Below are 72089 nucleotides of genomic sequence, written 5' to 3'. Positions count from 1 at the left end.
AACGCTTTCCCCACCCACGGGCTACAAGCATGAGATGTCATGCCACCCTTGACTGTCAAGATCCCTTCAGCAGTGTGCATGCCCCTAATATCCTCTGGGCTGGTTTCTGTCCTTACCAAGATGACACTCTTTCCTTGTGCATGCCATGCTTCAGCATCCTTAGCACTGAACACAACCTGCTCTACAGCCGCTCTAGGAGATGCAGATAGCCCCGTGGCAACTACCTTTTCATATCAGGTCTATTGGCCTTAGAGTCTAAATGTTCATTACAAACGGTACCCACATTCACCATGTCATTTTTGACAGCATGTTTCCCATTGGCTCCTAACCTAACCTTCTCTCCTGCTCTATTAATGCTCTTAGTGGTATGATAAACAACATCAGCGGATTTAGCAGCTGATCCATTAGGACCCCCAATTCCAATAGAAGCAACAGAGAGTGAACTCCACTGGAATGGCACGTTTGGAACATACTCGACCCATGTCCAGAATGATATCCTGAAACCCCATTCCACGAATAGAAAGTTGCATTGGTAGGAAAATATGTAACCCCATTGAATCCATGAGTTCCATACCCATTTTCATGCAAATGCGACCATGAACAGTGAGGGAATGAACCATTCACTGGGACTGTCCCCGTTTCCACAGCCATGAAAGTACCCCGGCAGTTCTTACAGGAGAGTCTCTTATTCAAGTACTTTTGAAGATACTCATACTAAACTTTACAAGAGGTGTAAACAGTCCAGAAAATGTCAAGTCTAGTACGATGACTGGTGAATGGGAACAATTGTCAAAGCCTGTAAACCCAGCATGAAAGATTACACTAAATCATATTAGAATGGCAGCAGGCCCTGAGGCCCTGAAGAATAAAATCCCAATAGTGCAGAATTCGTTGTAAAGGATATGAGCAGGATGGTTTGCAGATTTCTTGGGTTTCGGAGATTGATGACAGAACATTAACCACTCGACAGAAGCTGTGAGGCGGGAGATCATAAGCTACGGCCAGATAATCAAAAAGTTGCTCCAGGTGGCCCTGTTGAAAGTACACCACAAGGCTGCCTTTCTTCGGAAGCGATATGAGCGGACCAGAACACGCGTGCCACAGCTCCAAACATACCGACGACGACGCCGACAACAAAGAACCACAAACTGTGGAAGCAGAAGCAAAGGCGGATGAGGAGGAGGAAGACGACGACCCAGACGAGGGTATAACCACCATAGTATTAGAGCTCTAGCAGATTCTGGTGCTGTATTTGCAAAGGCTGCGCTTGGTGCACCTGCTACTTAACTTGCGCACCCTCCGCATTGCCAAAAGAAGATGATGCTTTCACCATGCGCCCATACAGCTTGTTTTGGATAGAACAATGAACATTACATATAGTTAGCAACTAGGAAATGGTTCTCAAGTTCAGGTAAAAATTATTGAGCCCTTGGTGCCATCCTTTGGGCTCATATGAAGTCACCAATTTGCATCTTCTTTTCTACAATTACTTGGACCCCAAGGCTTTTCCTTGTTACAGTCCATGTGAGAGTCAAAAATCAAATATCATGCACAACCAAAGAACCAACAAGATACATCTGCATGTGTTTCACACATCATCCAGAGTCTTCATTCATTCATCCTCTGCTTTGGCCGACGGAGCCTCACCAAGCTCCCACACGTGAATCTCACTCTCCTCAATGTCCCTCATGATCGCAACAGCAAAGCCCTTCCCCTTGGGAGTACAAATAGTCACCGGGAACAGAGGGTAGATAGCAAGGGAGCAAGCATAAAAAAACAGAGCATCAAATGAACCAAAGAAAATATTGAATCGAGCCCTTTCTCATATGAAAATCGATGGGCTTATGCATGTGTGGTAAAAATCATGTGGAAATAAGATCCCAAATATGTGACTCAAATGTCCAAATGAGAGTTATAAAGGAATCAAATTATTCTAAAACAAATTTTCAATGAAGAACAAAAGCGTGGATACATTATCACATAGTCGTAGCAACCCAAATGATATCAATGGCAATCAAAAATGTTGTCTAGCAAACGTACCTGAGAATGTTCTCTTTCTTTCCTCTGTTACAGCTTTCAGTTGCCTTTCCTCTCAAGCAACCAGCCACAAGAATCACCCTCTCTCAAGTAGCCTGCAACTCCCAATTTCTCACACTCCGTTGGACGTCTTGCCCTTCGAACTACCTAAAGATATCTCTCTGTTAACCCCCAAACTATCCTCACCTTCCTTCGAGCTTCACTGTCTGCAACTCCCTCAGAAACTCTCTGAAAAACCCTCTCTAGCAGCCAAAAAAACTTTCTTCCATCACTCTGCTACCACCAAAAAATGATATATCTCCCTCCTCTCACTAGCGACCTCTTCCTCAAGCTAACCCCCCCTCCCCCCCAAAAAAAATATCTACCCAAAAACGGCAGCAAAAGCACCACCACTTCTGCCAGGATCCCCTCTCTCTCTTACGCTCCTGCATAACAAAAAAGTTCCCCCCTCTTACCTCCTTTACAGGTGTCCAATTATGATTGGTCCCTTAACTCCACTACCTGATTCCCTAGCAGCCTCTCTTGAGGCAACACGTGGCTCTTGAAAGAGCCCTCCACCTGGCAAAGAAAATAACCTACAGCAAAAAATGAGAACGAGCCCCAAATGGGGGTTTAGAGTACCCTAGAATTGTAATTACTTAGTACCCTTTATTTCCCATGCCACGCTATACTATTAAATCATTCACACAAAATCATTAAAATATTTATTATTTGCATGCATCAATGCTGATGGAGCAATTTTATACACCAAATATTCCTATGTAATATCTTGTTTTCTTTTGGAATGAACAGTTGTGCTAAAAAGGAAACAACTAGTTTCTCAAGCATTAAGAAAAGTGTACAATATGAACAGTTTCATATCAATATAAAATATTAAAAGCTAAGAAACATTATCAACATTATCCTTTCAAGATGGAATTGAGTCATAAAGGTTATATTTGATTCCAAAAAATTTATGGGAAATATGCGTAGGAATAAAATAAAGCAGAAAAGAAAAAATAAAATATAAATTTAAAGTTGATAAATTAGTTTATATATAAGATCTCAAACTCAATTAATTTTTTTTTCTCTTTTATATAAATATTGAATAATTTAAAAACATATAAATTTTTAGCAAATTTTAATTATATATTAATTTTTTTATATTTTCTATAATGAAACTGAAAAAATAATAATTTTTAAATTTTTTTTTTTTCATTTTTAGGACTTTCAAAGAACCAAATTTAGCCAAAAGTCTAGAGGGTCCAGCCACTGATATGCTAAATAAAAAAATAAAAAAATAAAAATTATATTACTGGGCTTATATTTGAATCCTAAAAAGGTAGATAAAAAATATATATATATATATATTTTCTTTTATGTTATGATGTCATGGAAAATGAGGATAACAAAAAGAAAATAATAAATCGTCATAAAATATCTCCGCTAACAGGCTCTGGAAGCCATTCCAAGTTCCAGTATTACCTAAAATATAACCTTAAAATGTAAGATCCAAAGATTTCTTCAGTTCTGATCGAATTTCTCAGAAACCAAACAACGAGCAGAGAAACTGGAACAAAAAGAGAAAATAAAAGAAAAAACAAACCATACCTCTTGAGGGTGCCATTGAAGTAGCAATTTCAGTGATGCCCCTGTTCCACAAAATCCATCTGTATAAGTGATGTATTATGAGTATACGCCATGGAATCAAAACAGTTTGAAAAGAAAATAAGCATTGTCTAATGAAATGAAGAAAAAAAAGGAAGAATTTATGTCTTGAAACAGAACTCCTTGTGTTGATCTACTTTTACTATCAAAATGATTTTTAAAGAATTTCGAGTAGCCCAACACATCCAAAACCAGTGTTTGAGAACACCCGTAATGAACTGACAAGTCAAAGCGCTTGAACACAACAATGGAAATCGGAAACAAATCACTTCCAGATGGAGATGGTGTGTGAGAGATGTACCTGAGAGAACCCAATGGATGGTTCAAACAGAGAATATTAGCCTCAAATCCTAAAATCCTTGAGTTCCTGAGTATTGAGGAGAGTGAGGAGGGGGTGTCCCGGTTTATACACTCTTTCTTTATTTGATTGCTTGGAACTTGGAAGCATGCTGGGAAGTGGCGGTCAACACAATCCTGAAATTGAAGATGGAGTCAATCATTTGAAAATTGAAGGGATACAAGTCTGCCTAGAGAAGAAAAACAGCTTTATTGGAAAGGTAAAGCTGCATCAAATGGAATGATGCTTCACTGTACCGGCAATATATTTTTTTTCTTTGAAGTTATCATAAAATCAGACTATTTTTTTTTTTTACTATTTTAAAAGGTAACAATGAGAATATAAAAAATGACTAACAAAAATTATTTTGACGTACATTTTAAAATTTTAGGCTAATTTTTATTTCCAACATATTAAACTACTATTTTTTAAAGCTATTCTCGAAAATTATCAAATGCAAACTACTTATGAAATTATTTTACTTTAAGTAGTGGGGCTTGCAAGTAATTTTGAGTTTGTGTGGAAAGAATTTTTAACATATTTTTGAATTTAAAAGATTGTTATATTACTAATTTTTTTTAAAAAAAACTTCAACAATTCTTTAAAGAAAATTATGCCAAGAAAATTGTCTCTTTTGATACATGGCTATTTATCTTTATTATTTACGAGTCCAAATTAGTTCCCTAAACGTGTAAAAAGAAGTTTATAATATTTTAGTTCATAATAACATCATCCATAATCTTCAATATCAAAATTAAATTGGTAGAAATAACATAGATATCATCAACTTTAATTTTAAACCTTCATATTATTTATTTGTATATAGATATTACTCATCTATCTATGGATATTATTTATTTTTATGTTGATCGAATTTGTTTTTATTTGTACTTCAAACAAGTGATTGTCATTTTTTTTTATATAATTTGGTTTTATTTATATGTGCCTAATGTTATTTGAACATTATTTCAATTCTTTCGTATTTTAGCTTTATTTCTTTGTACTTTAATCCTATTCTTTCGTGTTTTAGCTTTATTTCTTTATAGTTTATAAATACAAATTAATTTATCTCATTTCTTTAGATCTAAACCACATTTCATTATTGTTTCATCTTATTTGTTTATACATTTACTTCATACATTTATACTATCTATTTATAAATCAACACCACTTCAATATTAACTCATTTCATTTGTTTTTAAATTATAAATTACTGTTATTTAATTGTACTTATGTCCCATTAATTTCATCATGACTTCTATTTTATTATACCTTTGAGATATAAATTACCTTACGAATAATCCTTAAATAGCATGGGTTGGGGTGAAAATTACTTATAAGTAAATTGATACTTCTTATGAAAGGATGAGGAGAAGCTTGTCAAATTCCTCCAAAAGACATTTTTTTTAAAATTATCAAAAATACCCATAACAATAAAATAAAAAATAAAAAAAAATTATCTCAAAGGCTATGAAGTGAAAACCTAAAAAAAAAAGTTTTTCATGTTTATTTTCCATATATATATATGTGTGTGTGTGTATGCTTATTTTTTTTCATTTTCTTTGTTTATTTTCCATACCAAATTACTAGAAATTTTATTTATATAAGTGTATAAATGTTAAATATAAATTTTTTTTACACATATTTACACATGTATAAGACAATTATATTAAATGTATAAAACATTTTCACATTTTTATTAACATCCATAAAAATAAGCAAATATATTCATAATAGGTAGACTTGTACAATCTAGTACAACTAATACACATACCTTATATATTTAGTATAAGTGTTTTGTATATATGTGAAAAAAAAAAATTGTGTTTGACTTTTATGTATATGTGTAAACAATATTTCTAATGGTATTAAAAACAAACAAAGAAAATAAAGAAAAACGCTTAAATATATTCACAATCGGCAGACTTATATAATTTTTGTACATTTAGTACAATCCCTCGTACATGTGCGAAAATGTAAAAAAAGAAAAATAGATATCTAACATTTATTCGTGAGTAAACAATATTTTCAATAATTTGATATTAAAAAAATCTATGAGAATCAAGAAAAATATGTAAATAGAGATGTGTGGATGATATAGGGCATTTTTGTCAAAAACAAATTTTATAGACTTCACAACAATTATGCAAACTTTAACCTCTTAAGAACCATTTTGAGTCTCATATGCCCCAAGATTGTAATTATCCCTTTTTATTTTCATTATTGGGAAGGGAAATATTTGTTATTGTTTTCTCTCCTATAATCAAATTATAAAACTAAATATTTTAATTTTAATTATTTAATTATAAAAATATATATTAAATTTACACCATATGACTTTTAATATTAAATTTCATCTTTTTATTATATGATTCTAATTATCATGATTCTCATCCTTGCATTTGTTCCATTTGCATCTAAACTAAAAATAAAAAAATCAAGTTATTATCACTAATTAAAGAATAAAAAAGATTAGAATGAAAATATTGGTAATAATAATAATAAAAAAAAAATCTTACATAGTATGCACTAAACATGTGAATACATATAAAAAATATGAAAGTTGAAAAAAATCTTCATATCAATGCTCGTAGAAATACAATTTTAAATTAATTTTTTTAAAAAAAATTACGTATCATCGCTCATTGATTTAAGTAATATATGATGTAGGTACAAATACAATTTTACTTGGTAATAATGAATAATATTTTTGTCCATATTTATGAACTAAAATATTTTAAGTTTTTATGTATATATGCAATGCAAGTAATTTCAACTCGTAAATAATAAAGACAAGTAGTCACATGGCAAAAAAGCTTTCTTCTCGTAATCTTTTCTTTTTTTGAAACAATTATTGAAATTTCAACAAAAATTTCTATCTTAGTATATTAATACCTTAAATGTTTTTATTAGGAAAAACATAAATAAAGATAGCGAAATATGTCTCATGACTAGAAAACAAAAACCCGATGGTTTGTGAGAACGTTATTTAATTATTTTTAGTTGTTTTCACCTATTTTCGAATGATAACTAGAAAATAGAAACACGATGTTTTGTGAAAATATCATTTAATTATTTTTATTTTTTTTTATTTATTTTATAAAAAAAAATTAAAAATAATTATATAAATGTGATAAAACGATTAAAAGTAAAATATTAAGAATAAAAATTATTTTTTAAAAAATTTAAAATATAAAAAAATATGTTAAAAATAGTTTAACTTTTCAAATAAACTTTTGTTTTACAAAATGTTATAAAACAATTTTTAAAAACATTTCTCAAACATTATTTTTGAAATTATTTTTTTATCAAAGTCAAAATTTCTTACAAACCCATTAAAGATGAAAAATAAAGTCAAAATTTTTTGCAGGCCTACTTAAGGTGAAAATTTTTAGGTCTGTCTTGGAGTTATCTTAAAAATAGTTTTCATAAATTTGTTTTTCAAGAATAGTTTACAAAAATAATTGTTTAGTATTTTTAAAATTAAAATTAGTTTAAAATTTTAAATATTTTTTTAAAATAAGCAAAATATTATTTTTTTTAAAAAAATAGTCTGATTTCAAGTAACTTCTCGAAAAGAAAAAAATAAAAAGGGAAAGTTTAGTTTTGGGCTTTTGATATCTCAATATTATGAAAATGAGAACCCACTTTCTAATTTTACAATGTTGAACCCAAAATATTTTGGTTTCATGCACTTTGGGTTGATGTGTTTTTTAATGCCTAATATGCCCTATCTTACCTGCTAGGTCAGCCGCACATGCGCGCACGCGCACGCACGCACACACACACACACACACACACACATATATATATATATATATATATATATATATATATATATATATATATATATATAAACCAAAAAATAAAAAATAAAAAAACGTAAAACATTTGCCTTGTTCACCTTATCCACTACACACTGAAATCCAAATAAAAAAAATTCTCCATCTACACTTCTCCCTTTCAAAACCTAAATCCGGAAAAAACCTAACCTCTCCAAGTCTCCCTTTCCCCCTACCTTCATCCCTTTCTCTCTTGCTACCTCTCACACCTACAACTAGCATGCTCCCTCTCCCTTTTGTTTCCTATGACGAGGAGGCCTACAACCGAGGAATGGAAGATGGGAAAGGAATTTTAGATCACGATGAAGATGAACCATGGGCAAATCGACATCGCTTCTTTCTCTACTCCTCTGTTTATGGGCTTCTCTGCAACTCAGACCCACAACCTGTTCAATTTTTCTTCCTCTTCACACTAATTAGGTACTTTATTTGCCAAAACCCTACTTTATTTTACAATTTATGCTCAAATTTAAAGCATCTATGAAATAGTGCTCATTGAGTTCTACAAACTGAGAGTTGATAATCATATAAGGAACCCTAGTGTTTGTTATTTGAAACCCAAATTCCTGTTGGTCAAGTTATTACATCATGTTTTAGTATTAATGGAAACAACATATCAACAATTTGAAATTTGGTTTCAAATGTGTTGGAATGATATGTCTTTTTGTTTTGTTGCTTCGGTATGAGGTAATGAGGTTTCCACTCTTTATGAGTTTGTTTGTGTGTTAAACCATGCAGAGTTTCAATGATAAGAACAACCTAATTGAATTTAATTGAATTATGTCTTGATGCGTTTTACATTTAGGACCATGGTTCTCTCTAGTTTTAGAAATGAGATTCAATATGAGCTTGCAGGACATATTATGGAATGTGCCTATTTTCTTTTATTGGTTATTCCTACATTCAAAGAACAATTCATGCTGCATTTGACAAAGGAATTTAAGTCATTTACCTTTAAAAAATCAATCCCTATTGGTCTTGGAAACAAAAAATCTGTATAAAGTCTTTTTTAAACTATACTACTAGAACATTTAGAACCAACATTTCAAGATGTTGTCAAGAAATTTATCAAGAACTCTAATTTTCCTTAACATCTTAGGAGCCAAAATTAATTTCTTTATTTTCTCAAAGTATTTTATGGGAGTAGAATTGGGTACATTCCCTTTTTTTTTTTTTTTCACTTTATTCTTAGTATGATTTCCAAGGCATTCTAACTGTTTAGATGGAACTACAGGCCTGCAATAGGCAAGAAGGATGTGTAATCCCTATCTCTACAGCTAGGCTTGGAGACCGTTGATGTAGTTCTTTTAACTGCATTTTCTTTTTTACAATAATTCAAGACTGGCTTTTGCTCGAAGTACAGGTAAATTTCATGGCATGAAAACTGGAAGGTTTTATCCTTGTATTTAAAGTTTCCCTCTTTTTGTTCGTGTTATTTTATTTTACTCTCTTTTTTTTCCCTCTTATGCTAACAATCAAGTGGTTTTTTCTTAAACAGTTCAAAAGAGTTGTTGAAGAATCCCTCTGTGATGCTCAAGTTTGCACTTAACAACAGCTTTGTGGTTCACAACCCTGTTTTTGTGGTCCATGGCTATCAGGTGACAATTTTAGGTAAGTTCCGTCCGAATTGAAAGCTATTTGTGGGTTTTATGGTTGAAAAATCGACTACCTAAGGTTGCCAAATGAACAACCTAAGGTTCACAAATGCAGTAACTAATGTTGTGAAATAAAGTTTCGAGGCTTCACACACGTAGTACACAAAGTGTGCTAAGGTAGCACCTAAGGTAGATTAAAGTAGTACGAAAGGATTACTAAGGTAGTACCTAAGGTTTAGTGAGGTAGTGCCTACGGTTGGGGAAGCAGCTATGGTGAACAAACTCACTAACATAGTAAAACATGATGTTGAAACAAGTAGCTAAGGTTCACAAAGGTAGTAAGTCAAGGTGTGCCAAGGTAGTACTTAATGTTCAGTAAAGTAGTACTTAAGGTTGATTAAAGTAGTACCTAAGGATGGTTAAGGTAGTACCTAAGGGACAGTCACCACTATACCAAAGGTGAACCAACTGACCACACTAATTAAACACATGATGTCATGCTCAGTTCTATGTGGAATCAAATACGTTGTAAGTTTCATTTGGATTGAAAGCCACTTATGGGTCATATGGTTGACAAACCGACTACCTAAGGTTGGAAAATGAACGACCTAATGTTCACAAATGAAGTAAACGATGTTTTGAAATGAAGTTTTGAGGTTTTACATAGGTAGTACCCAAGGTGTGTGATTCATGCCCAGTTGGGTATTTTAATAAAAAATGTTTATAAATCCTATGACCTTATACTAGCGTAGCAAAGCTACTATAGTATAGCAGCTCTAGGGTCGAACTCTGGGATGGGTTTTCACTCTACCAGTGATAGACTCAAGATTAGAAATTGAATCTGATGATTTCCTTTGTCAAAAACTTAAAGTTTAAAAGAAAATAAAATTTGTTTTGAAAGTGGTGTTTGGAACTAAACTAACATAGAACTAGGTAAAAATGGAAGAAAGAAAGTCTCCCGGAGCTAAAGGTTGTTAGGATCAAGTTCAGAATGCAAAGTGGGAAATTCCGGATTTTTCTCCTCGTATTGGGGACAACAACATAAAGGATGGTTGTTTCCCGAACCGGTATAGGTTTAACAATGAAGATTTAATCCATAAAAAGTCAATAGAAATGGTAGTCAAGTTCCATTAATGGCTTTAGACACTATGGGTCTTCACCTTAAGCCACTTTCCAATGGCTCATACATGATAACTAATGGTCTTATGTGGATCTAGCAATAAGTATCCACAGAGACCTAAAAGCTTATCATGTATTGGCCATTCAAAGTGATTCTAAGGGATTTAAAGCAAAACTTTAGATTTAAAAACCATTTATGAACTCCAACTACCTGTATTTAAGGCACGAGAGTTTTCCACTTTTGCATCTGGACTTTTCACCCAGCTTCCTTCACTCCAAGAAACCAAAGGTTTAGCCTCTCATCCTCTTAGAAAACATCCTCAGAGGTTGCTTGGCTTCCAAGAAAAAAAAAATAGAAGAGAGAAAAGGAAAGCAAAGAGAGCTCTGTATTTCTCGCCAAGAGGAAAATTTCACTCAGTGTAAAATATACAAAAAAGTCCCCTCCGAGAGATGATTTTCACCCCTCTTATAGTCTTTACAAAGCAAAGCCTGTGATTGGCTAATTACAGGGATAAGAAAGGAATTTACATCAAAAAATAAAAAAGAAAAGATCTCATGTGGAGTCGTCAGAACAGAGGAGATTTCGCACCAAAGTCGCATGAACAATACAAGGTGCGAAATTCGCACTCGCATGGGCTGGTGCGAAATTCACACTTGCATGAACAGTACAAAGTGCGAAATTTGCCATTTTGAGCTCCTTATACGAATGGAAATATACCACTATAGGTACTTGATTTGTCAGCAATTCCGAGCTGGTTCCGAATATGGGATTCTTGAAAGGTGATTTTGCACGATGAACAAAATAGAGCCTCCCAAAGTGACAGTGCACGGCTACAAAAACTGCTTCTTTCCTCTGTTTTCCTCTTTGCTTCTCTCCTTTACTTGGCTTGTCTTAATGATCCAAAAAGCTGTCAAAACACTAAAACTAGCCACAAATATGATTAAAAGTCATTGCTAGGTCCTTAACATGCCAATTGGAATAAAAATGGAGAACTACTACACAAAAGTGCTTAAAACATAATGAATTAAAGGCGCAAAATAGCACTTTTTGGGTAGTAATCAGTGTGCTAAGGTAGTACCTAAGTGTGAAACCAAGGTTTAGTTAATCTTGATTTTGATGATAACAAAACAAGGTTTAGAACTAATGATTATATTTCAAGTGTGATTAGGCAAGACAATTTCCAAAGTGGCAATCACAAAGACAAATCAAGCAAAGGAGAGAAATTATGAAGAAGAAGACCACCTCAAAGAGAAGTGTTTTTCAAGACCCAAGCTTCATAAGATCTCTTTGTAAGATTGTTGGTGCACTAGGATTTTCATGCATTACATTATTCACTTATGCACAAAATCATTTAAGAGTTATTTTGTTTTTAAATATCTTAAGAATTGGGTGATTTCATGTTTTCAACTAAAACCTTGTGTTAAATGTTTTTCAAACTTGTTTTAAAAGGTTTTAAGTTGAAAAAGTTGGTTGTTAAACCAAAAAACGGCTAAATCAGTTGAACCGGATGAGGAACCGGTCGACCGCAAGCTCAACCGGTCGAGGTCCGGGTCAATCCCCAACTCAACTGGTCGAGGTCCGGGTCGACCCACAGCTCAACCGGTCGAGGTCCGAGTAAACCCCCAGCTCAACCGGTTGAGGGTGCAAAAAACTCTCTTTCTTCCAGAACGGTTGTTCAACTGGTCAAGGTTGAACCTCAACCGGTCGAGGTTCGGTTGAGGCCTAACGGTCACCTGCCAAGCATTAATTGCTAACGGCTAAGGGTCGACCGGTCGAACCCCCAAACGGCTAGTTTAGTTTTTCTCTTCTATAAAAAGACTCTAATCTTCATTGTTTAAAAAGTTTAACCTTCCCAAACCTTTCTTGATTATATTTGAGCCTTGGAAGAGTGTTTTTGAGTGCACCATTGTTCTAAAACTTGCATATCTTTAGTGCACCATTCAATCTTAGTTTTCTTGTATCATTTGAGCTTAAAGTTTTTATACTAGGATTTTGTGAGATCATTTATTTGTAAATCTTTGAGAGGAAGTTTTTTAAGAGTGGGATATCTTTTGAGAAGTGTAAAGGGTGCTTGGAGCCAAAAGTCCAAGAGGGTGAATTGGAACCATAATCCAATTGTATTGCTTGAAGGCTTGGTTTAGAAGCCTTGAATTAGTGGAACCTCAAGCTTGGGATTGAAGCTAGAGGAGAGTGGATGTAGGCCGGGTTGCGCCGAACCACTATAAACTCTTGTGTTTGCATTCTCTCTTCCCTACTCTTTAATTTATATGCAATTATCTTTATATTGCTTATTATATACTTGTATATGATTGTCTCTTACATTCACATAGTTTAAATTTGTAAAAAGAGACCATCACCCTATTCACCCCCCCTCTAGGGTGATTACCATAGGTTGGATTAGCCTCATTTTTCTAACACTAAGGTACAATCACCACTATACCAAAGGTGAACCAACTAACCACACTAATTAAACACATAATTCCATGATTAGTTCTATGTTAAACTGAATACATTGTAAGTTCTGTTCGAATTGAATGTCACTTGTGAGTGCTATGATTTATAAACCGATTGCCTAAGGTTAGCAAAGGAACTACCTAATGTTCATAGATGTAGTGACTACAACTCACAAATGAAGTTTCGATGTTTCACACTAGTATCAAAGTTTAATGAAAGTAGTACCTAAGGTCGAATAAGATAGTACTTAAGGTAGAATACTACACCTAAGAATGGTTAAGGTAGTACCTATGGTACAGTCATTGCTATACCAAAGGTGAACCAACTGACCACACTAATTAAACACATAATATCATGCTCTAATGTTCACAAATGAAGTAACTAATATTTAAAAATGAAGTTTTGAGGCTTCACACAAGTACTATCCAAGGTGTGGTAAGGTAGTACTTAAGATTCACTAAGATAGTACCTAAGGTACAATCAACATTATACCAAAGGTGAACCAATTGGCCATACTAATTAAACACATAATGACATGCTAGGTTCTATGTCAAACTGAATACATTGTAAGTTTCGTCTGGATTGAATGCCACTTGTGGGTGCTATGGTTCACAAACCGACTACCTAAGGTTGGAAAAAGAACTACCTAATGTTCACAAATGTAGTGACTATGACTCACAAATAAAATTTCGAGGTTTCACACAAGTAGCACTCAAGTTTAACTAAGGTAGTATCTAAGATCGATTAAGGTAGTACCTAAGAAAAATTAAGGTAATACTTAAGGTTTAGTGAGACAGTGTCTATGCTTGGGGAAGTAGCTAAGGTTAACTTATAAAGAAAACAAACATACTTCAAAAATGCTAATAAAAAAACACCTAGTATTGTAATGAAGGAATGGGCAGCATCTGCATTAACAATAGTAGCAAGAAGAAGAGTTGCCTATATACCAATTACCTATTGACAAATTAGGGTATGATACATGTTCTATTGTATGTGGTTTGGGTTAGCCTTAAGGTTAAGTGCAAAAGTTTAGGTTAAAAAACAGGTGAAAAACTAATAAAATTGTACTCATGTTGAAGAAAAGTGCTTTTTCCAAAGTTTTTAATTGAACTATAAGAAATTCATGAACAAAGTCATGGTTACTAACAAATGCAAACCATAGTCACAAAATTTGGCATGCTATTCTTGACTCTTGTTTCCAGAGGGCCCCAAAACAAAAAAAAAATTAAATTTACATAATTTTTCAATGGGCCATGCAGACCAACCTAGAAAACAGTAATGAATGGGAAGGATTGCACTCAAGAGTCTTAGAAACCAAACTTGGTTCGCTTGGTGCCGATGCAACACTAGATTGTTAGCTTGTTATTCTCATGCATAAAAAATAATTCAATTTTGTTTACAAGGTATTCAAGAGAAGAATTAGTTCTCTTGCGGTTATGGTTCTGTTTACAAGGTTTTCAATAGAAGAATTAGTTATCCTACGGATTTGGTTCTATTTACAAGGTATTTAGCACAAGAATTAGTTTTCCCTCATTTTATGCTTTTAACTTGTTTATTAAGCAATTTGTTGTCATAAAAAAATGCTGAAGAGAAGATGTTATTTGTCAAATGTAGTGCTTTTTATACGGTACTTGAATATGTTTATATTTTATCCAATTTAATGGAAAAAAGCACATCAAGAAAATATGATTCATCGTGGCAATATGTTTTCGTTCAAAACCATGTAAATAACTCAATAAAAAATGATACATAATGGCCAAAAAACAAATGAAGCAAAAATTATGCATAATGACAATGATGCATAAATGTGAAATGTATAAGCTCCTGCCAAGATGGTACCCTCTGTCTCTTAATTGCTATTACGTTGTTATGTGAAGTTCACAAAGTTAAAGTATGATGAACATGATTTGAAGTGACTTTCCCTTCGAGTTGATTATTTTCTAAAAATGACTAGTCCTACTACCTGAGTCCATATCGCTTGATTTAAAAATAAGCAATTGTCTTACTATATTTTCTTTCTTTGTCGATTTCTAGGCACTCTCATTAAAAGATAAGGGGAATTTGATGGATCTGCTTTAGGCTCAAACTTCAACAAGGAAGAGATCATGTTGATTATCAACATAACTCTCCTGTCTACATAACTATTAAAAGTAATCTCTTTAGGCTTACAAAATTAAGTCTAAAAATAGTGTACATGATGATACACAGAAAAAAAAAAAAAAAAAAAAACTTGAATGTCAAGAAGAGCAATACATATGTCAAACAATAGGAATTCTTCATCTTTTCCACAAATAGTGACCAATGATGGATTTGGTAAATCTAGATCCCATTATTTACAATGACAAGAACAAAGATTTAGATCACAATAGAGTGGAAAATAAAGTAAACTAGCTCAAACCAAATGCAATTGTCAACGACACAAGCATCAATGGTTCAAGTTCTAGACAAAGTTAAAGGAAGAAAATCTTGCAACAGACTAGCTTTGACATTGAGAGTATGAAAAAAAGAATTCATTTTCAACCAAATCAGGTTCATAGAGGAAAAAGATATGTTCATGCCATATAAATCTAACAATATAACAGGAAAAGAGAAAAAGAAAAATTATGTAACAGTTAAGAGAGTTAAGAAAAATCAATAAAATGAAATGAGGCTCAATAAAATCAACTATAAAAGCAACAAAATTAAAACCCATTCAAAAATTCCCAATTGTATGCGATAGCGTAGTCAAATTCCTAAGAACACAATGAACAGTACTTGAAAATGCGCAATGACAATGACGCATAAAGATGTGGGAGGGTTTGATTTGGAATCAGCAACGACAAATACGACAACAATAGTGATGAAGACTTGCTCGTTGTGGTAGGTGTGAGAAAAAGCGGGAGAGAAACGATTTCAACCGAATGCTCTTTGGTTGAATCTGTCATTGAGGAAGATAGTTGTTTTCGAATTTCAAATGAGGGGAAAAGGGATATTTTAGAGATTTGGGGTTAGAGAAAAATGAGAGGAAGAAATTATAGGAAGATGGGTTTTGGGTGTTGTAGGAAAATGGGTCTCGAGTGTGGTGAGGAAGTGAAAGAGAGAGACAGAGTTTCCCCAAAATTGCAGACAACATAATTTTTTGTTTTTTATTTTTTTGAAACAACCCATTAATGTGTTGTTGATGTGAAAGTGGGTGAGGGCAATTTGGGCATAGAAAAAGGAATCAACATAGAGTGTACAAAACCTATATTATTTTCCATATTAACAACTAATTCTCATATTTCCTATTCTTGAGATTTGAAAACTATATTATTTGCAAATGGGTCTCCAAAAACACAAGTTTCCAAAAAAAATTTAAAAATCCCCAAATTCTAATTTAGAAAAAACTATCCTTTTCTTCTTTCTCTTACTTTTCTTCAATAGGTTTTGGAGACTCATCCTCATCAATATTCCTATACCTTCAACATTACAACCAAATTTAGATGAATTCATTGATTTATGGCTCTAGTTGGATTGTCTCTAAGATTCTCACAAAAAGTGACATTGGTTTATTGGTTTTCCTTCATTTGCAGTAGCAATCAAATTCATCCTTATGAGAGACACAGTGTGAGGTCTCATTCCCACACTATGGTCATTCAAGCATAGTGTTATTTGATTGATTCTTATATGCAAATGATTTAAGTTTGATTTATTTACTTACATAGTGACCAATGTTTGGGTACTTGGATTTTGCATGATAGAAAGTAAATTTCTTATGATACTTGATTTCTATATGCAATTGTTTTATGAAATGAAATTATGCATCCCTTCAATTGAAGTCTTCATCACGGTGCCTTTTGTCTCTGCGTGGACTTTTAGAGTCTATAATTTATTATATTCATTTTTAAAAATATAGGTGGTTGAGGAATTTGCACAACGGGCCGCACATGCAAAGCTAGAAAATAGTGATGTAAGCAAAGATGGATAGAATTTATGATCCATTATCATGTTATTTGAAATTTAAATTTTTTTACTTGTAAACTGTTAACAAAAATGTGGTCTCCTTATTATTTAACCCATAGTAATATACACTTCAAATTGCATGTGACAAGAAATTTAGCAGTAATATCATGAAGCGGAATGGGTAATAAAATTACACCAACAGGGCATACAATAATAATTGGGTATTATGTGTGGGTTGATGCACAAATTAAGGGCCCAAAGGCATAGTGGTGCACACACACGACTGCCTCGAGCATCATGTAGAAACTATATTTGACACCCCGGATCGTCATGCAACCAATGCATTTGACAAACAGCGAGATGGGTCATAACCTAGACAACATGGTATAATTTCTTAAAATAATGATATTGTAATCTTCTAGAATAATTATAATAACTGTAGAAATGGTAACAAATTCATTCTAATTATCCTACTGCAGATGATGATGATGACATTGTGCATGATGTCATGCCATTGAGTGCTCTTCTTTGTCCCCCCACCACACAAAAGCGTGAGGGCACGTACAGTACATCGTATGGCACCGAGTCTGTTGTCTCTCTTCATACCATAAGGCTGGACCTGAAGGAAGCATTCACAATGGCATTTGGTGGGGATTTGGAGTTGAGGTGTGTTGTTTCAAACATTGCTCAATTTCTTTAAACTTATGAAAAGAAGAAATGAGTTTAACTCTTTTCTTTTTCATAGCGAGGAGTTTGTTTTCATGCACAACGCCCGCCTAACCCGCGATAATCTAGGGTGCTTCGAAGGGAAGAGTTGATAGGAAACCATGTAAAAAACATACCTTATCCCATCTATACTCGAGCCAAGTTTGGAAAAAATATTTCATTTTAGTACTTCATAACTTGCTAAAATGTTTATCATCTCTATCATCAGGTAATGGATGTCTACTGTTGAATGATGCAATTTGAGGACCTAACAAAGACTAAACTGTTTCTCACACCTTATATATCTGTATTTATTAGTTATCTCGTCACGGAATAATGATCTGGATAGTTTAACTTAAAAAACATTGTTGCCAAAATCACTAATTAAGAACCATTGTTGCCAATATTAATAAGAATTGTGTTTCTAATAATGTAAAAATATGAAATTAGAGTTATCATAAATGACATGAAGATAAAAATTAATTAATTTTTACAAATTGAGAAAATAAATCATCATTTCTTTTGTTTTGTCAAAATGTTTTTTACCATCATCAATAGAGTTGGGGGATCAACTTTCATTGTCACACCCCAATGGACTATAGAGTTGTAGTTTTAACTAAGATTAGTTTGATTAAGTTAGTAATTGTAATACAAATTCAAAACTTAATATTTTGAATATTATGTTCAAGATATAATACCTTATTAGTAGTTATTGAGGGTAAATGTCCTTTTATTGCATTAAAATATTGAAGTAAAGTGAAAAATAAATAGAAATATGACTATAACTTATTATGTTGAACATAAATGACATGGTGAAAGCATTAAGTAAATAAACTCAAGGATAACAATATAAGAGGAATTCAAACATTATTTATTATCAAAAAATATTTTATAAGAAGAAAAGAAACGAGAATAAAAAATTGAAACTCTTTCCAATATTAAGATTATTAATTTTAAAATCTTTTATCTTTATATATATTAAAAAATTAAAAATTGAACAAAAGAACCCCAAAAATTGGTTTGTTTTGTTGTTGGTAAAATATGGTTTAGTTTCATGAGAGGTAGAGTTTGGTTTTGTAATTTGCATGTATGTTTGCATTTTCAGGTCAGATGAATGCGCCTGGCCGACGACACCACCGCCCTCTCCACGAACTCCTCCTAATCCAAAGCTTTTTTACCTCATGGAGGAATTAAAGCTCAGGGTAAACCCCTGAGCAGTAAGTTTGAGTTTTTGCCGCTTGTAAGAATTTCAACTCTATTTTTTTTTTCTTTTGGACATGTGTTTAATAAATTGTGAAATTAGTTAAGCTTATTTAAAATCTAAACTTAAAACTTAAACCAAAAATTTGAATTTTCCTTTTTCTTTCTTTAATTATTAGTATAACTATATGTAAGTTCCATCTATTAATTGAATTCGCCCATGCCACATGAAAATATTTAAAACTGTAACCTAAAATTGAACTTAGCTATTATATACCACTTATACTATAGTATATAAAAAATATACAATTAATACAATAAATTTATTGTGTATTTTTTTTAACAAAAATAAACCAAAATATTTTTATATAAAATAAATAGCAAAAAAAAAAATTAAATGAAAAGAAAAACCTGATAAAAAAACTAAAAAAATCCAAAAATTACACTTAAAAAGTTATATGATAAACACAACTACATATTATAATATATACAAAACAACTTATTTAAGTTCATCTATTAAAAATAAAAATAATCAAATAAGTTTAATAATTATTTACATATTAATAAATACAAGATAAAAAATTAATATAATAAATTTATAATAGTAATTTGTTTTAAAAAAATAAAATAAAATATTTTCAAATAAAATAATAAAACTTTCTATAAAAAAAATCTAAAAACTATAATTTAAATTTTAGGCTTGGATTTTAAATAAGCCCAAAACCATAATAGCTAATTATGATTTAATCTTAAGTCAAAATTATTTTTAGTGACTAAGATTATGGTAAAAACCGGAGACAGTGGTTTCATCATTTCAATCCACGTTGAGGATTTTTTATATAAATATATTATATTGACTTGAAGCTATAAATAATATGTCCATGTAAGAATTGAATAATTAGGTCTGCTTATTTAGATTGATTTTATTTTTATATTGGAAGAAAATAACAATTAGGGATGAAAATGTTGGTGGTGGAGTCTTTGATTTAAGGACATGGAAATTGTAGACATGGTCAAATTCTGAATCATGTATTGTCACTTGTATCGATAATAACGTGTAATTGACATAGAAACCTAGTGGTGGTTGTTAATCTCATGCATATCATCAACCATCTCGCTTGAGTCAATATCAAAGAAGATGTCAAGAATGTTGGACCCCCGCCAAGGTCCAAATTACTTTTGCATGAATTGGTTCATTGAGTTCCATTATTTGGAACCATGAAGTTCGTTCATGCTTGTTTGAAGTGTAGTGCCAACGAAAGCTTTGATGCCAACAATGTTAGTTCAAGAACACAAAGATAAAACAATCACACATAAGGTACACGAGGTTTTAACGTGGTTCGGCCAACCATGCCTACGTCCACGGATGAGAGATAATGATTCCACTATATAATAGAGAATATTACAAAGGACAGAACCAGATACAACTATTGGGTTCTGGAAACATCCCATGTTTCCCCACTCCTTGTATCCATACCTTACTACGAGCCATCTCGCTCCACCGGGTACCTCCCGTTCTTCCTCACATCTCTATCCACCTTGTATAGTCTCTACAGGCCCATCTCCATCTCATAACTTTTTCCCCTCATGACCTAGAATATTTATAGAGATATTTCCAACAACCTTCCTTATTCTATAAGGAAGTCTAATATTACAATAATATATCAACCTAGAAATATTCTATATAATATTCTTTACAAAAAGGAATCTATACTAATTAGGAATTTGGGACACTTCCTAACAATTTCCACCTTGGACCAAATTCCATGAAATTAATCTTCAATCTCTTCATGACACAAACCTTTTTGTATCATATCACCACGAGAGAGCAATCGACTCCACCTTCAGTGAAAATTCCTTTTGTTTTCATCTTGTGTGCTTTGTGATCTTTTGCTCTTTCAGAAATCTTCAACCCAAGCTCTGATACCAGTTGTAGTGCCAACGAAAGCTTTGATGCCAACAATGTTAGTTCAAGAACACAAAGATAAAACAATCACACATAAGGTACACGAGGTTTTAACGTGGTTCGGCCATTTGTTGGGCTTTGTGGAGCCTAGTTTTGTTTGATCCGGTTTGACGACCCGACCCAAATAATATTGCATGGCTTTTTAATGGGAGATTTATTGAGGCATGTTGGGCCCGTTTAGCCCATTGTGGAACCACCTTTTGTAATTAGGGTTTTTTAGTATGGTGGGGTTGCCATGTTATATATAGAGAGAGAATATTGTAGCCGCTAGGTTGTACTCTGTATTATTCCCTGATAATAGTGATATCCCTGCAACTCCGTGGATGTAGGCAAATTGCCGAACCACGTAAATACAGTCTTGTGCGTGTGATTGTTTTTCTTTGGCGTTTGTTTTCTCTAATTTTTGTTTCTCATTTTTGGGAATTCGGTTTAATTCCCTACAACTGGTATCAGAGCCTAGGGTTAGGTTTGAGTGGGAGCAATGGCAGAGGAAGCAGGAAAGGCGTCTGGAATAGAAAAGTTTGATGGCACAGACTTTGTGTATTGGAGGATGCAGATTGAAGATTATCTTTATGGGAGGAAATTGCATCTACCTCTTTTGGGGACAAAACCTGAGAGTATGAAGGCTGAGGAATAGGCGCTTCTTGACAGACAGGTTCTAGGAGTTATTAGGTTAACTCTGTCTAGGTCTGTTGCACATAATGTTGTAAAGGAGAAGACCACAGCAGATTTGATGAAGGCTTTGTCCGGTATGTATGAAAAGCCGTCCGCAAACAATAAGGTGCATCTGATGAAGAAATTGTTTAATTTGAAGATGGCAGAGAATGCATCAGTAGCACAACATCTGAATGAATTTAATACAATCACAAATCAATTGTCGTCTGTAGAAATTGATTTTGATGATGAGATTCGTGCTCTGATCGTCTTGGCTTCTTTGCCAAACAGTTGGGAGGCAATGAGGATGGTAGTAAGCAATTCTACGGGAAAGGAAAAACTCAAGTACAATGATATACGAGATTTAATTCTGGCTGAGGAGATTCGCCGAAGAGATGCAGGTGAAACCTCAGGATCTGGTTCTGCCCTAAACCTTGAGACAAGAGGTAGAGGTAATAACAGAAATTCAAATCAGGGTAGATCAAATTCCATAAATTCTAATCGGAACAGAAGCAAATCTAGATCAGGCCAACAAGTACAATGCTGGAATTGTGGGAAAACAGGTCACTTTAAAAGGCAATGCAAAAGCCCTAAGAAGAAGAATGAAGATGATTCTGCTAATGCTGTAACAGAAGAGATACAAGATGCATTACTTCTTGCAGTAGACAGTCCACTTGATGATTGGGTTTTGGATTCAGGAGCTTCGTTTCATACCACTCCACACCGAGAAATCATACAGAATTATGTTGCAGGTGATTTTGGTAAGGTGTATTTGGCTGATGGTTCAGCCTTGGATGTTGTGGGTCTGGGAGACGTTCGGATATCTTTGTCCAATGGGTCTGTTTGGTTACTGGAGAAGGTTCGACATATTCCTGACCTGAGGAGGAATCTGATTTCTGTTGGACAACTTGATGATGAAGGACATGCAATACTATTTGTTGGTGGTACTTGGAAGGTTACAAAGGGAGCTAGGGTATTGGCTCGCGGAAAGAAGACTGGTACTCTGTATATGACATCATGTCCAAGAGACACAATTGCAGTTGCTGATGCAAGCACTGATACAAGCCTATGGCATCGCAGACTTGGTCACATGAGTGAGAAAGGGATGAAGATGTTGTTGTCAAAAGGAAAATTACCAGAATTGAAGTCCATTGATTTTGACATGTGTGAAAGTTGCATCTTAGGAAAGCAAAAAAAGGTGAGCTTCTTGAAAACTGGCAGGACACCGAAGGCTGAAAAATTGGAACTAGTACACACTGATTTGTGGGGGTCTTCTCCGGTTGCATCCCTAGGAGGTTCAAGGTACTACATCACTTTTATTGATGACTCAAGTAGAAAGGTATGGGTTTATTTTCTGAAAAATAAATCTGATGTATTTGAAACTTTTAAGAAGTGGAAGGCTATGGTTGAGACAGAAACAGGTTTGAAAGTAAAATGTTTGAGGTCAGATAATGGAGGAGAGTACATAGATGGAGGGTTCAGTGAGTATTGTGTTGCACAGGGAATTAGGATGGAGAAAACCATTCCTGGGACACCACAGCAGAATGGTGTGGCTGAGCGCATGAACAGAACTCTCAATGAGCGTGCTAGAAGTATGAGGTTGCATGCTGGACTACCAAAAACTTTTTGGGCTGATGCTGTTAGCACTACAGCTTACCTGATAAATAGAGGACCATCAGTTCCCATTGAGTTCAGACTTCCTGAGGAGGTTTGGAGCGGTAAAGAGGTGAAGTTTTCACATTTAAAAGTTTTTGGTTGTGTATCTTATGTTCATATTGATTCTGATGCTCGTAGTAAACTTGATGCAAAGTCAAAAATATGTTTTTTCATTGGCTATGGTGATGAGAAATTTGGTTATAGGTTTTGGGATGAACAAAACAGGAAAATCATCAGAAGTAAAAATGTGATATTTAATTAACAGGTTATGTACAAGGACAGGTCAACTGTAGTGTCAGATGTTACAGAGATAGATCAAAAGAAATCTGAGTTTGTCAACTTAGATAAATTGACTGAAAGTACTGTCCAGAAGGGGGGTGAAGAAGATAAGGAGAATGTAAATTCACAGGTAGATCTGAGTACACCTGTAGTTGAAGTTCGCAGATCTTCCAGGAACATTAGACCTCCGCAGCGTTATTCACCTGTTTTAAATTATCTCCTGTTAACTGATGGTGGTGAGCCAGAGTGTTATGATGAAGCCTTGCAAGATGAGAATTCAAGCAAGTGGGAGTTAGCCATGAAGGATGAGATGGATTCCCTGTTGGGGAATCAGACATGGGAACTGACTGAATTGCCAGTAGGAAAGAAGGCTTTGCACAACAAGTGGGTATACAGAATAAAGAATGAGCATGATGGTAGCAAACGTTACAAGGCCAGATTAGTTGTTAAAGGGCTCCAGCAGAAGGAGGGCATTGACTACACAGAGATATTTTCTCCAGTTGTGAAGATGTTAACAATTAGACTTGTACTTGGAATGGTGGCTGCAGAAAACTTACATCTTGAGCAGTTAGATGTGAAGACAGCATTCCTTCATGGTGACTTGGAGGAAGACCTTTACATGATTCAGCCAGAAGGGTTCATTGTTCAGGGACAAGAGAATCTAGTCTGCAAACTAAGAAAGAGCTTGTATGGCCTTAAACAAGCTCCTAGACAGTGGTACAAGAAGTTTGACAGTTTTATGCATAGAATTGGGTTCAAGAGATGTGAAGCTGATCATTGTTGCTATGTTAAGTCTTTTAACAATTCTTACATCATATTACTGTTGTATGTGGATGATATGCTTATTGCAGGGTTTGACATTAAGGAGATTAATAATCTGAAGAAGCAATTGTCCAAACAATTTGCAATGAAGGATTTGGGAGCTGCAAAGCAAATCCTTGGTATGAGAATCATTAGAGACAAGACTAATGGTACATAGAAGCTTTCACAGTCAGAGTATGTGAAGAAAGTTCTCAGCAGGTTCAACATGAATGAAGCTAAACCAGTGAGCACACCCTTGGGGAGTCATTTCAAACTAAGCAAAGAACAGTCACCGAAGACAGAAGAAGAAAGGGACCATATGAGCAAGGTGCCCTATGCCTCAGCTATTGGCAGCTTGATGTATGCTATGGTGTGTACAAGGCCAGACATTGCACATGCAGTGGGAGTTGTGAGCAGATTCATGAGTAGGCCTGGAAAGCAGCATTGGGAGGCAATCAAGTGGATTTTAAGATATCTGAAGGGTTCATTAGATACATGTCTTTGCTTCACAGGTGCTAGTTTGAAACTGCAGGGTTATGTAGATGCTGATTTTGCTGGTGATGTTAATAGTAGAAAGAGTACTACTGGGTTTGTTTTTACTCTAGGTGGTACAGCTATATCATGGACTTCAAATCTACAAAAGATTGTTACTTTGTCTACTACAGAAGTTGAGTATGTTGCAGCAACTGAAGCTGGAAAGGAGATGATTTGGCTACATGGTTTCTTAGATAAATTGGGTAAGAAGTAGGAGATGGGCATTCTACACAGTGACAGTCAGAGTGCAATTTTTCTTGCCAAAAATTCGGCTTTTCATTCAAAGTCGAAACATATACAAACAAAATACCACTTTATCCGTTATCTTGTTGAAGATAAACTGGTAATACTTGAGAAGATTTGTGGATCTAAGAACCCTGCAGACATGTTGACTAAGGGTGTCACTATTGAGAAGTTGAAGCTGTGCGCAGCTTCAATTGGTCTTCTAGCTTGAGGACAGGAGAATGAGTTGTAGGGATGAGGGATTGTTTCTTGAAGGATAGCGGTTTGATGTTGGTGATTGGACTAGTCTCCAAGTGGGAGATTTGTTGGGCTTTGTGGAGCCTAGTTTTGTTTGATCCGGTTTGACGACCCGACCCAAATAATATTGCATGGCTTTTTAATGGGAGATTTATTGAGGCCTGTTGGGCCCGTTTAGCCCATTGTGGAACCACATTTTGTAATTAGGGTTTTTTAGTATGGTGGGGTTGCCATGTTATATATAGAGAGAGAATATTGTAGCCGCTAGGTTGTACTCTGTATTATTCCCTGATAATAGTGATATCCCTGCAACTCCGTGGATGTAGGCAAATTGCCGAACCACGTAAATACAATCTTGTGCGTGTGATTGTTTTTCTTTGGCGTTTGTTTTCTCTAATTTTTGTTTCTTACGGGTTGGGAATTCGGTTTAATTCCCTACATGAAGAAATGAGAAAATTAGTTGAAAACAGTGAAAATGCATGAAAGAAGGAAAATGACAGCAAGGAGTTTATTAAAATCTGGATTTTATGCCTAGGAAAGATCTAAATATGGATTTTTAAAACTGGAATTATTCAGTTGGAAATGGATTTGAAAAATCAATTCAAAACTGTAAATTTTCAATCCCTGAAACAAAAAGAGGAAGAAGACTCGGTGTGCACCAAGGTGGCCTTTGCTGGAGTAGGACTTGGGGGTCTGGCTGTGACTGCGTTGCTGGTGGTCGTGTGAAGAGACCTCTGTATATTGCTGGCATGAGTGTGTAATTTTATCAGCAAAGATGTTCCAACCCAACTCTGGCTTCCCAGAATCCCAACTTGCATTTCTAGCAGCAACTTGTGGTGAAGCAATTGAAGTCTAGTTCCAGATCTGATTCCCTTGCTGCCACTCATTCTCAACTTTCAAGTCTTTGCTCAGAAATCCATCTGATTTATCAATTTTCTCACAGTTCACTTCTGGAATTTTCTGTAGCTTAGATTCTGTGTCTTCTTGCTCATCCTGAGCTTCATTTCTTGCCTCTTCGGTTATCCTAACCAGTCATCTGAAGCCTGCATGTGGGAGCTCACTGATTGATGCTCACATATCCCACCTCCATCATTTGAAGATGTGACTGTGGCAATGGCAATAGTTCTGATCCAGGATGCTGTTTTTCTCAAAGAGGGCTCTCAGCTCTGTCTAGTGTCATTGATGATGGGCTATCTCACCTCCAGCACTAGGGATTGGAGGGCCTCTTCAAATATCCCAGCATCTAGGTGGCCCATTAATTTTCCATAGCCAGCTAGAGGACTATAAACCCGTAAATGCCCAGCTTCATCCTTTCCACCTTGCTTTGAATTCCCGTAATCAGCCTCCAAGCGTGAAACAAGGGCCTTGTCCAGTAGAAATGCCATCAATGAAATCAATAATTCTGCCTTCTTGGCATTCTTAACGTGAGCAATCTGTAGTAGATCTTCATTTCGCACACGTCTCACATCTTCCAAAACATCTTTGCTGTCATTCCCAAATTCCGTTGGCCATAAAGCGGAATGAATGCTAAGTGAACTCCCTTGAAGCCACAGTACTATATAAAGCAATAGGTAATCCTTTGGAAGACTGGGCGATATTAGGCTGTGGCAAAAGCTTCAGTAGAGTTTTGATCCCTGACTTTCATGCAGATAATTGGCGAGCTTCTGAATTTTCCATTATTCTATGGACTAGAACCATCACGTGAAAGATGCAAAGTTGGATGAACCACTCATTACTGGCGCCTGCTGTAGCCGAAATTGTCGAACTGACCAGACAGCAATGGCCATCAGACAACCCGGCCAACTTTTCCTACAACTCTTCTTGTCATGAGCAGAAATGTTCAGTGGCTCACATCAATTTTCAGTGGCTTTCATGTCAGAAGAACCTGTGTTTTTAGGCTCTATCTCAAACAAACTCCCTATGTCCAAAGTCACCGGAAACTGAAATCTCGATGAGTAGTTCACTCTGAACCTTTTGGCATTTCTTTTAATTTGCACTTTGGGTACGAGTTCTGCTGAACCACACATAAACGGCACTTCGGACAAGCTTGCTGCTTGTAGTGGAAAGCATGCTCTTCTCTCGTGAGTGGTATACTGATCATCCACCTCCCATGGCCCAAATGCATGCATAAGGACCTTCACCTCAGGTACAGATGAATTTATGGGAATTTAATACCAACACATGGGACTTCTCTGATCTACAGCAGCTGACAACTTACCTGCTGATGCTAGAATTGGCTTAGAATTACTGATTCATCAATAATAATCTCTTTGCGAGTGGTGTTGATAGGCGATTTGAAAATTTTCCTAATTAGATGACTGGGGAACTTTCTTTGTTTGGACATGAGTGGTATGGGCTGTTACAGTAGTCAGAACTTCTTGATGACACACCCCAGCTTGTTCTTGATTTTAGTTATGTGGATGGCATTACATCCAGGAACTTCACCGGAATTGGCCGAACTTTCCTGAGAACGAAAAAAGAATCTGTGTTGTCCCCCGTTTTCTTCTCTGCAGTTCAAGTCTCTTGAAAGTCTATTTGCTGGTGAATAGATGAAGGCCGGTAGCTAAGAGACTGGAAATGCCTCATATGATGTCCATTGTCCTGAATGCATGAGGGTGAAGAAATGAAACATCTTTTAGTTCCTTTTCTCATCAGTTTCTGTAATCAACAAACCAGCCAAAATGCTCTCTGTTCCCTCCTGAGCATCACTTTCAGTTCTGCAATATGTCTTGCTCTCTTTTATTCGTAGAAATTCTGAAATGGTCAGAGCCACTCAAAGAGTCTGATATCTGTCAAAGTATGTCGAGCTAACAGTCCTGGAAACAAGCCAATACCCTCCCTTCCTCTTACTCTGCTTCTGCCACAAATCAGTCGTAAGTGAAGTCTGTCCAGTTCTTCGCAGTACTAATGACCAGTGGGGCGGGATGATGCTGAGTGAAGTCTTCTATAGACCAGGGTATTGTGTAGAGCAATAGACATTACTTCAGAAGACTGGGCGAGATTAAGTCATGGCAGTAGCTTGAGTGGAACTTCAATCCCTGATTTTTCCACAAATAATCAGCAAGTTTCAGAATTTTCCTTGTTCTATGAACTGGGATCATCACATGAAAGGCTCAAAGTTGGATGAATCACTCGTCACTGATGTCTATGGCAGCTGAATTTATTGATGGCCATCATTTCTTTGTCTTCAAAAGTCATTTTCATTGCAGCAGTCCCGTTAAATCTTCCTGATGACCCCCACATTTTCATCCCATGTTGAAGCAATTCTATCGACAATTTCAATAGTTACTTCAACACCAGTACTCCTTAATGAAAATACAGCAAAAGCTTTTCCACAACATTAGCCAAGGGAGCAAAAATCTCATTCATTGTTCACAAGGGATCACAATGCTGAAGCTTCTTTCACTTCCTTTAAGCCCTTGAGACGAATGGCACCGAGACCATTAAGAACAAATGCGACGGCCTTTGAAGAAGGGAGTATTCCAGCCACTACTGAAGATAAAATGCATCAAGGTGACCCAGTTCATGCAAAGCGAAAAGACAAGTAGGGTCTTTATAGATAATTTCGGTCATGACAGTTATGGCTGAAAAAGTATCCTCCAAGGTTGACAGGTAATGAATTATCATGGGAGCCTTGGGATCCCATAGAATTTGCGGGAATACATGTGAGAGCCTCTGAAGGAGAAAGTATTCCAGCCTCTCCAATCTTTTCTGCATTACCAAATACCAGTGACAAAGTAGCAAGTAAAGGATTATCATAAGGATTTGATGTCTAATATCTGTATCATGGACCTCAACTCTCATCACTCCGATCTCAGTATGATATATTTGTTTATCCAGCGAGTGTGAGATGCCATGTCAGGCGTGACATTGAAGAGGATTATGGCAGTCTTTGCTGAAAATCAAGACCAACATATGTTGTAGGACTCCACGAGCCTGGATCAATAAAAGATGAACAGAAGCCCTGAATTAATAAGAAAACAAACAACAGCTTGGCCTTTGGCAATTGCAGCTGACCCTCTGAATCCTCATCAGCAGTATCAGACCCAGTAGACCCCCCCCCCCCCCCTTTCATTTTGCTTACTTGGAGGTACTTCAAGATCGCGGACCATGCCGGCTCCGTTTTGCAGTTGATATACCTTTTTAAGATCAGCAGGAGCAACAATCTGAACTCAGAAGCAGACCACCTATAACTGTCTGGTCACTGGATGAGAAAATCTCCAGGTCCTTTTTGAGGAACATGTATTAAGGACCCTTCCATAGCTTTCTTTATCCATTCCCTTGCCAAGTAATATGTTCTCTTCTATCTTGCCACTCTGAATTCAAGGAAAATGAGTACCAAATTAAACATTGTAACCAACTTGTTCACCATGGTGGCCTTTAGTTTGAGCTCTACAATTTCCAGAAAACCCGTGACGGATCAAATTCCCATGTTGCATTCCTGAACACACCAGAACTCATGCTGATGCCTTCATGGGCACCAAAACTGATCAATCTCACCGCTGGCAAAACTTACCAAAAAATCGGCAAAACTATCCATGCTTCACCTGTCCTTTGTTCTTCCACCCCTGTCCCGCTTCCTTCATTCTCCAGTAACAGATAATTCGACCGGAGCCAAACAATCTTCTTCATGAAACAGCAGTTTTACGAGAAACCACTGAACCTACTTTCTTCTTCCAAATTTGGATATCGAGTTTTAATAGCATCAAGAAGCCATTTTCTAGCGCCATCAATCAGTGATGCAGACATGGCTGGAAATGCTCGAAATATCCACAAAAAACAATGGAAGACTACCAAGGAAATGGAGCATGGAGAAAATAAACAAAAGAAGAACCAATGGAAGCCACATTTCATATTTTATTCCACGGGCTTAGGTTGGTGAGGGGAGTACAAGCAGATTCCAGCAAACAAATAGTTGAAGAATAGGGTTTCACGGGAATAATATTCTTTCATTTAGATTATTTTTTTATAGAGTTTACAGCATATACAAATCCTTCAAATTAGGAAACTAAATCACTGATTAAAAGGAAAGAATAACTCCTAACAATTACTTTCCTAAAAATACAAAGATTGACAACTAATAAATAATTTACAGCTTTACAAAGTTATTTCTTTCCATATCAGTTTCGGTTTTCCAACACTCCCCCTCAAGCTGGCTTAAAGATGTCTTCCATAGCCAGCTTGCCAACTAGAAAATCGAATTGCCTCTTGTGTAGTCCTTTGGTGAAGACATCAACCACTTGTTCCTCAGTAGGGATATAGGTCATACAGACCAATCCATTGTCTATCTTCTCTTTAATGAAATGCTTGTCCACTTCCACATGTTTGGTGCAGTCATGGAGAACCGGATTGTGAGCTACTGAAATTGCTGCCTTGTTGTCACAATACAACTTTATAGGAGATGAACCTGTCATCTTTAACTCTTCCAGTAATCTTCTTATCCACATAATCTCACAAATACCATGAACTACAGCTCTAAACTTGGTCTCAGCACTACTTCTAGCAACCACGTTCTGTTTTTTACTTCGCCACGTAACCAAGTTGCCACCTCAAATGAATAGTACCCAGAGGTGGACCTTCGATCCACTATGCTTCAGCCTAGTCTACATCGATGTAGGTTTTAATTTGTAGGTGTCCTCGTGACTTGAACAGAAGACCTCTCTACCTGGTGTCCCCTTTAGATACCTTAGAATCCTGTAAACAGCTTCAAAATGCTCTGGTCCAGGCGCATGCATAAACTGACTAACCATACTCACTGAGAATGCTATGTTAGGGCGTGTATGGGATATGTAAATCAATCTCCTAACAAGTGCTCTGATAACGATCCCAATCCTTCACATTCTTGGCTTTTGTAGGCTGCAGTTTTACATTCGGCTCTATAGGTGTTTCAGTAGGCTTACATCCTAACATTCCTGTCTCATCAAGAAGATCAAGAACATACTTCCGTTGATTTACAAAGATACCTTCTTTGGACCTAGCAAACTCCATCCCAAGAAAGTATTTTAATGCCCCCAGGTCCTTAATCTCAAATTCCTCAGCAAGTTTCCCCTTTAGCTTCTCTAGTTCATTGCAATCATCCCCAGTTAACACAATATTGTCAACATACACAATTAAGATGACTACTTTACCTTCATTTGAATGTTTATAGAACATCGTGTGATCAGCTTAACTTTGAGTATATCCATAATGCTTTATTACTTTGCCAAAGCGCTCAAACCAAGCTCTAGGCGACTCCTTAAGTCCGTATAAGGACTTCTTCAATTTGCACACTTTCCCAACTCCAAAACTTTCTTCAAAACCTGGTGGAGGACTCATGAACACTTCCTCCTCTAGGTCTCCATTAAGAAAGGTTTTTTTAACATCTAATTGGTGTAAGGGCCAATTGGAATTTACTACAAGGGACAACAAAACTCTAATTGAGTTTATTTTAGCTACGGGGGCGAAAGTTTGTTGGTAGTCTATCCCATAGGTTTGAGTAAAACCCTTTTCCACAAGTCTAGCTTTGTATCTCTCAACACTTCCATCTGCTTTACTCTTTATTGTAAACACCCATTTGCACCCTACAACTTTTTTTTCCCTTAGTAAATCTACAACCTCCCAAGTGTCATTCTTTTTTAAGGCATTCATTTCCTCAAACACTGCCAATTTTCAACTCGGTTCATCTAGTGCTTCTTGAATATTTCTAGGTACCACAAGTTTTGAAATATTTGTAGTGAATGCTCTATAGTTGTCAGAAAGGTTACTATAGGAGATATATTTGGCAATGGGATGTTTAGTGCAGGCTCGGGTTCCCTTTCTAAGAGCAATAGGGAGATCGAGGTCAAGGTCCTATGTAGGAACAATTGGAGTTAATCCTAAATCGGGTTCAGGTGCAAATATTTTTGGACTTGGACCAAAGTGTGATGGTAAACTTAGATCAGTAACAGAAGAAGAAGAAGAAGCATGTATATGAGTAGGAATAGAAGGAGGGTTACTTGAGACATTTAGAGAGCCATTGCCCAGGGCTTTCGGTTGACAATGTGCTGGGATGATCGGCTGGTCTTTACTTCTTCTAGGGACTTTTTTCCTTGAATAAACCATAGGCTTAAGATTGTTTCTATTTTTTTTCATTCGTAGTATTTCTTCTTTTGACAGACCAATTTCAAATTCGGATTCAGTAGGCTTAGTTTCCTTATTTTCTTTTTCAAGAGAGATATCAAGAATTACACTAGGCAAAGGTTCAACAATTTCCCAAAAATTTGGTTCCACTAATTTCTCCCCCTTAAGTAAATTTTTGGTAAAATATGGGACATTTTCCATAAAGGAAACATCCATAGTTGTGTAAAAACGTTTTGTAAGGGGATTAAAACATTTGTAACCCTTTTTATTAGGAGTATATCCTACAAAAACACATTTTTCTGCTCTTGGGTCTAACTTAGATCTTGAACTTTTTGGAATGTGTACATATGCAGTGCAACCAAATATTTTCAAGGGTAATTCAGAATTAATTCGAGATTCTAGAAATACCTTTTTCAAGCACTCCAAAGGAGTGGTATACTACAAAATTTTTGTAGGCATCTTGTTGATTAGATATGAAGCAGTTAGTATGGCATCCCCTCATAAGTATTTTGGAATATTCATATACAACATCATAGCCCGTGCTACTTCTAACAAGTGTTTATTTTTACGTTAAGCTATTCCATTCTGTTCAGGGGTATCAGAACACGAGGATTGATGTAAAATTCTTTTCTCATTTGAAAAGGTTTCCAAAACTTTATTAAAGTACTCAGTCCCATTATCAGATCTCAAAATACTGATTTTTGTTTGAAATTGGTTTTCAATCATTCTGTAAAATTCTTTAAAAATCCTTTCGACTTCAAATTTTTCCCTCATTAAATATACCCAACAAAGACATGTATGGTCGTCTATAAAGGTCACAAACCATTTTTTTCCTGAAATTGTGGTTACTTTTGAAGGTCCCCAAACATCACTGTGAAAAAAGATAAAATGGTTTTGATGCATAGTAGGGTTTTGGAATGTAAGTTTTTTGTTGGCTCTTTGCCAATAAACAACTTTCACATTGAAATGATAAAGGATCAACTTTTTGAAATAACACTGGAAATAAATGTTTTAAATAAGAGAAACTAGGATGGCCTAATCTGCAATGCCAAATCATTATTTGATCACGAACAGAAATAGAACTAATACTACTTAGTCCTTGAGCAATTTTATTACTAGGTAAATTATCCTTGAAATAATAGAGACCATTGAGCATCCAAGCATTGCCAATCGTCTTCCCCGAACTCTGGTCCTGAAAAATACAATGGGATTCATAGAAGATAATACAACAATTAGAATCTCTAGATAATTTGCTAATAGACAAGAGATTACAAGTAAGTTTAGGAACATGGAGAACAGATTTAAGATCTATTTCCTCAGAGATTTTTATTAGACCTTTTCTTGCAATAGGTGAGAAATTACCATCAGCTATCCGAACCTTTTTATTTCCAGGACACGATGAATAGGATTCAAACATGTTTGAGGAATTGGTCATGTGGTCGGATGCTCCAGAATCGATTATCCATGGAGTAGATTTAAAACGACAAGATAGAGCATATAATTCATTACCTATGTGTGCCAAATAAACACTAGAAGTACCGGATGTCAAGTTGGATTTCAGCAGTGCAAGAAGATGTTCCATTTGCTCGGTGGTGAAGGGGCTGGTCTCAGCCTCATTAGCAGTAGGAATAATGGCTCGGTCTGGTTTGTCACATGTTTTTCGTATCTCACCAAGTTTGAGGGTTAATTCAAAGATTTGTGATTGATTCTCTAAATCAGAATACATCTGATTTACATTCTCCCAAAGCTCTTGTGTTGTTGGATAGCACATGTAATTAGAGCTAATGTCTTCTTCCATTGAATTCATAAGCCATGTCATCACCATGGAATTCTCAACATCCCATATAGCATAGTTCGGATCATCCACTATAGGAGCCTTCTTTTTACCTGTCAGGTAGCCCATCCTTCCACGTCCTCTGATGTACATCTGAACTGATTGAGACCATCTCAGAAAGTTGTCACCATTCAAGTGAATCGTGGTGATTTGGACAGAGTGAGATTCCAAGATGGTAGGACTGATTTTTGAAGAATCAGTGATGATGTTATTGTTCAAAGAAGGTTGAGGAACAATAGTAGACTCGTTTGAAATATCCAACATGGTTTCAGAGAACAGGGATTGAAAGAGAGAGAAAAGAGGATTTCGGCAAGCAAATTGCTAGCTCTAATACCAAGTTGAAGAATAGGGTTTCAGGGGAATAATATTCTTTCATTGAGATTATTCTTTTATAGAGTTTACAACATATACAAATCCTTCAAATTAGGAAACTAAATCACTTATTAAAAGGAAATAATAACTCCTAACAATTACTTTCCTAAAAATACAAAGATTGACAACTAATAAACAATTTACAGCTTTACAAAGTTATTTCTTTCCATATCAGTTTCGATTTTCCAACACAAGTACAACTACAATTCTCATGTAACGCATAGTAAATAAAAAAAAAACAGAGTTTTTCAGTCCTAAACCAAAACTAGAGAACTCCAAAGGGAGAAATCAACAACTATAAAAGCAATCTAGTACCAATGCCAACAAACATATAACCTTTGTCATTCTACACCCAAGCATCCAGACAAAACTCAAAATCCAGTGAAGATTAATACATAACAAGAGGATAACGAGAATAAAGGAAGAGTCTATAGAAAGCATACTTGCAAATGCTCCCTTTTGGTAAGAAAATCTCCGCTGGTATATTGTTTTAGATCTCTTACTCTGCTTTGTCGTGCTTCCTTTCTCTCCCTTTCTTCTTTGAATGTCTTTTCTTTTCTCGTGCCCTTTTTTTTTTCTTCCTCCTTTTGTTCTTACCCATAGTCCTCCTTCTAAAAATTCAGAATCCTCAAGACGTCCCGTAATTTCATAGCTTTGAATTTTTAGACTTCCTCTGAATTTCGTTTCTCTCACCTACGCACCCAAGTAGGCATCGGCAAAGATAGGGATCAATCTTAGGACTGATCTTCCACTTCCAATTTCTCCTCCTAAAAATTAGTCTTTTGATAATAAGGTTGGTCCTCAAAGAAGTTAACATCCATTATAACAAATTTCTTATATTACTTCTGTCAAGCAATGAAGGTTGAAAAGTTTGAAGTGGAGAAAAAGTCTTTCCAGGTAAATTTTGAAGGTTCCAATGGGGGAACTTGGATTTCAATAACAGAAAGGAGTCGAGGGTTTGTTGTCTCAGTAGGATTTGGAAAGAATGAGTTGGAATGGTTGACGGAGCATTTGAAGAAAGCTGTGGAGTTGGAGGCTTCCAGGGGATTTATACAAAAGATTAGGGGCAAGACTAGGACTCACTTGATGGAGATTTGTTTCAATAGTAGAGGGCGTTTCATGAAAATTACAGCAATTGTTACAAAAAGGAAACCATTAATCCTTGTCGTTCCCGAGGGTGTTAAAGGCAATGGGTGGGAAGCCCTTAGAAAGGCGAATTCTTCAGTGCAAGATTATTCTGATCAAGCTGGAAGAGTTTTGAAGGAGACGTTTAAAGATGCTCAGGCAAGTAAGGGCATTTACAGAGAATGTCGGTCATACGTAGAAGTGGTTACAGAGGATGGACCTAGGAACAGAGCCCTGTTGTCAGTTGGAAAATGGGCCAGAGTTGTAATATGTGAATGCAAAGAAAAAGCTCAAGATTGGGCTCACGTAGGAAAAGTTATTGCGAGGATGATGGGTACGAAAGGAATGGTGTCTGTAACCCCTATTTCCTCTTTCAAGGGGTGTTTCTTTGTGGATTCTGCAAGGAGTGCCGAATGGTTCCAAGAGTAAGGAAGATTATTAGTGAGAGGAAGGTCTATTCTCCAGAGAAGATGGTCGCCAAGAGAAAATATGGTTGTTGTTGGAAAATTTAGAAGAGGATGGTTAGAACTAAAAGGTCTTCCTTTTCACTTGTGGGATGAAGATCAGTTGAAATTCATTATGAAGAAGTGGGGGAGGGTAACGAAGGTGGCATGAGAATCTTTGAAGCTTGTAGACTTATCAAAGGTGAAGCTGTGGGTGGAGATGCTTCCAAATGTCGTGCTACCAACGTTGCTAGAGGTGGAAGATGGGGCCTGGACATTCACAGTCATAGTTATAGTCACCAGAGAAGATGAAGAAGATGACATTTTCAAGTCTGAGTCAACCCGTAGTAGGGACGAGTTGTTGAAAGCGGGAGGTTGCATCTCTCAATGGTCAAAGAATGTAGAGGGGCTACGCGATAGCATTAGGAATAATGAGTGCTATAGTAGGAGGCTTCTTCCTCAGTCACATTATCGTTTTTCAAGTTCAAACTTGGCGTCTAAAAGGGGGAATGGCTGGAGAGGGAGTCTTCTAGGCCCAACAGAAGAAATCATTAATGGGTCCACTATGCTCGAGACCTTGTTTAAAGCCCATCCTGTTAAGGCCTAGATTGGGACGAAAAATCATGGGCTTCCTGCTGGTCCAGTTGTTATTCAAGCCCACGAGACTGTAGCGTTGTTGTCTTCAACGTTCTAGCACGCATGATCTTCTGCAAAGGTGGTCTCGCTGTTTGCACGGTCTCAAGATCCAATTGAAGTTAGGACCGGCGGGAACGAGGCTTTCTCTGAAGAGGATGGTCGGGCCTTTGAGAGAAAGACCCAGTCTCTTCCCAACCCTAGCCCACCTTCAGCCGCAATCATAGGCTGTAATTTAAAAGGCTCGTCGTGGTTGGGCCAAAGAATAGGAGGAACGAAGACTTCTGTTAAGACGGGTTTGTTTCGAAGGGAAGAAGATGCTGTAGTGAGAAAGGGGAAAGCTTTTGAGGTTCAGACGAGAGGCTCTGAGCAGAAGGAAGATAAGGTCGTTTCAAAGAAGCTATGGACTACCCTTTTTCCTCCCAGTTTCGATCGCCGACGAGGACTTCGGAGTCGTAGCGAGCCTCTTTTCCTTGGGAATACATCATCAGTTAGCGAAGTTTGTCTTTTGGAAGAGGATTTCGAGACGGGATCTCAGTTGGAACGAGGATTCAAAGCGAGTCCTCTCTTTCACTGTCAATCGTCAAGGAATCGAAAACGGTGTTTGGGGGAAGAGACCTCGTCATCAAGAGGTGAAGCGGCTTTGCTCAATCCCCATTTCGAAGAAGACAAAGAAGGTTTTTTGGGCCGAGTGGGATCCGATCTTCGTGGTTCATTGATTACTACCAAAAAGTGCTATTTTGTAGACCTAATTATAATGGTTTTAAGCACCTTTGTGTAGTAATCATATTCATTTAACCCAATTAATTCATTAAGGTCCTTAGTAATTGGTTTTAACCATTTTGTGGCAAGTTTACATGTTTTTATCAGCTTATGAATCAATTCAAGCATGCCAAATGATGGAGGAGCTAATTAGACAAGTTAAAGCAAGGATTTTGGAAGTTTACAGGCTTGAATTTCAAGTGGAAACACAAGCACAAGCAAAGAGAATGCAAAGAGGAAAAACAAGCAAAGTGAAGAGGAAAACAGAGGACAGCAGCTGCAGTCTTCTTTCGAACTTTTGGAGCACTTCCCGAAGTCCATTTTCTACATTCTATATACCATTTCAAAGCTCAGGAAGTCAAGAATCCAACGCTTCAAACCGTGCACAATTTGGAGCTGAAATGAGGAAGATATGGCCTTCGGAAGACAACTGCATCAAATCTTGTGAAAATTTCGCAAGGTGAATTTCTCCTTGCGAAATTTCGCAAGGAGGATTTAGCACATTGCGAAAATGCCGAATTTCCTCTGTTTCTCCACGCACGCACCACCGACTTCTCAGATATTTGTAGCTTGATATTTTCTCATGTAAATTCCTTTTGTAACCTTGTATTCAGCCATCATAAGGCTTTATCTTGTAATTTTGCTATATATAGAGGTGCACAACACCTCCAAAAAGGGAGATTGGAAAATGGACGGATGGGGTGATCGATCCTTTGTAGATTAAATTAGAATATATAAAGCTCTGTTTTCCTTCTTTTCTCTTTTCTTTCTCATTTTCTTAGTAGCCAAACAGCCTCTGAGGACTTTTCCTCAGAGGATGGTTGGCTAAAACCTTTAAGTTTCTCAAAGTATGGATGTTATGTGATGGCTTGGATGCAATCCCATGGAAATTTCTCGCACCCGGAAGGTAAGGTAGTCGTTTTTCATTAATGGTTCATTAATGTAAAGTTTGGTTTTTATTTCCTTTGGACAACTTCCAACGGCCAATACTTGATAAGCTTTTGGATTTCTATCCATTAGTTATCTCCTACGAGCTATTGGAAGGTGAGGTTTTCAATTCCAAGTTTTGCATTAATCCGTTAGAACCAATTTCAATGGCCATTGAAAGGTGAGTTTATCACCTAGAATGACTTTGAGTTGCCAATATTTGGTAAGCTTTTGGCTTTAGACCATTAGTTATCTCTTACGAGCCATTCAAAGGAAGTCTAAGGTGAATAACCATTGATGAAATCACTACCATCTTTTTGTCATTTTAAAGGATTAAAACTTGATTTGCTAAATCCATACCGGTTCGGGAAGCAAGCATCACCATAGTTGCAACCCCAACGCGAGGAGCCTATCCTGAGATTTCCAATTTGCATAAGAGCCAGAGCATAGCTATCCTATCTTTGAGAAACTTGTTTTTACACCCTTTTATTTTAGTCTTTAATGTTAGCTTAGATTAGTTTAAATCTCTCTAAAACATTTTCATCTTCTTTTAAAGCTAACATCCATAAGAAAATCACCTATTTTCCTAATTTGAATATCACTCGTGTTTGCGAAAACCCTTCCCAGTGAACGATCCTAGAACCACTATGCTATAGTAGCTTGGCTACTTTAGTAATAGTATTTAAGGTATAAATTTTGTTGATACGCCTTTAAAGCTAAGCTACCATGAGTCGCATCAAATGGCGCCGTTGCCGGGGAAGGTGCCACAAGCACAGTGAAGCAACCATTAAGGGTAACTTGTGATCTTCATCACAAGTTTGGTGAGTTTTCTTCTATTTTTTTTTTTTAGTTTAGTTTTTATTTAGTTAAATTTTTTATTCTCTTTTCTTTTATTTTTGTTTTAATTTCAATTTGTGCATTCCTTGTTGGATTCGAGACCAAGAGGGAACCCTGGTACAAGTTGAAGAAAAGAGCCTTAGTTGAATATCATTTTTTAGAAATGGAAATTCCACATGAAGATCAAAGCTCTCATTATGATCATGAGAAGGACAAAGTTGCATATTTATCCATGAGGGATCGGATTGAATTAGGGAAAAGGCAGGTTCAACAAAGCCAATGGGGTAGTAAGAATGCTTTGAATGAAGACATGAGCATGAAGGCAAAGCTAGCATCTATGGCTAGAACGATAGAAGAGTTTGAATTGAGAAATGTGCATACTGAAGCACAACCACAAGCCATGCCAACTTCATTTGAGTATGTAAACCATCCCAACCTTACAAGCCAACCTCAACATCAACCGAATGACAAATTCGCATACCTATCCATGAGGGATCGGATTGAATTGGGGAAAAGGCAAGTTCAACAAAGCCAATGGGGTAGTAAGTATGCTTTGAATGGAGATGATTCATATGAGCATACGGTAGGGGAGTGCCCTACCATTCCAACTATGAGAGAAATGCGCGGTTACCAAAGATCCTACACCTCAAGTTGGAATAAACATCCCAACCTTACAACCCAACCTCAACCTCAACCATCAATGAGTACATCTTCATTGGAGCAAGCCATTTTGAAGATAAGCAAAGTCATGGAGGACTTTGTAGGTGAGCAACAAAAGATCAACTCTCATCTTAATGAAAAGATTGATAATTTGGAGAGTTCAATAAATGTAAGAATGGAGGAGGTTTATAATGATCTATCACTAAGGATAGAAAAAATTCAAGACTCCATTGAGAAGCTCACCAATCTCGACATAGCAAGGGGGAAAAGGAAGCTTCCTCTTCAACCCCACCATAACCTTCAAGGAACCAATGCAAAAAGATCAAGGAAAGTGTTGATGATCGACATTTGGTGGGGGATTGCTATGACAACTCTATGGACCAACCTTTCATTGAAAATCATAAGGTTCAAGATGATAAAGGGTTACTTGAACCCTTTAAAGCATCCACTTCTCCAGGGAAGAGAAGAGAAACGAATTCCCTTGGACCAAATGGGAAGGATGCCAATTTTGTTTGGGATCCAGGGGGATTTCAGCATGAAGTGGGTGTGTGAGTGAGGATGAGCTAAATAGTTCATCTTCTTTTTGGGGTACATGCTATCAGCTTCATTTAAATTCTATGCTTTTTTTAAAATTATGCATGTTTTAGTTTGAATTCTTAGCTTTAATTTAGTTTTAATATGTTTTTAAGATGAGTTTTGAAGTGTTCATGCAGGTACGAAAGCTCACAAGCTCACAAATGTGGAGAAAAAGGTGAAATAGGGGAGAAATATATCTAAGTCCAAGCTTAAAACCCCATTTGCAACTCAACAAGTGAGTTGCAAAATTTTCGCAAGGTGAATTTCACATTGCGAAAATTTCGCAAGGTGAATTTCACATTGCGAAATGCACATTTTGGCAAGATGCAAAATGCAACCTCTCGGGATTGCACTTTCGCAAGGGAGTAACCAGTGCGAAAATTTCGCAAGGTGAATTTCTCCTTGCGAAATTTCGCAAGGAGAGTAACCAGTGCGAAAATTTCGCAAGGTGAATTTCACCTTGCGAAATTGTTTTCAAAGCCAAAAATCTCCAATTTTAACACCCCTGCAAGCTACGTTCAAATGCCATTGCAACTTATATGAGTATACCATCATGGCATGGACCCTTTGAGCCTTGTCCTCAGCTGCTCAAAGTGGGGCCCACTCATCATTTTTGTAAATATTTAGTATAAATTCCTCTCTCATTCAATTTTTGAATTTTGAAAAAGGTGGTTCAACCTTTTCAACTCCAAGTCCACATCACATGAGGTACCACTTCCTTCCTCCTTATTTTAGATTCAAACATTGAGGACAATGTTCATCTCGGTTGGGGGGAGAGATGAGGAAGTAAGTATTAGTTTAAATTTTTATCATACTTAGTTAAATTAGCTACTTTTTAAAATTTTTAAAAATTTTTGCTTTAAACTCCATGGATATTAAGGATTAACTCTCAAAATTAAATGAGAGAAGTCGAGTTTCAACTTGATTACATGAGTCTTAGAGTTTGTATTATGCTCTTCTAAAAGTTGATGAATTGTTGAAACTCCCATTGCATGCAAACTTATCTCTTCCACCTTAAGCTATTCGCACACACATACATTAGATTCCGGTTATAAGATGTGAAACTATCTCACCCTTTAAGCTTGAGAAATCATAATTTGACACCTTTAACCTCTCTTTAATAGTGTTGGGACACCTCATAAAGACCAATGAGTCTTTGAAAAAATAGAAAAAAAAAAAGAAAAAGAAAAAGAAAAAGAAAAAGAAAAAAAAAGAAAAGAATAAACTTCTTTGCTTGCCTTGAAACCTGAGCATGGTCCGAAGGGGTGGTGAAAGCCTTTAAAGCCTGGTGCCCTAAGCCTTTATTGGTTGGGAGTCACCGATCCTCTGCTTGTTACATGGGTGAATTGGTTAAGTTTAGTAAGTGAAAAGAATTGTGAATAAGAGGTGCGTTCCTAGCCTATCAAGAGATGGTTAATTTTGCTAAGCTTAAAGAAAGACTTAGGTTGGGGGGAGATGATAGTTATCCATACTATACTCGGAAGCTAATCACATTAACACTTAGCTTTTAGTGGAAGAATTTGATTTGGATCTTTTGAGAGTGGAAATTCTTTTGATGCTTAAACTTGCATAATATCCATTCTTTGTACTCTATGATCAAGTGAATGCTTTGACAACTCTTATTATAGGTTGAGTTTAACATCTTTATTGATCCATGGATGTCCATCATGCCACTCATATCATTTTTTGGAGTGATTTGCATGATCCCTTTTATGTATATTATTATAGTTTACTTAGTTTTTATCTCCTCCATTGCTAAGGGACTAGCAATGAGTCGGTTGGGGGGTGTGATTACTACCAAAAAGTGCTATTTTGTAGACCTAATTATAATGGTTTTAAGCACCTTTGTGTAGTAATCATATTCATTTAACCCAATTAATTCATTAAGGTCCTTAGTAATTGGTTTTAACCATTTTGTGGCAAGTTTACATGTTTTTATCAGCTTATGAATCAATTCAAGCATGCCAAATGATGGAGGAGCTAATTAGACAAGTTAAAGCAAGGATTTTGGAAGTTTACAGGCTTGAATTTCAAGTGGAAACACGAGCACAAGCAAAGAGAATGCAAAGAGGAAAAACAAGCAAAGTGAAGAGGAAAACAGAGGACAGCAGCTGCAGTCTTCTTTCGAACTTTTGGAGCACTTCCCGAAGTCCATTTTCTACATTCTATATACCATTTCAAAGCTCAGGAAGTCAAGAATCCAACGCTTCAAACCGTGCACAATTTGGAGCTGAAATGAGGAAGATATGGCCTTCGGAAGACAACTGCATCAAATCTTGTGAAAATTTCGCAAGGTGAATTTCTCCTTGCGAAATTTCGCAAGGAGGATTTAGGCACATTGCGAAAATGCCGAATTTCCTCTGTTTCTCCACGCACGCACCACTGACTTCTCAGATATTTGTAGCTTGATATTTTCTCATGTAAATTCCTTTTGTAACCTTGTATTCAGCCATCATAAGGCTTTATCTTGTAATTTTGCTATATATAGAGGTGCACAACACCTCCAAAAAGGGATTTTGGAAAATGGACGGATGGGGTGATCGATCCTTTGTAGATTAAATTAGAATTATATAAAGCTCTGTTTTCCTTCTTTTCTCTTTTCTTTCTCATTTTCTTAGTAGCCAAACAGCCTCTGAGGACTTTTCCTCAGAGGATGGTTGGCTAAAACCTTTAAGTTTCTCAAAGTATGGATGTTATGTGATGGCTTGGATGCAATCCCATGGAAATTTCTCGCACCCGGAAGGTAAGGTAGTCGTTTTTCATTAATGGTTCATTAATGTAAATTTTGGTTTTTATTTCCTTTGGACAACTTCCAACGGCCAATACTTGATAAGCTTTTGGATTTCTATCCATTAGTTATCTCCTACGAGCTATTGGAAGGTGAGGTTTTCAATTCCAAGTTTTGCATTAATCCGTTAGAACCAATTTCAATGGCCATTGAAAGGTGAGTTTATCACCTAGAATGACTTTGAGTTGCCAATATTTGGTAAGCTTTTGGCTTTAGACCATTAGTTATCTCTTACGAGCCATTCAAAGGAAGTCTAAGGTGAATAACCATTGATGAAATGCACTACCATCTATTTTTCATTTTAAAGGATTAAAACTTGATTTGCTAAATCCATACCGGTTCGGGAAGCAAGCATCACCATAGTTGCAACCCCAACGCGAGGAGCCTATCCTGAGATTTCCAATTTGCATAAGAGCCAGAGCATAGCTATCCTATCTTTGAGAAACTTGTTTTTACACCCTTTTATTTTAGTCTTTAATGTTAGCTTAGATTAGTTTAAATCTCTCTAAAACATTTTCATCTTCTTTTAAAGCTAACATCCATAAGAAAATCACCTATTTTCCTAATTTGAATATCACTCGTGTTTGCGAAAACCCTTCCCAGTGAACGATCCTAGAACCACTATGCTATAGTAGCTTGGCTACTTTAGTAATAGTATTTAAGGTATAAATTTTGTTGATACGCCTTTAAAGCTAAGCTACCATGAGTCGCATCATTCATCAATCACGGATTCACCTTTTAGTCCAGAAATCAAAGGTAAAGGGCTCAACTTTGAGGGGATTTGTGAAATGCCGGGAGTGGAAAACTTGGAGGTATGCCTGTATTCACTTTCTCAGCCACCCGAGTCTTCTTCTATCCCTTCTTGTGGTTTGGCACTTCCTTTGCCGAGTCCCTCTAGTCCAGATCTTCCTAGTTCAATCTTTCTTTCTCAGTCTCCTATGGAAAATCGAGTAATTTCTGAAATTTTTTCTAAAAAAGATGTTGTTGGCACTTTTTATCAAAAATATGTTGGCATTCCTGTCCGTGATGAGGAGAAGACCCAGTTTGCTTTATCAAACCAGATTTCCAAGAGTTTTAACCCCAGTAAGTCTAAACCTAGCTTACCTAAGGAGGTTTCCAACCTGGTTATAGGTATCCAGGGTGATACTATGGTCTCTCCATCGGGCGAGTTCTAAATAGATGGCCTGTCCCCCAGGAAAATGGCTAAAGTGCGTGAGGTTTTAAGTTCTTTGGATATTAAGGTTTATTCCAGGAGGAAGAACAGATGGTCCACAGGTATTTGAGACCTGTTGGAACTGGTTTGGTGGTTTAGGGTTTGTGAGTTTCTCTATGAAAATTATCAATTGGAATACCAGGGGCTTGGGATCAAGGAATAAGAGAAGGGTGGCTAAAGATTTTCTGAGGTCAAAGAATTCAGATGTTTTGATGATTCAGGAAACAAAAAAGGTGAAATGTTATAGAAGGTTTGCGGGTAGTGTCTGGACGGTCAAAAATAAGGAATGGGTTGCTCTTTCGGCATGCGGGGCTTTATGTGGGATTTTGATTATTTGGGACTTTAAAAAACTGCGTAGTGAGGAGGTGGTAATAGGATCTTTCTCAGTCTCAGTCAAGTTTGCTTTGGACAGATGCAGACCTCTTTGGATATCCGCAGTTTATGCCCAAACAACCCATCACTTAGGAAGGATTTTTGGGTGGAGCTTTTAGACATTTTTGGCCTATCTTTTCTGTTATGGTGTGTGGTCGGTGATTTTAATTTCATAAGGAGAAGTTCGGAAAAATTGGGTGGATCTAGTTTAACTTCAAGCATGAAGGACTTTGATAGTTTTATAAGAGAATCTGAATTGCTTGATCCACATTTACAGAACGCATCATTCACTTGGTCAAACATGCAAGAGTCTCCCGTGTGTAAGAGATTGGATCGTTTTCTTTACTCAAATAAGTGGGGGCATCTCTTTCCCCAAGGCCTTCAAGAAGCTCTTCCTAGAAGGACATCGGATCATTGGCCGATTGTTTTGGATACCAACCCATTCAAGTGGGGCCCAACATCTTTTAGGTTTGAGAATATGTGGTTGCAATATCATAGTTTCAAGGAGAACTTTAGAAATTAGTGGAGAGGTTTTCAAGGAAATGGGTGGGAAGGTCACAAGTTTATGAGGAGATTACAATTTGTTAAAGCCAATTTGAAAGAGTGGAATAAGGTTTCTTTTGGAGAGCTAAATGAAAGGAAAAAAAACATCCTTAATGATTTAGCCAACTTTGATGCCATTGAGCAAGTAAGGGGTCTCACTTCTGATCTTTTAGTTCAAAGAACCTTAAGAAAAAGGGAGTTAGATGAATTAATTTTGAGGGAAGAAATTCATTGGAGACAAAAAGCTAGGGTGAAATAGGTTAAGGAAGGGGATTGTAACTCAAAGTTTTTTCATAAAATGGCTAATGGCAGGCGAAATAGGAAATTTATCAAGGTGTTGGAGGATGAAAGTGGCTTAGTGTTGAATAATGCTGAGAGTATCACAGAGGAGATTTTACTTTACTTTGAAAAGTTCTACGCGAGTCCTACTGGAGAGTCTTGGAGTGTTGAAGGTTTAGATTGGTCCCCTATATCGAAAGACAGTGCGTTTAGGTTGAACTCTCCTTTCACTAAAAAACAAATTTCTAAGGCCATTTTTCAGTTGGATTGGGATAAGGTGCCGGGGCCTGATGGATTTACCATTGCAGTATTTCAAGATTGTTGGGATGTGATCAAGGAGGATTTAGTAAGAGTGTTTGCAGAGTTTCACAAAAGCGGGATTATCAATCAAAGCACTAATGCCTCCTTCATAGTTCTGTTACCCAAAAAAAGTTTGCTAAAGAAAATCTCAGACTTTAGACCCATTAACTTGATCATTAGCCTCTACAAGATAATAGCCAAAGTGCTTTCAAGACGTCTAAGAGGGGTACTACATGAAACCATCCATTCTACTCAAGGCACTTTTGTTCAAGGGAGACAAATATTGGATGCAGTTCTCATAGCCAATGAGATAGTGGATGAGAAAAGACGATCAGGGGAGGAAGGAGTCGTCTTCAAAATTGACTTTGAAAAGGCTTACGATCATGTGAGTTGGGATTTTTTGGATCACGTGTTGGAGAAGAAAGGGTTCAGTCCTAGTTGGAGGAAATGGATAAGTGGTTGTTTGTCCTCGGTATCTTATGCAGTCTTGGTGAATGGAAATGCTAAAGGGTGGGTTAAGGCGTCTAGAGGCTTAAGACAAGGCGATCCTTTATCCCCTTCTCTGTTTACTTTAGTCGTAGATGTACTAAGCATGATGCTATTGAGAGCAAAGGAAAGAAATTTGTTGGAGAGTTTTAGGGTGGGTAGAAATAGAACTAGGGTGTCCCATTTTCAATTCGCAGACGATACCATTTTCTTTTCTAACACTAGGGAGGAAGAACTGTAGACTTCCAAGAGTCTTTTGCTAGTGTTTGGGCATATTTCTAAGCTCAAGGTCAACCTTGACAAGAGTAATATTTATGGGATCAATCTTAATCAGAATCATCTTTCTAGGTTGGCTGAGTTGCTTGATTGCAAGGCTTCTGGTTGGCTTATACTCTATTTGGGTCTTCCTTTGGGAGGGAATCCCAAGGCTCGTGGCTTTTGGGATCCAGTAATTGAGAGAATCTCGAGAATATTAGATGAGTGGCAAAAGACTTATTTATCTTTTGAAGGAAGGATAACTCTTATCCAATCTTGCCTCACCCACATGCCCTGTTACTTCTTCTCCTTGTTTAAGATACCCGCTTCAGTAACTGCAAAAATTGAGAGGTTGTAAAGGGATTTTTTATGGTCAGGGATAGGGGAAGGTAAAAAAGATCATTTAGTTAGTTGGGATGTAGTGTGTGATTCGAAAGCAAAAGAGGGATTGGGATTTTGGGAAGATTTCTTTAAGGAATCTCGCTCTCTTAGGGAAATGGTTGTGGAGGTACCCTAGAGAGGGATCAACTCTATGGCATCAGGTCATCTTAAGCATTTATGGGTCACACTCTAATGGTTAAGATGCTAACACTTTAGTCAGATGGTCACATTGTTGTCCTTGGAAGGCTATTGCACAAGTCTTTCAGAAGTTTTCCATGTTTACTCGGTTTGTGGTAGGAAATGGGGAAAGAATTCGATTCTGGGAAGATTTGTGGTGGGGGGACCAATCTTTGGGATCCCAATATCCAAGACTATTTAGAGTAGTCTTGGATAAAAATATTCCTATTTCTTCAATTCTCGGTTCTACTCGTCCTTTCTCTTGGAACTTTAATTTTCGCCATAATCTTTTAGATTTTGAGATAGAAGATTTAGAAGGCCTCATGCGGTCACTTGATGGTTTGCATCTATTACCTTCGGTTTCAGATGCGAGATCCTGACCTTTATCTTCTTTAGGGCTTTTTTCAGTCAAATCTTTCTTTCTAGCCTTATCCCAATTTTCTAATTCTCTTCCGGTTTTTCCTTTTAAGTTCGTTTGGAATTCTCAAGTCCCTTTCAAAGTGAAGTCCTTTGTCTGGTTAGTGGCACACAAAAAGGTAAATACTAATGACATGCTACAATTGAGAAGACCCTACAAAGCTCTTAGTCCTAATATTTGTATTCTGTGTATGAAGCATGGGGAATCAGCAAATCATCTTTTCCTACATTGCTCTTTGACGATGAGGTTGTGGCACAGATTATTTTAGTTAGCCAAGATGGATTGGGTCTCCCCGAGGAGCATCTTTGACATGATGTCCATCAAATTTAATGGTTTTGGTTCATCTAAGAGGGGGATAGTTTTGTGGCAAGCTACAAGCATCGCTTTAATTTGGACTCTGTGGCGGGAAAGAAACATGAGGATTTTTTGGGATAAAGTAAGGAATTTAGAGTATCTTTAGGATTCTATTTTTTTCCTTGCTTCTCTTTGGACTTTCTGTTCTAAGGTTTTTAAGGGGACTCCCCTTAATGTGTTACAATTTGACTGGTTAGCGGTGTGTAATTCCTAAGGATTTGTCTAATCTAGAGTGTTAGCTTGTTTTGCTGTGTACTTTCTTGTTTTTGTATTCTTGTAGTTTAGTTTTCTTTGGTGGGAGGATTTCTCATCATTCTCTTGTACTTCTTTTTTCTATCAATATATCTCTTTGCCGTTTCCTATCAAAAAAAAAAAAAAAATCAGAATCCTCCTTTTTACTTGCATAAAGGAAATTCCTTCCTTATTCACTTGTTGTTAATCCTCTCTGTTAAAGAAAGAATCTTTGCCAGCCCACTGTATTTCCTTTAGTGGTGTGTGGATCCCATATGATATGTTTGTTGTATCTTTGAAGAACCTCATCTTCTTGTGCTCCAGCCGTGTCTTCCTTTCTCGAAGAAAATTCTTCATCCAAAGAAATCCATAAGTCTCCTATCAATCTACTAACCTCTTTTTTTGAATTATTTTCTTTCCTTGTCCAAAATTGCATGAATATCCTCCAAAGATCCCTACATGGCAGCCACGAGTTTGGAGAATTCCACCTTCCCATCTGAATCTTTTTCTTTCCAAACCTAGAATCCCTTTGGTGCGTGATTATCCTCAATATTTGCACTCCATCTACAACAATGGACTTTCCTTTGTCAAAATTTTTGGTGATTCTCTTTCCAAATAGCTGGTAGCCGTTTCCTCATGCAAGAAATAAAATAAAGATAAAAATAAAAATAAAATAAGGATTAAAATCAATAAATGTCATGAAATTGAAAATCAAAAGAAATTTAAATCATGCAACTAAAAAATAAAAATCAACCACATGCAAGCCATGCAAGAAAGTGAACCATATAACCATGCAAAAATACAAGACATGCAACCATGAAAACCATGCAAAAACACCTAAAGGTGACCTAGGGTGTGTCTAAGTGTCCTAGGACGAACTAAGTGGGCCTAGATAAACCTAGGTGGGCCTAAAGTGGGCCTACGTGAGCCTAGATGTCCTCGGGCAAACTAAGTGGAATCTAATCCTAAAGTGTACCTAAGTAAAACCTAATCTAAACTTGAAAAGCGGCCAAGGTCACAATGAGAGGCTAGATAAACCCCTCAACCAAAGTCTCCGAGGTGGCTTAGAGAAGGCAAACCATATGAGTAAAAATGGGCCACCAAGGAACTACTATGGAGTATTGAAAGAACACTTAAAGACATGTGCTAAAGGGACGAAATGGAGGGTCTACACATATTGGACTTGGCCGATATTTTGAAACCACTCCTTTCCACCCTGCTGCCACTCGTCGTCGCTCATAGCATCTCCACCTATGGCCTTGCCCTTCAAAGCACCGCACAGTCATCGACGCATTTTTGTCTATAGGCGGAGGGATAGTTATAATTTAGTCTTGGTTTTCTCACATCCCTAGCAACTTCCTTTTGTTGTATAACATTCCATTCTTAGTGGCAACAAAGATTGAGAAATGCAAAAGGATTTTCTTTGGTCAAGGAAAGAGAGAGTATCTTATAAGCTGGATCTAAGTGTGCTTCGAGAAATAAGGCCCTCTTAGAGAAGTGGCTATGGGGGTATCCTAGGGAGAGTATTGCTTTATGGCACAAGGTTGTCTTGAGCATCTATGGGACACATTCAAATGGTCGAGATGCCAACATTTTAGTGGAAAATGGGTCAAAACCCCGTTTGTGGGAAGATTTGTGTTGGGGAAATCAACATTTGGTTGCACAATATTTCTGAGTCTTTACAAACTTTTATCAATTCAAAATTCTCCTATTTAATTTGTCCTTGGTCTATCTTCTCCTCTTATCGGAAATTTTAACTTTCAACCAAACCTTACGGATTTAGAGATATAGGATCTTGAAAGACTCATGTCCATTCCCAATAGTGTTAATCTAACACTATCATCCCTAGATATGAGACCTTGGTTATTATCACCTTTCAACTTATTTTTGGTCAAATCTTTTTTTCTTAACCTCATTTGATCATTTAACTTCAGTTTTCTTTTCTCTTGCTAATTTCATATGGAAATCAAAAACTTGGCCAAAGGTCAAGGCAATGCTTTTATCTTTTGGATTTGTTTTATGAAAGTTTTAATGATTTTTTGTGGGTATTATATTTGGTTTCACATTAATGCAAATCTCTTGGGAATTACAGCAGTGTTTTCATCTTTTGGTTTCCTCTTCCTATGTTACTAATGAATATTTTTTGTTTTTTTTGTTTTTTTTGGTGGGTATTATATTTGTTGCCAGACTAGAATGCATTTTAAAAAAAAAATCTGTGGTTGGATTTCTTACTGTCATGGCCTGTAATTTAATGGGTTGACGTGGAACAAACATAAAAACAGGCTGGACCCTGATCAAAGTCGGATGCTGTGATATCCAGTTGTTGTGGTGTACAGCATCTTCCAACTTTTCATGTGATGTAAAATGGAACTGTTGCATTTTACTGTAGCTTATAGCCTTCAAATATTAGCCTAAATTGGCAACAAATCTTACCACATTTCTTTGCAATTTGGTTTCTGTGTAATCTTTGCAAATGGTTGTGCAGGAACTTAAGATTTTCTGTGTCTGTTACAGGGAGAACAGTTAAAGCGAAGGAACATTATAGAGCTTGTAGATGAATCTCCGACTCCTTTGCTTGGTTCTACAAAGTAAGCTTTGTTGTATTTCTTTAGATTTACCTTGATTTATATTTCACTAAGTACTTGCTTACTTCTCTCAGGAACACCGATGAGCTCAAGAAACAAGATGCATTCAAAGTTCCAAGATGCATTGACACCCGTATGGATGAAGTTTTTCCTGCCAAAAAGTCTAGGTTTAGGATGCTTTTTGGAAAAGAAAATGCTAAGGAACAATACATTTTCATCTAAAATTGATTTATTATCAAGTATGTTACTGTAACATGTTAGAACCGTCAAATCACTAATCTGTCAAGATCTTGAATGTGCCATGCAATTTACCATGCATTATTTCTGTCTTAATTTATACAATTTTTTAATATATGCAGGAAGATATTTCAGCTGCGCCAGCTGGCTTCTTGAAGAATATCTGTGTTTCTTTGAATTCAGTTGTCAAGAGTCATCCACAACTTTCATGGTATACATTTCCAGGATGGTGTACCTTGTTTATAATTGATAAATTGTTTGCTTTTTTCTTATATATTCAATTTCTTATTTCTATCAGTCCAGAGAATACTGTGGTTTCAGCTGCAGTTTCCAAAGATGGTACAAGGCAAGATTGTGAATATGCTGAAAAGTGCAGTCAAAGCACATTTCGTAGTGTGGCTGAATTATCACTTGGTAGTGAGAGGATATCTGAAATGGCTGTTGTTGATATGGTATTTTTGTTAGCATTTTCCCCTTTTATTTACTTGAAGAAAGTTCTGTGTCAAAATATAAATCTATTTATTTTCACAGGATAAAGCATTAAAAGGACTGGTTGCCTGTGAACCCCGTGCTTTTTCTGGTTTAGCTGCTGATTCTTCTGAAAAGTTCGGCAATTTTACTTCAATCTCTTCTGGCCATTTCTGCTCTGAATTTCATATTCCTGGGCAGAAGGCCCACTGGATTTTACATTAAAAACTAATATGCAGATAGTGTCTTCTTCCTCTGTGAACTGGTGAGTGTGCTGGTATGTTCTATGTTGTTGGTTCTCATCACAGTTACACATCTTACCCGTTTCTAGAGATTGTTTTGTTTGCTTTAAGGGTGAAAAATAATGCTTCCTCATCTTTACTCTATTTTCATCTGGAATTTTTTTTGGACGTGATCTGATGCATGAAACTGGTGTTGAACTTAAATCATTCACTTGAGAAGCCTAGATAAGGGTTTTTGGTGGTTGAGGATGACTACTATAAAATACATTCTATGAAAAACAATATAGCATCAACAAGTCTGTTGTATTTTTGGGAGGATTCCTCGTCTTTCTTTTGTGTTCCTTTATACTTAATACATTTATTGTTTCTGATAAAAAAATATATATCCTCAAAAGGCAGGATACAATCACAAGGACACAATAACATATCAATAAATACTTTTATATATAAATTATATAATATCTGAAAATCATGAGTCTGGCTAGTTCATCTATTTTTTATACTAAATTGCATAGCTTAGAGGAAGCAGCTCGTTCACTTGTATCCATGCTTAGAGCATCTCTAATGCAATACCAAAGTAGTTTATATATATATATATATATGTGCGTGTGTGCACACCAAAAAACAACATAATTTTTATAAATGCTAGAAAATAAGTTTGCCATTTGTTGTTTTAGCTATTTGCATTGGAGATGCTCTTACTGTGTAATATCTTTTTCTTTTTTTTATAAATGCTTTTACTGTGCTCATTCTTATCATGCCAAATGTTTTTTTATTTTCTTTTTTAAGATTTAAGGTTTTATCAAGATTATACCAGGCTTAACTGCAGGTAAGTGATATGTTGTTGCTGTGACTTATTTAAATAGATTTCCTTATGTCATTGGATGAGGTTTTCAGAAACATGTAACACAATAAATAGTGCATACAAAATTTATTAACAATGTAGTCACATACGCAAAAACAAAATTACTAATTGGACAACTACATAAATTGATTGAGGATATGGTCTTTAAATACGTAATTGCACTCGAGTGGTTTGGAGAATGATGACTGCAGTGCGTCCATTTGTTTTTTTTTTTTTTTTTGATAGGTAAGATTTGACTAACTTGTATGCCTAAACTTGATTACTCATTTATATTGGTTATTCCCTTCAAATTAAATGGCATGTCCGGCTAGTCTCATGCTTACTCCGTTCTTGAAAATTATCTATACCATACCAATTTACTGAAAAACTGGACTGATGCAATATTGAGAGAAGTACAATTCGACATAACTTTTGTTTTTTCTGATTTTCAGGAATGTGAAGATCAGATAATGGGTTCATTTTATTGTTTAGGTGGCTGGTAGTGCACTTTGTTTAATGCTATATGATGGAAACTTTAACTATAATGAATTTGTCAGTGCAATTCTTTGGTAATCTATCGTATTCAAAGCTATTGGTTATCTGTGTATAGAAGATGTTGTAGAAGAAAGAAGTAATCTAAAATTTTTATTTACGAACAAAATTTTACAAGCTTCAATTGCAACTTCCTTTTTTCGTAACTTTCTGGGGCATAGGCATGTTATTGTTTCCCCACGGGGAATGATTCAGGCTTGAGTGTGATTTACATTCAAATTGCTGTGAATTTTTTCTAAATAACCTATTTCACTTGTCCATATGTCTCTCCCACAAAACTAAAATTAGGTTAATTGAAATTTTGAGAGAATATCATAATTGCCAGCTAAGTGTTGACGGTGTTGGATTTTCTTTTGTAATATTTTGATGCTCTTTTGCTGAAGTATTGGATCTCATTTTTTTTTTTTTTTTTTCTGTCAAATCAATTTTTAAAAAATTCATACTTTGGTGCTAACATTTAATTAACCCACATATATTTCTGCTTTTGGACACAGTTGCTATTTTTCCTTGAACAATAAATTTTTGTACTAATATTTGACTATAAGAAATATCATTGAATTATGTCCAGACTATTCTGATTTCATTTGATATCATCTATTCTTTTTATATTTATTCCTAGATCATTGGTTCTATATTGTGTTGGTATTTGAAAGCATTACAAGGTTATGCATTAATAAAATATTCAGAAAAGCGATGATTTTGCCATATATATGGGTTATGTGTATGCAAATTGTTGCATAATCTATGTATGGACTAATGTATATTCCACCACACTTAGCATTAGGTCGTTCGTAGAAGGTGATTTTAGCTAATCGACCTTATCTCGTTTTGCCATTCCTAGGTTTCATAGATTGAACATGTCTGCTACTTACAATGGTACAACCCTATCTACACCGCAATTTGGTTGTTCCAAGGATCAAAATATTAGCTGCTCCTCTGGGATCACTTCCACTGCCCAAATATTCAATTATAGAGCTTTGCACTCATGGGTGCACCCTCAGTCTTCTCTACCACCTTCTGTCATATCAGCATGGACCTTATCTGCTGCAGATGGAGGTTTGTGAACCAAATATTTTATTAGTATGAAATTGAAGTTTTTCTTTTCCTTTCTTTTCCTCAAGTTTTCTTACAACAAATTTTCTTGGTCAATTTAGTGGAAACGGATTTCTTAATCAAACGACAACTAGCATGGGAAGACTCATTTCGAAGTCTCTATTACATGCTTAGAAGAATATCTGTAATATCTTCTATGGTAATTACCTTCTTCCATGCTTCATAGTAGTTTTCAATTTTACGTAAGTTCTTGTAAGATTTCATATCTTGTTCATGTGGAGCAACCTGCAGATTAATAGAATACCCTTTTGATCCCTTATGGTGAATGATCTTTTCTTGCGTTACCTGAAGTATTAGTTTATGTTTTGGGCTCAATTGCTTTGGCCAGTTGCTATTTGGTTTTTGGAATACCATGGTCTTTGTTGTTGTGATGAAATTTCTCTGAGTATTTATGTTCTCTCTGTTCTTCCTGGCATTGCAATTATTTGGTGTACTAATTCTTATAAAAAGGGAAAAGGCAGTATTATATAGAGAAAAATAAGTTGTTTGTTAGTTTGTGCATTAGCGCTTTTTTTTCTTCCTCTTGTTGGAGGAGTCGGAACAAAAGATAATAATATTACATGGAGAAAAATAGAGTCACAACAGTGTTGGTTATTTTATGAATTTGAAGCAAAGTGCCTATAGTTTTGAAATTTAATAATTTGTTAGTGTCGAACTCAAGGCTACAAATGTTGGTTTTAGTGGACATTTCATGGTTCCTAAGTATAATAATGTTAATATATCCATGTTTATGCCAATGTCATTGTTGAGAAATATTTTTGGTGATTTGCATGAAAAAAAAGAAAGTATACTTTCAGTTAAACCTCAAAATTTATAATAATTTAGAAGTCCAAATTCTAAAAGCTTAGAAAATTCGAAGACTTAATTGCATTGATTAAACAAAATTGGGTTTAAATTGATTACCAAATAACTGAGTGAAGATTATGTCATGAAGTGTGGGAATTTGTATGGGAAGGAAAATCTGTGTGTTATTACATAATAGTGTCTGAGAAGTACAATCCATATTCTTAGCTCATAGAAAATTTGGAAACTAAATCACATTCATGTTGACTAAAACCAGGTTTAGATAGATGACAGGATAACACACTGAAGACTATATCATAAAAAAATTAATGGAGTCTATTCTAGTTTGTAATTCTAACACAGAATCTTGTGGAATATTATGATAGTCATTCACATGAAATAATATAGTCTGACACAATACACCACATTATATGCGATAGTCCTTCTGATGTCATGTCTTCTCGAATTTACTTCTCTTTGTCTTACTATCTCTAACGTTAATAATACATAAACAATACCTTTTGATAAAAGATCGACATATTACAGGTTCAAGATGCTTATGGAGCAAAGCATCTTTTTGAGAGCTTTTTGTGATAATTTGACATGCATACTAACATTGGTATTTTCCCCTTTGTTGATCAAAATACCATGCTGGAAACAAATGAACAACAAAATTAAATGGGAAGTACAATGCATTCCTACTTGATACAACATAAAATCTTTGGGTGCTTGAAATCATCATCTATGTCATGATTGAGTTGGTGTTGTACCACTCCATGTATTCTTTTATGCCCATTGCTTTTTTTCTTTTTCATAGGTAATAAAAGGGCTTGCATTAGAAAAGCCTAAAAACGACGAAAACAGTACACACAAAGTATACACATATGCCCCAAAAAAGCTAAGCAATAAGAAGACAAAAAAAGGCCTTCTCCTTACTTGACAAACAACCAATTTATAAAATCAATCATAAACAAAGTGTGGTCCTCTCTATATGCACCCTAGCTCAATTCACAGAAGTATACATGAAAAAAGATTTCATTGCTTGGTCGGACCGCTCAACGGCAATGAAAGCTCTTCCATTCCTTTCCTTCCATAAATTCCACATTAAACTTAAGAGAGCAGCCTTCCATGCACTCTTCCTAATTGAGGAATGCATAACCCACTGCACACCGAAAATGGAATAAATCAAGTTCCACAACATTTTAGCCTTGCCATAGAACAAAATTAGGTGGTTAGTGGTTTCCCCCTCTTCTTTGCACAAGTAGCACCTATTCGAAATATTCAATCCCTTTCTTTTCAACTAGTTGAGAGTCAAAATTATGCTCCAAGACACTTCCTAAGCAAAAAAGCTCACCCTTCCTAGAGCCTAAGACCTCTAAATAATATTCCACGAAAATGGATCTCTAGATACCCTCATATAGGAGCCATAAAGGGAGCTAACTTAAAATTTGCCATTCTTACTCTCTCTCTAACTCAAAATGTCGTCCACTTTTCTTCTCATAACAAAGGGTTGAAGCTTGCAAAACAAAGACTCAACTTCTCCCATCTCTTAATCATTAAGATGTCTTGAAAAGCGGGGGCTCCAGCTACCTAAATCCCCACTCTCCTCCCAAGCTTTTGAGACCTAATTGTGTTTATTTATTGCCATAGAAATAAGTTAGGGAAAACTTCTTTCAAGGGTTGGTCTTCACACCAAAAGTCTTTCCAAAACTTAACCTTTCTCTCATTCCTAGCAATCAAGTGGGATCAACTTCTTATGTCCTCTCATTCATTTTTGATGGCTTTCCACATCACCACACCATGACCTCCTCTTACTCCTTTCGAACACTAAACCCCTTTCTCTACTCCAAACTTCCCAATGATAATTTGTTTTCAAAGGGGCCGACTCTCTTTCTTATGCAAATCTCCAACTCCACTTACCAAGTAAGGCTTTATTAAGGGCCATAAGACTATGAATTCCTAAGCCTCCCTCCTTATTTACACAAACCAAATTCCAATTCACCAAATGAGGCCTTCTCTTTAGAGTACCACCACCCCATAAAAAATCCATTTGGATTTTTTCGAGTCTTGCACACACTTTTATTTTTATTTTATTTATTTTATTTTATTTAATCAAGGTAAGCCTCCCACCCTTAGATATGTATCACATTTTCCACATTGTTAATTTTTTTTTTTTCTGAATCTCTATTCCCTGCATCCCACACCCTACGAGATTTAAAAGGGGCACCCAAAGGAAGACCCAAATAAGATGTGGGAAGCTTCCCTACTCTACACCCCATCACCAAAGCATCATTCTCCAAAGTCTCTACCCCCTTACAAGAATAACCTCACTTTATCCATATTCGCTTTTAATTCAGAAAGCATCTTGAACCACATAGACAACTCAAATATCTCAACTGGTCATTGTTGGCCTTACAAAAGATTAATGTGTCGTCAACAAACAGAAGATGGGACACATCCCTCCTTTCTCCACTTCTCCTTTCCACCTTAAACCTTAAAATGAAGTCACTGCATCTGGCTCGGAACAACAACTGACTAAGAGCTTCCATAACCAAAATTAATAGATAGGGGGATAGCAAGTCGCCTTGTCTTAAGCCCCTAAAACTGTGAAAAAAGCATGAAGGGGTTCTGTTAATAAGAACAGAAAAGCTAGCTATGGAAATATACCAATTGATCTAACTTATCCACCTTTGCCCAAACCCCACTTTGAACATAACTGATATAAATAAATCCCAATTGACATGATCATAAACCTTCTCAATGTCCATTTTTCAAAGGAGACCAGGAATATTGCTCTTTAACCTAGAGTCAACAACCTTAATAGCACTGAGCATAGTGTCTAAAATTTGTCTACCTTGAATGAAGGCATGTTGATTTCACCTCCCCCGTTGTTGTCTTTACCTTATTTGCCAAAACTTTGATTAATAGCTTATACAAACCCCCAACCAAACTGATTGGTCTAAAGTCTTTCAAATCTTTAGCTCTCCCTTTTTTGGGAATCAAAACCAAGAAGGTGGAATTTAGGTTTCTTTGGAATATGCCATGAAGAAAGAACTCCTTAAAGAAAGGTATGATCTCTGGTTTGGTAAAATCCCAACAAAAATGTTAAAAAGCCATGGTAAAACTGTTTGGACCTAGAGCTTTATCACCAGAGAGACTATTCAGGGCTTCAAAAACTTCCTCATTTGAAAAAGGAACCTCTAGACTTTTGGATCTATCTTACCCCAACACTTCAAAGCGTAAACCCTTACGCTCGGTCTCCAATCCCCCATTTCCAAGAGAAGAGTATGATAGGCATTGCACACCCTAGCTTTAATCATCATCAATCAGAGTAACCCCATTTGTTCTCACCTTGGTTAACAAATTCCTTCTTGCATGAGCATTGGCCATCTTGTGAAAAAACTTGGTGTTCTTGTCTCCATCTCTTAACCAAATTTCCTAGATTTTTGTCTCCATGAAGTTTCTTCCAATAAAACCCACTTCTTATAATCCTCAAAGGCCCTCTTTTTAGGCTCTGCCTCCTCAAGAGAAAGAGGACATTCTCTCTTCTTAGAGTCCTAGAATTGAACACAAGAAAAGACTTATGATTTGTTAAAGAAGACATTGCCAAAACCTTCTTTTTTCCACACTTTAAGATCCCTTTTAAGAGCTTTTAATTTCTGAATGAGGCAGTGATTGCTAAAGCTAGTAACTGTATACCCAGTCCACCAATTTCTCACAATCTCTTTGAAGCCATCAGTCAAAAGCCACATATTCTCAAATCTAAAGGGGATCTTGCACTTTTTGACTCTTCCACCCTCGAGAATAATGGGACAATGGTTAGAAGCTAGCCTAGGAAAGCGAATTGAGAAATACCCAAAAAATGGTTTTCCTACTCATCAGAGACTAAGAAGCGGTCAAACCTAGAAGCTGCTTAAGAATTAAACCACCACACCATGTGAATGAACCTCCAGAAAGAGGAAGGTCCTTCAAACTCAACTCCTTTAAGACATCTAAGAACCTCCTCATATATGTCATAAATCTGAATTTGTTCATTCTTTCCCTTGGAAATCTAACAAGGTTAAAATACCCTTCTATGCACTAGGGATCGTCCCATAGACCTTTGATAGCTCCCAATTCATCCCAGAAATCCTTTTGTTCCCTCATTAAAACTAGATCATAGACTCCTGTGAACACCTAGACAAAATCATCTTCAACATTTCTAAAGTGACATGAAATGGAGAACCCACCACACTCCAACTGCAATAGGTCCAAAACTCTATTGTCTTAAAAAATCAAAATGCCTCTTGACGCTCATCTAGCATCAACTGCACCTTAGTTCAAAAACCTTCCAACACCTAAGCTTCTTACCACTTGTAACTTCATCTCTTGCACCTTAGTCTCTAGAAGGCAAACTAGATCTACCTTCTGAGTCCTAACCACAGACTTGATCAATTTCCATTTTTCCTCATCGTTGAGTTCTCTTACATTCTAGGAAAGGATTTTATCGATGTGGAAGGAAAAACTCAACATTCCACCATGCATTATACTGATTACATTCCCCTTTACATATAGATGATAATACTCATCTATTTTAAGGATATTTACAACTTATCAAAAAAAAAAGTCAAAACTACCTAAAACAGAAATGGATTTGGTAACAGATTACCAAATCCCATAAAATCATGGGATAAGAAAAAAATGATTTGTTAGCTGTAGATATCCTCAATCTTAGCCCTTAACATTGCTGACAAATCATCAAATTAAATCTTCCTATAATTTTACAGATTTTAATCTTCATCAATCAACTGGAACCAAATCCTAATTGTTCCTACCATTCCTTCTAGAAGAGAGCAAGGAACTTTCATAATTGATTGAACAATCTAGTCTCCTTAGCTCTCTTTTGAAATGAGAGGAGGACACACATTTCTTCTTCCCCCCTTTACTAGGAATCCCACATCCAACTTTCCTTCTTAACTTTATCAACAAAGACTAGATTTTCTTTTCAAACCCCTGAACCGACATTCCCAAAAATCTATTAAAATCTACTAGCTTGGTGAAGTCCTTGTCTGAAAGCGGGTCCTTGCATTCCACACCATTGGATCCCACCTCTTGTGTTGAGGCTGAAGCACCGTTACCCCCCGACTCAACTCCACTCTCTTGATTGGGGGAAAAATTCTCTAGGAAGACCACAACTTAGCCATCTTGAAAAACCATTGATAGAGGCTTTTTCACAGCGTCAACCAAAATTTCTGACACTTCCCCTCCCAACTCAGAAAAACCTTCTCCCCGCTCAATACCCAAGAAAGGAGTAGAAGAAGAAGAAGGCCCTTCTCCCCAAGAGGATTGAGTCCAAGAGAGCGTACCTTGAAATCTAAGTGCTTCATCTAAAATAGCTTTGTTGGCTAAAGGCTTCATCATTGTCTCCATGGAAGACAACTTTGACATGCAAGGATTAGAAGCACGAAAGGAGTGGACTCAATGGTAGTAGCCTTAAGGCCCATCTCCCTTCCCTTTTTAAAGCTCACCTGACCCACTTTAAAAGGAGCTTGGGCCCTATCCAAAGTTGATCTTCTGGCCACCTCCACCTTCATAGAGCCTAACTTGACCTAAGGCCCAACAAAAAGGCCCAAGGCCTCATCTACTAACCCACATGGCTCCTCCCCAACGATAGAAAGGGAAGGATGGGTTTTTATAGAAACTTTGATTCCCATATTTTTGGGTATTGTACCATTTTTTCTTTTTGTAGAGTTCGATGGATTGAGAGACAACACTTAAGCTTTCACTCTTTTAGAAAACCATTCTTTCACTCTCAGATAGGCGCGTGACCTTGCCCTACTCTCTTTTTCTACCCTTGTTTCTCTACAACTTTGAGAAGACTACACCTCACTCTTCAATGGAGGAATCTCCCACCACAACTGAATTGCGAAACAAGAGGATGGAGAGTTTGATGGATCAAGAGATGACACTTGGGCTTCCACTTTTTCAGAAAACCCTTCTTCCACACTTCAGACAAGTGCGTGACCTTACCCTACCCTCTTCTCCTACCCTTCTTTCTTTGCAACTTTGAGAAGACTACACCTCACTCTTCCATGGAGGAATCTCCCACCATAACTGAATCATGAAACAAGAGGAACCCACCATCACCTACAAAGAACTAGGTAACTTCCCTTTGATCCTAGCAAGAATCCTCGCCCATTGCGAATTCCTACACTCCGCCGTATCCTCATCGATGGCCACAAGACTCTCACAAGCTTCTCCTAATCTTTTGAACAAACTTTTTCCTCAAAGATGCAAGAGAAGGCTCAAAACCCTTACCCACACCTCTCGAACATCCCTTGCCTCCATGAGGCAACCCATAGATGGATTCCACCACTTTAGTAGAAGACTTTTTCCATTGAACCATTTCACCCTCGAGTGGAACACCCTCTTAGCTTCAACTACATCTTCAAACTTGAACAGAATAAGGGATCCTCCCAACAATGCCAAGTGGAGTTTTCCTTTCAACTTCCAATTGAACTATGCCCAGTTCCTAAGAGAGACAGGGTTAGGAGGCTGGTCAAAAAGCTCCCCCATCTTTGATTTCAATCTACACAGTGTTACACTATTAAGAAGAACTAGAGATCTCCACCTCTGCTACCGAGTACTCATTCCCATCATCACCCCTCTAAGAACCAACCCCTTCGAAGAGGTAGCTTTGGGCTCCTCCACTCTCCTTAGGGTTGTAGAAACACCAAGGCTTCTTAGCTTGCTAGACAGGATTTTCCATCCCCCTACAAATCCCCTTCCTTCAGGAAACACTAAGGAAAACTTCTTTCCTTCTACTTCCTAAACAGAACAAAGTAGAAACCGCCTTTCTCCTATTATTGCTCAAATCCAGCAAATGGTGTCTACCCTACTCCACCCAAGACTTTCTAAAAAGCTCCCCATCTTTGAGAGCACAACAGGTCTCAGCCCCTTCCACCAGCAAAGCCAAGCCCTTACCCCACTGAATCTAATACATGACGAAAAGTTTGGACCCCTTTCACAAATCTTCCCAATCACCTTCCTTTTGGTCTCCTCGATTAAATCCTCAAAGCTCTTTGATTCAACGCCAAACCAACACTTATCTCCAGGATAAACCACTGACATTTTTCAATCCCATGAAAAAACAAGAGTTTTTTTTTTTTTTTTTCCTTTTATGCCCATTGCTGAGTATGAAGTCAGCTAGTTGTCATCTATCATTCTCACATCTTCCATACACAATCATTTTCACATGTTCCCTTACATCTAGCTTGAAGGTCTATCTTGATTCTTGATGGTTTTGAATATTCATAATGATCTTGTTCATATAATCATGTGGTAGGGGTTGACAATTCATCACTGGTTTACATATTGTAGTGTTATGACACTGTAACTACATTTGCTGCTTCATAACCACTACAATTTCTTTGGCAATTTGGCTTGCCTAGGCCATACTTTTGCAATGGCTAGTTTCTTTCCTATTTTTCTTTAGGAATTTTCAGCACATAAATTACATATAAAGCAATTTAGATTATGTGGTGATTTCATCATATTATTTTTGGTTGTGTACTCTAGAGTTTATTTATTATTCTCTAGAAGCTCTAATTATAACATTGAAATTGTAAGAAACTTCTTTCTTTCTCCTTATAATGCCCTACACCATGACTTATGTGGACCATAATGTTAGAGCCTTTTGGTCGTTCAGGTTGTAATAGGAGCGAAATGTGCATGATCCATTCATTTTGGATTTTTATGCTCTCCCTTTTTTCTTTTTTGGTTTTGTTCTTTCTTTGTCTTGCCTTTTATTTTTTTGGGGTTTTTTTTATTAGTTAAATTTATTTTGTATGTCACACTGTACATTGATTTTTCTGTTTTATTGGAAACTTTCTAGTTTGTACTTCACAATTTGTGGTGGTGTTTGCTAGTGGTGACGGCTCAGGAGGAAAGAAACAGTCCTCTAATGCTTATATCTCCCAGTCAACAAGAGGCTTAAGGTCACTGTTGAGAGAGCATGTAAGATGTATCTCTTTTATCTTTTAAAATTTGCATGGATAGGAAGTTTATTCTCTTTATGGAACATGTTCATAAACAATTTTCATGTGGAAAATATGTTTTTTCTCACTCTAAATGCTAATTCGAGTTTTTTCTGCTTGAATATAAAAATTAGTTCCTGAAATAAGATATTACTTTTTTTTTTTTGCATTTGGTATTAACTGAGATAGTGGCATTGAAATAGAAATCATGGGGGTGCTTATTTTGACTTAAAACCTGGAAATAGTTGCTGCTTCTTTGCTAGAGGTTTAAATATGAGGTTTATAAAATTGTAACAGAAATGAGTGCAGTGACAAAATATTTTGTGTTCTTTCTGCAAACTTCTAAGCTAATCTGGGAATGATAATTTTAAACCATTCTTGTGGAATTTAGATGATTACCAAATTTATTGATTTTGAGAATGTTGATATTTATTAAGGACCTTGATCTGCTGACCAAGTGGTTAACTGTTAGATCATTAGAGATAATTTATCAGGGACCTTGATTGTCTGGCCAGATGGTTTACTGTGTTTGACTTTTACCAACTAAAAAAAAAAACTGTCATCCTTGATTTTAATGAGGCATTGGCTGCTCTATATTTTTGGTTTTTTTCTCATTGCTGAGCAATTATTTTGCTTTTTTCAGAAAATTCTCATAATTTTGTCTTGTATAGTAGGCCAACAATGTATATCAAGTTAAGTTGACTTAGGCTAAAGCCTTAATGTTCCACTGGACATGCAACCTTCTCTTGCTTGTACTTGGCTCAATAATGGGGATTTAACAAGCAATGAGGTTCGAACTTATGGCCCCTTAGAAACCAAAGCTCTTGTACAATATTATGCTGACTTGGAGTAAAATCCTAACTGTCTTCTCATTTTTTATTTTGTAAGTTCTCGATTCATATAAGAAAATGAAAGAAAATTTTAATCAATAAAGAAGTTGCTATATTTAGGTAAGGATGCGTGAGACTATGTGTGATAGGCGGTGATACCCGGATTCTCAATTTTACTAAAAGTAACCCTGTTGAAAAAAATGACATGGGTATTGTTGTGGGATCCTCATGGGATATATTATTATTATTTTTTACTTGGGATTGGATAATTGTCAGTAATTTTTAAAGTGAAATTTTTTGGAACTTGGGTCTTTAAGAGATGAATTAAAACTAAAAAAAAGGAATTAAGTGTTGTTGGGGAGATTCAAGGATAAGAGAAAAAAAAGGGCTTTTATGAGGATATTTAAAGATAAAAAAAAAAAAGGGCCTACCTGGGCAGGTGGCGTGATAGAAAATAGGTCTCTTGGTACTTCATTAGCATGAATTTGTTACTTTTAGAATAATAACATTTAAAGAGATGATAAATCAAAACAAAGGTAATAAAATAAAAGTAAAGGGATGGATATGGATAAATAATAAAAAATATATTGATATAAAATAAAATTAGTGAAAGAAATATGTATGCATATTGTATATTAACAAAATTTGAAATTTCCAATGACAAAACATGACATACGATATAAATTAAATTTTTTAGTACATTTCCTTCATACGTAGGAGTAATATGACTTGAATTACTAAAGGATTATGGATTCCACGGCGAATAAAGTAGATATAGATCTAAGTAAGCACTCAAATATTTGACTTTTGACCATGTCCAAGTATCTGTACCATTGTTAAGTTCCTTTCAGCCAAGTCCTTGTATCTTAGAGTTTGTGAATTTGAATGATTAGATGTGTAACACATACCTGCATCTAATACTTGCAACTAAATCCCTGTAACATATGTGGCAAGCAGACATAATTTGTGATTGTTTCTATCTGTTGCATGTGCGATCAGGGGCTGCTTGGATTGTTTTAGGGCAGCGTATCTGATTTCAATTTGATATAATTGGGTTCAAAGAACCCAGAAACAAATATGGAAGCTCAGAACAATAATTGATTTTGTCATTTTGATTCAGCATAATGATGGGTTCAAATGCGGATCAAAGTTGAAAATCTTGGTAACCCAGTGGGCAAACCCCAACTTTGCAACCATGTAATGAGTTATGTGCTTGTGAATTTGTGCCTGTCATATATGCTCTCTTCTTTTCAGGATGTTGGACCTTTGAGATTATGATATTAAGGGCTTGCAGTGCTAACCATTTTAACTAATTAATCTCTGTTTTGGATTTTACATGTATTTTTTTCCATGTCTGTAATATTTTTTTAATCCAATGAACTAACTTTTTCTTTTGTCTGTATATTATGAAAACTAGGATGTTTGTTTCTCTATGCCTTTTTGTCGTTCTAAAGTAGAACAAGTCACTATTGAAGACCTGGTTGAGCTCTCGGAGATTGAGAAACGCAATTTGGGCCAGGTTTTTGTCTATGCTTTTAATTTTGATAGTCTTTTATCCTTCACCTTGCTAAACTTATGCCTGGAATAGAACATGGGATGCCTTTCTCTGCCATTTGTGGAACTTCCATGCTTGCTTAGACTACTTGCTTGTTATAGTTGCCTCAATGGGATTTTCTTAGGCATTTAGTTTATGACAAATTTATGAGCAGCAAGGGCAAAATATAAAGAAGCAGTTCCAAAAAGCTTCATGTTTGATGTGATGTCCATTACTGTTTTTTTTTTCTTTTCCAAAATTTGATTATGACAATCTCCTTAGTTACAGAAGTATACCTACTTCTCCTGATGTTGTTCTTTGTGATTTATCACTCATTGGTGATTCTCATTTCAATTCAGACTTGACGTCTTGGTTCCATATCTGATGTGGATAATAGTCCACAATCTTTGCTGTCTTTCAGTGGAAACAAGAATGTGCATGCTTTATATGACTTTATGCTAAATTATAGGTAAATACCTAGCTAATGTCGAAAGCACTGCATCTCTCTAGTAAGTTAGGTACTTTGTCTATATTTCTGTTCTCTTTTATTGTCAGTGGTTCTTCATTTCTTATGGCTATTTCCAGATCTTTCTTGACATCCTTGACAAGTGTGGATGTTCCTCTTCTGTATTCACCCGTTCCATTTCAAAATGCTGCTCTTTCTGCCCAGAGGTAAGTGTAGTTTAATTCAAATTTAATGGTTATAGACCGGTGTTAGTGACCTTTGTTTTCCTTGTCCATGAATGCATTTCCAAGAGCAAATATACATCTCAGCCAGATTCTCACATAAATGGTGGCCAACGGTTGGATGTTTAGATCCACCATATTGAAAATACATCCAAACTATTTTTGTGCATATGGGTAGGGTAGTCCCAAACTTCAAACCTTCTAAAGGCAAGTGCTTCCCTGGTACTGCTTTGTGTTCTCAAAGTTTCATCAAATAGGATCCCTGAACTTTGTTGTAACATGATTGAAATAACTTTGATCAATCCTTCTTCCACATTTTCTTATTGTTATAATCATTTATCAACCTTTCCTTGTATCTGCATCTGACACGAAGAGGTCCAATGCATGTATTATTGCCCTTCTCATGTAATATAACCTACTCAGAATACATTGCTTTTTTTTTTATAGGATTACCAATTACCTTGGAAGGAGAGTAGTCATCCTTTGAAATTAGAGCAAAATGGTTCTTTGTAAATTTTAATACTTGTACAACGATAAATATTTATCATGATTAATTTTAGTTGCTTGGTTTTGCTTGCTAATTCCTGTGGGGTAGGTGCTTGGGATTTTTCAGTAGTGGCCTTCTTTTGTAGGTCAGTTGCGGGGAGTTGAAGAGAGCTGATCATGTTGCTTTTCCTCTTAAAGGATCCAAAATGAAAGATGAAGCAAATGAAAGTGTTTCGGCTGGTCTCTCCTACAGCATTGAAATCAAGGATGCTTACATTCCACCGTGGATAATATCCAGTATATGTGCAACCATGGGTTTTGAAGGGAGGAGCTTTGAGGCAAGGTATGACAAATTTTGTCACTGTGCCTGATTATTTTCTATGATTGGCCTTGATCTCACTACAAAAAGCTGCAGTAATGGTAGATGAATAAATATATGTAACTGGGAGCTTTGGCTTTCAGTTATTCATCTTACTGGAAATCATGTCATTAGATATTATTTTACGCACTTGTTCATGTTTGTTGGCGTATTGTATGGCCATATATAGATAGCATTACCAGCTGGCTAACAAGAATAAGCTACCTTTGTGTGTGTGCGTGCGTGTGCGCGCACAGTTTTACAACAGAGCCGACTTCAATTGGCCTTGTTAGATAGTGTACAGTTATTTAGGTTATTTACTTTTCCTTTTCATTTTCTTTCCTTATTGTATTGTGGGTCTCATTAACATGTATATATATATATATACCCAAGTCCAATGTGTATTATTAATAGTTTTTCAATAACAAGAATTAAGGATTCTCCCTTTTCTCTCTTTTCACATGGTATCAGAGCCTAGGGAGAAAAAAAACCCTAATTATTTTCGGTTTATCCGTGAATCCATTCTAGGAAATCTTTCAGTGACCGTGTTTCATTCCGGTCACCTTTTCCATCTCCTAAAGCTTTTCGATCAACCGTATCACCGTTAGAAAACCCTCACCGCCGTCAGAAAACCCTTATCGCCAACGACCTTTTTCCGGCGAAGTCCTTTTCCGACACCGACCATACCATCAGGTGCACAAGGAGGAGATCTTCAAGTTTTCTCAAAGCACCGGAGGGAGATTCTCAGCCATGCGCCGGCCACCCGCGTTTCTTCTGCGGCGGCCTGAACGTCACGCGCCGGCTTGTGGAGCACTTTTCGGCCACGCGCTTCTACCTCCAGCCTTGCCTCACGCCGTCTAGCCACCCTCCATATGTGCTTGTGCCATCTAATCCCTGGAAGTGCATTTTTTGGGGTTTTTTTTTCTCTGTCGGCCCTCTAAACAGCCTTTCCGGCGACCTCCAATGACTTTCTCTCCACCTCGAGCCTTGCACGTGTCTTAGGAAGTGTTCTTCTACCCTTCCAATAGTGCCACATTTATTTTTCTTTACTATTTGATCTCTCATAGCTGCGGATCCTCGGTTTTTCTTCTTTCGGCCGCGATCTGAAGCTGTATTAGGGCTCTCTTCGATCTAAACATATTTCGTTCTCCAGATAAGTAGATATGGCTACTAAAAGTTCCACTTTTTCCTCTGTCATATCTGGATCTCCTATGATTACTTTGGAGAAATTGGTTGACAGTGAAAATTATTTGTCCTGGTCTGCCTCTATGGAGCTTTGGTTTATGGGTCAAGGTTATGAGGATCACCTTGTTACGCAGGAGGCAGATATCCTTGAGGTTGACAGAGTACAATGGAGGAAGATAGATGCACAGTTATGTAGTGTGTTATGGCAATCAGTTGATCCTAAGATTCTGCTTCATCTTCGGGCCTACAAAACATGCTTTAAATTTTGGAATCAGGCGAAAGGGCTATACACGAATGATATCCAACGTCTTTATAAGGTGGCTTCTTCTATTGTCAATGTCAGACAACAAGACATGAATTTATCTACTTATATTGGCCAGATTGCCTCTCTTAAGGAGGAATTCTTGACCGTGATGCCTCTTACTACTGATGTTGGGGATCAACGAACACAGATTGACAAGTTCTTCATGGTTCTTACGCTTATTAGCCTCCGTCTAGATCTCGAGACCGTCTGCGATCAGATTCTTGGCAGTTCCTCCATTCTATCATTGGATGATGTGTTTGCTCGCCTCCTCTGTATCTCCTCCACTCAGACTTTGCCATCTGATAACACTTCAGATTTTTTTGTGTTAGTTTCTCAAACTAACTCTCGAGGCGGACGCAGTGGTAACTGAGGTAGAAGCCAACGTCCTCATTGCACCTATTGCAATAAGCTTGGCCACACTCGTGATCGGTGTTATCAATTACATGGGCAGCCTCCCCGCACTGCCCACGTGGCCCAGTCATCTGATCCTCAGTCGCCTCAGCCTCCCAGTTCCTCCACGTCTTAAAGTATTTCCCTCACTGATAGTGAGTATGATGACTATCTCCGCTATCAGGCCACCAAGTCAGCTTCTATTGCTTCTGTTGCCCAGACTGGTAATGCTTTTGCTTGTCTTACCCATACATCTTCTCTTGGACCTTGGATTCTAAATTCTGGTGCTTCTGATCACATATCTGGTAATAAGGATATTTTCTCTTCTATTACTACTACCTCTGCCTTACCTACTATTACTTTAGCTAATGGTTCCCAAACTATGGCTAAAGGTTTTGGTTTCGCTCATCCTCTGCCTTCCCTACCTCTCCATTCTGTCCTTTATGCCCCTGAGTGTCCTTTTAATCTTATTTTCATCAGCAAAATAACTCGTACTCTTAACTGTTCTATCACTTTCTCTAATAAATTTGTGACCTTGCAGGACCGGAGTATGGGGAAGACGATTGGTATAGGACGTGAGTCTTAAGGCCTTTATCACCTCACCTTGCCTTCAACTCCTGTAGTTTGCATTTCCACTGATGCTCCCCTCCTCATCCACAGTCACCTTGGCCACCCTAGTCCATCCAAGTTTCAGAAAATGGTCCCTCGTTTTTCATCTTTGTTGTCGCTTGCGTGTGAGTCTTGTCAGCTTGGGAAACATACTCATGTCTCGTTCCCAAAGCGTTTGAATAATCAGGCAAAGTCTCCTTTTGAACTTGTTCACACTGATGTTTGGGGTCCTTGTCAGATCGCGTCTACTTTAGGATTTCAGTATTTTGTCACTTTCATTGATGACTATTCTCGATGTACTTGGTTATTTTTAATGAAAAATCGAGCTGAGTTATTCTCTATTTTCCAGAAATTTTATGCTAAAATCCAAACCTTGTTCAATATTTCTATTCGTGTGTTGTGCAGTGACAATGCCAGAGAATATTTTTCTACACCATTTACTTCATTTATGTCCCAACATGGGATCATTCATCAGTCTTCTTGTGCTCATACTCCTCAACAAAATGGGTTAGCTGAACGTAAGAATCGACATCTTGTTGAGACAGCTCGTACTCTCCTTCTCCATAGTAATGTTCCCTTTCGTTTTTGGGGGGACGCTGTTCTTACAGCATGTTATTTGATTAATCGTATGCCCTCATCTGTATTACACGATCAGATTCCTCATTCCCTTCTTTTCCCTGACCAACCACTTTATTTCCTTCCTTCTCGTGTTTTTGGTTGTACTTGCTTTGTTCATATTCTCACTCCTGGACAGGACAAACTTTCTACTAAGGCTACAAAATGCATCTTCTTGGGATATTCTAGACTTCAAAAGGGTTATCGTTGTTATTCCTCTGAGACTTATTGCTACTTTCTCTCCGTTGATGTCACTTTCTTTGAGGACTCACCGTTCTTCTCCACCTTTGAGTCTCTCCAATGACACTTGGGATCTTGTTGTTTTACCCTTTGGTAAATCTACAGTTGGTTGTCGTTGGGTCTACACAGTTAAGGTTGGCCCTGATGGTCAGGTTGATCGCCTTAAGGCCCGCTTAGTTGCTAAAGGCTATACTCAGGTTTATGGTTCTGATTATGGTGACACTTTCTCTCCCGTTGCCAAGATAGTGTTTGTTCGTCTATTGCTCTCCATGGCTGCTATGCGTTTTTGGCCTCTTTATCAGTTAGATATTAAAAATGCTTTCCTTCATGGGGATCTTGCTGAGGAAGTTTATATGGAGCAACCACCTGGTTTTGTTGCTCAGGGGGAGTCTGGTTTAGTGTGCAGGTTACGCCGTTCTCTATATGGTTTGAAATAATCTCCTCGAGCATGGTTTAGCCGTTTTAGTTTTGTTGTTCAGGAGTTTGGCATGTTCCGCAATACAACAGACCATTCCGTTTTCTATCATCATAACTCTTCGGGGAAGTGTATTTATCTGGTAGTTTATGTGGACGACATCGTCATTACAGACAGTGATCAGAATGGTATTAAGAAACTAAAGCAACACCTTTTCACCCATTTTCAGACTAAAGACTTGGGGAAACTCAAGTATTTCTTAGGGATTGAGATAGCTTAATCGAGTTCCGGTGTGGTTCTTTTCCAAAGGAAGTATGCTTTAGACATCTTGGAAGAAACCGGTATGTTAGACTGTAAACCGGTAGACACTCATATGGATCCAAATGTCAAACTTATACCAGGACAGGGGGAGCCTTTAGGAGATCTTGGGAGATATCGACGACTTGTAGGTAAACTGAACTACCTCACCATTACTTGTCCAGACATTTCTTTTCCTGTAAGTGTTGTTAGTCAATTCCTACAGTCACCATGTCATAGCCATTGGGATGCTGTAATCCACATTCTTTGATATATCAAAAGCACACCAGGCTAAGGTGTGTTGTACGAGAACATAGGTCATACCCAGGTTGTTGGTTACATAGATGCAAATTGGGCTGGCTCACCCACAGATAGACCTTCCACTTCCGGGTATTGTGTTTTTATTGGAGGTAACCTAATATCCTGGAAGAGTAAAAAACAAGATGTAGTGGCCAGATTTAGTGCTGAAGCCGAGTATCGAGTTATGGCTTTGGCAACATGTGAACTCATATGGCTGAAACATCTTCTTCGGGAGTTGAGATTTGGAAAGGATGAATAGATGAAGCTCATCTATGACAACCAAGCCGCTTTGCATATTGCATCCAATCCAGTCTTCCATGAAATGACCAAACACATTGAAGTTGACTGTCACTTCATTAGAGAGAAGATCGCATCAGGATGTGTGACGACTAATTTTTTCAATTCAAACGATCAACTAGTAGATATTTTTACTAAATCTCTCAGAGGTCCTAGAATTAAATACATTTGTAACAAGCTTGGTGCATATTATATATATGCTTCAGCTTGAGGGGGAGTGTTAAATAGTGTACAATTATTTAGGTTATTTACTTTTCCTTTTCCTTTTCTTTCCTTATTGTATTGTGGGTCCCACCAACATGTATATATATACCCAAGTCCAATGTGTATTATTAACAGTTTTTCAATAATAAGAATTAGGGATTCTCCATTTTCTCTCTTTTCACAAGCTTAAACGTTGCAGTTGAAACT

At 36.7% G+C, this 72089-nt stretch overlaps 1 pseudogene; it reads left to right on the top strand.

Moving 5' to 3' along the window:
- Positions 1–36320: 36320 nt before the first annotated feature.
- LOC117909803 lies at positions 36321–67371 on the top strand (annotated as a pseudogene).
- The last annotated feature ends 4718 nt before the right edge of the window (positions 67372–72089 follow it).

Source organism: Vitis riparia, unplaced genomic scaffold (genome assembly GCF_004353265.1).
Source record: "Vitis riparia cultivar Riparia Gloire de Montpellier isolate 1030 unplaced genomic scaffold, EGFV_Vit.rip_1.0 scaffold380_pilon_pilon, whole genome shotgun sequence".
In the NCBI taxonomy this organism is placed as follows: domain Eukaryota; kingdom Viridiplantae; phylum Streptophyta; class Magnoliopsida; order Vitales; family Vitaceae; genus Vitis; species Vitis riparia.
Note: the sequence above shows the minus strand (reverse complement) of the source record. Positions and strands in the feature narration are given on the sequence as shown.